The sequence below is a fragment of the Rhinoraja longicauda genome, chromosome 27, assembly GCF_053455715.1.
Source record: "Rhinoraja longicauda isolate Sanriku21f chromosome 27, sRhiLon1.1, whole genome shotgun sequence".
NCBI lineage: Eukaryota > Metazoa > Chordata > Chondrichthyes > Rajiformes > Arhynchobatidae > Rhinoraja > Rhinoraja longicauda.
Window position 1 is genome coordinate 5,519,559 of NC_135979.1, and position 72,089 is coordinate 5,591,647.

A 72,089-nucleotide genomic window follows, 5' to 3' on the forward strand; every position below is an offset into this window, starting at 1 on the left:
GCGTAAAGATGCCCATCGCGCCCCGTTGCAGAGGGTCTATCAAGGGCCGTTTCGGGTTTTACGTAAGGGAACGGCTACTTTCACCTTAGACATGGGCGGCAAGAGTGAACTCGTCTCGGTGTCCCGGCTTAAACCTGCCCATTTGGACCCGGATCAACCAGTCCTGGTCGGTCAAACCCCTAGAAGAGGCCGACCTCCGTTAGTTCCGCCCAGTCCACAAACCCCCATTCCGACAGTTCCTCCGGGACCCCCAGTTTCGGCAGTTCCCCTAGGACCCCCCGTTTCGGCAGTTCCTCCAGGACCCCCCGTTCCGGTAGTTCCTCCAGAACCTCCCGTTCCGGCTGTTCCACCAAGTCCGGAACCTCCGGCTCCTGTGGTTCAGGCTGTCCCTCTCCGTACTCGTTATGGTCGCGAAATCCGGCTCCCTGCTAGGTTCCGCACCTCGGGTTCTGGGGGGGGGTCATGTAGCGACCATAGAGAATGGTCCAGGTAGTCGAACCCTCGGATTGGCCAGCGAGGTCACGTGGGAACGCGACCATGGGGATTGGTCCAGGAAACGACATCGCTGATTGGCCAGCGATGTCAGGTGCGCGTTTGGCGCCCGTTTTAGCCAGTTCGGCGAAGTCTTCAAGGAAGACAGTAAGTTTATATTGGTTGTCCTGTAACTTGTTGTTTTGACTCTGTATTCGTGTATTGCGGCTGCAATAAACTTCGTCTACAACTAGCAAGTTTCGGACTCGCCATAATATCAATAAAAAGTTTATTGATTATTGCAAAACTAAAATACTGCAGATACTGAAAACATGAAATAAAAACTGTGAAATACTGGAAATGCTCAGCAGGTCAGGCAGCATCTGTGCAAAGTGAAATTGAGTTAATATTCTGGGTCGATTTACTTCCTAGCATCTTCTGTACTTGTTCATTAACAGGTCTGTTTTTTGTGTGTGTCGGTGTGAATTAACTGAGTTCTTCAGATTTTTGAAACTCTCTGCAAGGTTTTGTATGGAAAAAGAACAAAAAGCACACAGCAGGTCCGGCATCATCACTGAGAAAGAAACAGAGATAAGATCCACGTCACAACAGTTAACTATTTATTTCTCCAAACTTACCTTTTGTGTATTCTCTCTACCTATTTGGTGACCCTCGGACTAACCTTGATTGGACTCTGTTGGCTTTATCTAGCACTAAATGTTATTCCCTTATCACGTTTCAATTCACTGTAAATGGCTCGATTGTAATCATGTATTGTCTTTCTGCTGGCTGGATGGCACACAGCAGAAAAGTCTTTCACTGCACCTCGATACATGTGACAATAAACTAGACTAAACTGCCCTTATTTCAAGTTGGACAGAGTTATTTAGTGCTATTTTTGATTTGGCTTGAGATGTTGTTTTCACAAAGTCACGGTCAAAGTGAGGTGGTTTGTTCAGCCACATGACCATCTGCAGCTCGTGACTATTTCTTCCTATTTCTTCGTACTGTTGAATGTTTCGCAGATTTACAACATCATGCATCCATCACACCTCAGTATTTTCTCAGATACTTAATCCCATTATTTCAACATTCATCATATTTCTGTGGCTAATTATATAGACAATGTATGTCATCCTCTATTCTCATCATTGTTATGGTGCATTGCAAAATTCCCTTGTGTTGACTTACATTTTTACACAAATAACTTAACGCACCAACATAAATCCCAGCACCACCAACATGTCTCGTGTCTGTGCAAACATTTTGATTTTCATCAGGATTGCACCTGACAAATATGATTTTTATTCATAAACCTGCTAATTGAACTGTCTGAATTGATAGGTTATTGTGCTGATATTACAAATATGATATATTTTAGCTCAATAAGCTCAATTAACATAATTCTTCTTTGATATAACAACCTCAACACATTTCTTAATCCTTTCCTGAAGAAAATACAGTTAATTAGTTTACATTCATAACAGGGGTGGAATGAAAGGACGTTTCACACCACTATCATTGTATCCTGGAGTCAGAAGAGTTTTTTTCAGGATGGAAATGGCTCTTTGGCCCAACTTGTCCATACAGACTAAATTGTCCACCTGAACTAATCACATTTGCCCATGTATGTCCCTTGATCCATCTAAATCTTTCCCATCCATGTACCTGATTAAATGCTTTTTCAATGGTGTAATTGTACCTGCCTCTTCCACCTCCAGTAGTATCACTGACTATCCTGATTCAATCTATGGACACTAATTATGTTGGTCACTTTCTTACTGGTAAACTGTGCTGGCCCACCCTGACTTACTATCATATCTGATGCATAGTTATCTCAAGTCAATTATTTCACAAATTTGCAGCCTATGTTTGTTTCTGAATTCTCCACTAGGTCATTAAAAAAAATATTAATCGGCAATGATGAATAATATTCCCGGTTCATTTTTTGTAAGGCTTAACTTTTAAACAGTCGTTAAAAAATATTTTAACACTTTTCCCCCCGATTGCCCCAACACCCCTCTCTGTAAAAAAAAAAGTGACATGGTCCTGGAATTGTAGGTCTTCAACTATAGAGAGAGAATGTTAAGCTAGAGTGTTTCTCCTTCAAATGGAGAAGGAGAGAGGCTGATTCAATAGGACACCAACTGCTGGAGTAACTCAGCAGGTCAGGCAGCATCTCTGGAGAAGATTTCTCTGGAGAAGATTTCTACAGGCAAATTCAAATAGCATCCTTACTTATAAGGAACTTCTGCAGGCAGGTTAATAGAGGACAAAGATTTATGATAATTGGTTTAAAAAAATTCATGGAGGGAGATGATTGTTTTTTTTTAATGCAGAGAGTTGTTATGATCTCAAATCCTTTGTAATGCAGATTCATAAGTAGCTAATAAAAAATCAATAAGTCTGGGATGAAGAAAGGTTTGCCGAGCTACGGAGAAAGAGCAGAGGCTGGGATTAGTTGAAGAGTTCTTTAACGTTAGACAGATGGTATGCTATGGGTCTCATAAGCACAGCTCCAAATATCCCTCCCAGAATCAAAGCATAAATAAGTCAGGGGCTTAGAAAGTTGAGATTGTCATAATTATGGCCTGAAGGTTCAATTTAAAGTCACACTTTCTTCGAAGCACATTTACTCCAGAAAGTTTAATTTACTCTAGAGATAAAGCGCGGAAACAGGCCCTTCGGCCCACCAAGTCCGCATCGACCAGCACACTAACCTGTCCTGTACATACTAGGGACAGTTTATATTTATACCAAGCCAATTTACACAATTGACCTACAACACTGTACGTCTTTGGAGTGTGGGAGGAAACCAAAGATCTCGAAGAAAACCCACGCAGGTCACGGGGAGAACATACAAACTCCATACAGACTAGCACCCGAAGTCAGGATCGAGCCCAAGTCTCTGGCGCTGTAAGGCAGCAATTCTACCGCTATGTCACCGTGTCGCCTGGTAGAAAGACTATAAAGGGGCCAAATTCAGCACATGCACAAAGGGTTCAATAACATCTTTTCATCCTAAATTAGTGGGTGGTGAAAATGCTGTTGTCCCATTTCCTTCATTTCTACGCCCATTCGACCGACGTTGTGGCAGGTGAGAAGAATCCCCTCATTTCCCCCCTCGCCTCCTCTCCAACATTGCTAAGGAAATTAGGTGAGAAAACAGGGAATGATTTTATCATCAGGTTCACTTTTTCCTGGAAAGGATCACGCATTTATTATTAGATGTTAAAAAGAGTGTCAAACATCTCGAATGTGTGGCTTAGAGCGGTAGATGTTAAAACAACTCTAAATAGGCCAGATAATTTTGGAAGAATGTGACATTAACTGTAATGGAAGGAACCACGATGAGAAGAGATAACTGTGAGGAAGAGTGCACGGGGGCAAGGGAGCATTGGGGAAATATGCGATGAGTTTGGATGCATGGTTGGTAGTTTAGTGGCAATTTGGAGGATTGGTCGAATGCGAGGACAACTAAATACCTGGCACCTGGTTATGGGGTTTGTAAGTGAAAGGGGGAGGTCGGGGGGGAGGGGGGGAAGAAAAGGGGGGTGGAGCCAAATGATTTTAATTTCAAAAATACACTTTATTCATAATGTATATACAGTAAATACAATTCATACACATTTTTCTCTACAATCAAGGGTACCATCGATTCAATGTGTTCTCTTCTAATGCACCGACACCACTCATCTTGCCACACGGGCCGACCGGACGTTGGACTTTGAATAATGGCGCCAAAAATGGCAGCGCCCGCATGTGTAATATATGCAAAAAGAATTTCACCGTGCATTTGCATGTGTGACAAATAAAGCTCCATTGAGAGCACCTGGCAACCGATGACTTGGTTCATGCCTGGCATGGAGAGGAGGCGCCTCTACCACATTCCCAATTGCTGGTTCACTTTGGCTATTGCTCCAGCTAATTCTTGCCACATGCTCCAGTTTCTAAAAGCAGATTCCAAGCATCTTCAGGCAGTTGTAGCTGAAGCTGAAGGGAACAGTTTGGCCAGTTGGAAACCTCATTCTCGCTGCGATTGATTGTCATTATTGCTACAATGCAAGCTCCATCTGTAAATTCATAGACAACTTGGACTCCATGGCAATGGATTAAGTAAGGTCAGGCTCCCTTTTAACAAAGCTGACCTCTACTCTCCAGTTACAACCAGCAATATTCAGAGGCCTAAAACATGTCAGACAATTTCAAACAAGTTACATCAAAAGCTCCCTGCTGTTGCATGTTGCTGCACATGGTTTAGTTTAGTTTAGAGATGCAGTGTGGAAACAGGCCCTTCGGCCCACCGACCACGATCACCCATACACTCGTTCAATCCTAGAAACCTGTAAACCTTCTTTGGAATGTGGGAGGAAACTGGAGCACCTGGAGAAAACCCACGCAGTCACAGGGAGAACGTGCAAATTGCCTACAGATGGTGGAGGCGACATGAATGCAGGAAAACAAAATGCATAAACAACGTAAGAGGTTAATGTTTGATTAATACAATATTAATGGTGTTGTCAAAGCCAAGGCAACTTGCTGCTCTTTGAATGGTGCCAGGGGATCTTTTACAATCATTTGAAGAGACAGACGGGACTTGTTTATGAAAGGTGATATGTCTGGTGATGCAGCTTTTTGTTGGATTGGCAGCCTAGATTATGTGGCTCATTCTTGGAATGGTGCCCGCATGTAGAAATGTCTGGCTCAAAAGGCAAAGATTGCCACCACGGAGCCAAGTTGATATTTAGAAGGAGGACTGGCTACCAGAGAGAATTTGATAAATCTTATTATTGGGTAAACTCACTGAATGGACCCTTGATAACCTCGGTCAAAGGCGATAAAACCCCATCATTGAGGCAGCCAGCAGTGCTATGACAGCAGCCTCTTGGGGGACATGGAAGCATAAGGTGGTTAAATTATTGATTTATTCTCCATATGTCCGCAAAATTGATTCACTGATTCAGTCTGACTTCCACCACAGCAGCTGGGGAAATTAAATTCCATTTATTAGCTGAATCTGCAATAAATATCAAGGGCTGGCATGGCGGTAGAGTTGCTGCCTTACAGCGCCAGAGACCCGGGTTCGATCCTGACTACGGGTGCTGTCTGCACAGAGTTTGTACGTTCTCCCTGTGACCGTGTGGGTTTTCCGGTGCTCCGGTTTCCTCCCACACCCAAAAGACGTACCAGTTTGTAGGTTAATTGTAAATTGTTCCTAATTTGTAGGATTGTGCTGGAGGACGACGTGATCGCTGGTCGGCATGAACTCGGTGGGCCAAAGGGCCTATATCGTACTGTATGTCTAAAGGTAAAGGGTGACCATGACAATGAAACGATGGATTGTTGGTTCACTAATTTCCTTACTCACCTCATCTGACAGCCAAAGCTGTTGATTCCTCCCTGAACTGGCCAAACAAACCACTCATTTAGAAATAAAGAACTGAAGATGCTGGTTAATACACAAGAGGACCCACAGCGGGTCTGGCAGCAACTCTGGAGAACATGGAGAGGTGACGTTTCAGGTCGAGACGCTTCTTCAGACTGATTGTGGAAGTGGGAGGGGGAGAAGAAGACTGGAATTGGGGAGAAGCAGGACAAAGTATGGCATGTAATGGGTTGACACAGGCAAGGGAGATTTTTTGACAAGCAGATGGTTGGAACAAAGGCCAAAGAACTGGTCTGAAGAAGGGTCTCGACTCGAAACATCACTCATTCCTTCTCTCCAGAGATGCTGCCTGTCCCGTCGAGTTACTCCAGCTTTTTGTGTCGATCTTCGGTTTAAACCAACATCTGCAGTTCCTTCCTTCACAGCAGGTGTGAGACAGGTTTGAAGAATTATGGGTTGTGAGGCCAGGGGGAGGAAAGTGTGAGGGTGTTGAGGGGAGAAATAGGTGATAGTACTGGGAGGGACTATGGGGATCATAGTATCAGCACATTTTCTCAATCAATTAAGTTAGCTAAGTAGTTATAATTACTGTTAATTTTTTGATTTTGCTCTTTAAGCATATTTAATCATTTTTAAAGTATATTAATAGTGAATGACTTATAATAGTATTTGGATGTGGTTGAAATGTAATGATTGTTGGAAAAGCTTATGCAATTTAAGAGAGCCGGTCCATCTTACTTTTAAAATTTGTTCCTTGTGATCTGGATAATCCTTCAGAGCAGGGTTGAGGTGAGTGACAAATCACACACTGTACATTCAATCGTGGTTTGGCGGCATCCTTCACCTCTTCAGTTCAAGAAATCAATCCTAACCAAATTGAGAAGGAGAATGCTCGTATTCATCTTTTTAGGCTGCCCTTCGGGATGGAGGATGACTTACTTCCACTCTGGCTCTGCGGGCTCTAAGCTGGCTGATGAGGCCAACGTGGGAATTGCAGACGCATCCACTGCAGTCGCGGCTGACAGGTGGGTGGTTTGTCAGAGTGTCATTCTGAGGTTCCTGTCAGCCTGACTGTCTTTGAAGTAGAAGATCAAACTCCCTTTGGAGAGAACGTCCTGGCCTCTGCTGCTCTGCCATGGGTGACGTCAGCCAAGGGCACTGGGCTCTGCTGGTGTACGGTCATCTTAAGTTTCATCTCTAGATTCCTTCCAACTGTGCATATGGGCTGTGTGCAATGCTGTGGGTTTAATTGGAAAATGTTCTTGTTATGGGCATGACAGGTATGACAAGCTTACAACCCAGCAGTATGAGTATTGATTTCTCTAAATCCAAGTAACCCTTGCTTTCCCTCTCTCTCTTAGTCCTCCCCCCACCCTAGTTCTCCAACTAGGTTTGCATTCCCCCTGGTTAATTTTACTGTTTGTATGCCTCATTTTCATCTTCCCCTCAGCCAACAATGAACCATTGTATGTTTCCTTGAACATCGTCTGCTTTAATCTGTCCTTTTCACACCTTACATGGTATATGTACCCTTCCATCTCTCCAGTTTCCCTCTCCCCTGATTGTCAGTCTGAAGAAGGATCTCGACCCTAAACATCACCTACTCCTTCTCTTCAGAGATGCTGGCTGTCCGGCTGATTTACTCCAACATTTTGTGTCTACTTGAAGTTAACATTACTGTTTCCCATAGACTGCCTTCCACCCAGTGTTGTGGCAATTCATGGCTCATGAGTTCTCAAAGTCCTTAAATTCCAATCATATTCCTTTTCCTTGAATTTAAACAGTGACAGTCAGAGCACAGACTCTTGATTTCTCTCAATGATATTAAACAATCTGTCTTGTGTGCTTATGCTTCAAGCATCCGCTTTCTTTGAAGTTTCTCATTTTGTTCACTTGCCCATCACTTCAAAACCTTTTTCATTTGATCTTTCGGTTTGCATTTCATACTCCTTACCAAGTTCACCAGTGAAGCCACATTATATTGCTTCAGAGTTCTAGGCTTTGTGTGCATGACCAACACTTTTACTCTCCGATTATGGCTCATCTTTGGAGACATCTTAATGACATTTCTAAACTCATCCACCAAGCGTTATGTTTGATATAGGATTGCTGCCAGTTTGATTGCACCAAGCCTACTATGATTGGATTTGAATATGTAGTACATGTAAGGAATTTGCATTTAGATAGCCTCATTGGTGATTTCAGGACATCTTAAAACAGACAAAACCTGAAGAAATACTTCTAACGCACTTTTGAAATGCAGGAAACAGCAGCAAACCTGTGCACAGAAGCCACTACATGCAGCGTAGGCAAAGAGGGTAATTTTAACCTTCCTCGAAGCTAATAACATTCTGTGTGATCCGGCGTTTATATCTCACCTCATTGTGCAGTCCATTGAATTCAGTAGAGAGAATATTGTTACAGACGATAAAAATGGCTAATCCCTAGAGTCCGTGGTCTCTGACCATGCAGGTTAAGGTAAAATTGCCCCAGTCTTTCTGTTACGATTATTCCAGATTTATAACCTTAAAGTTAAGGAAACCTAACTGAGATTTAACCTAATAGTTAGAGGACTGAGAGTGTCTCCCAGTCAGCCCCGCCACACGCAACAGCTTATCAATATGGACCTGAAACTAGCAGTGTAGGAAGGAGCTGCAGATGCTGGTTTACACCGAAGATAGACACAAAATACTGGACAGCGGGACAGGCAGCGTCTCTGGAGAGAAGGAATGGGCGACGTTTCGGGTCAAGACCCTTCTTCAGACTCCAGCATTTTGTGTTTATTTGTAGACCTGAGACGAGTTACGAATTGGGTAAAATGCGGAAGGTCAGTGTTTAGCCCATCGTGAAACTCCATTTCCTCATGACCTTAAGTATTTACACAACTCATTTTACCAAAGTGGCTTTTCACAGTATAATTTCCATAAGAACTTAAAGATCAAAAATAATATTTTTAATAAACGCTTTGGTCACAGTAGAGAAAGGACACGAAGACAGGGTAAAGTCATATTCTCTACTGTCCCTTCAGATATATGACCAGGCACATAAGTTTGTCCAATTTGTTTCTTGAAAGCATAACTATTCCCTGCGACAAATGGAATGCCATAAATACGATACCTTGGGGATGGGAGCATGTTTGATCCCTACACCATCTCCCAGAACACGGGATTAATATATGCCCACCGTCATTAATAATTCATTGCCCTATTGTAGTTATTGCAAGGATATTTTCCCTTCTCCGGGGAGCAGTTTTGATATGGATGACAAAATCGGATCAAATATTTAAAATTGTGTCCGACCTTACGCAGGTGGGAGAAATGTCCGACCCGAAACGTTACCTACTCTAGAGATGCTGCCTGACCCGCTGAGTTACTCCAGCGTTTTGTGTCTATCTTGGGAGAAATTAAACTTTGTTTACTTCAAAAATGTGTCAACCCTTGGCATATGTTGAACTTTTGCCAGTAATTCAGAGCCAAAAATCTCTACTATTAGTTCAATTTCCCCAGAGCTCCAATAACTTCGCTGCCTTTCTCACTCTTCAGAAAGACGGTAAAGTATCTATCCATGTCCATGAAAGTCCTCCACTCTCCAAGAAGGCCTCATGAACCGATGGCTGCACCACTGAACCATTGAATTTATAGATAATTAAATTGAAAATAACATTTTTGGAATCTCATTTGTACAAAAAAGAGAATTCCCTCAAACAGGAGTGTGGTGTGGAGTATAGTCATATTATCCAGTGTTCTGCTCTGCCTCAGTAGTCCAATGGTTTTGTAAATGAGTACTTTGGCATGTCTATCTACAATGATTTCAGGTCTTACAATTCCATTAGCGTCCCTGATGAACTACCACTGCCAAATAAATTAAAACAGTTTAAATAAAAAGCAGATTCTTTTTCATAGGGGTATTATTGTCAAAACTCACTTTTAATAAAATCTGAACTGCCTGCGGAATTAAATCCATCAATTTTTTTCGCACAATTTGTGAAGAAGTTGATTAAATTGGTCTTCCAAGAGTTTGACCACTAGAGGGTGCTTCACCACATACTTACTCCAAAGAGGAATTCACAAATTCTAAGCAGTTGTGCAAAGTATACCAGGTATTTCACATGAACCTAATCTGTTGTACGGTTTCACACAGAATTATGGTAGACTTTGCAATCAAAGTGAGCAATTTGGGTGAACAGTCAATTCACAGGAACTTGTAACGAAGCTTTAAGCAGTTTCAGTGACACTACATTTGCTAACCCCCAAAGCAATTTGTAGTAAAACAGGAAGCCTAGCAAAATTGGTTTGTTTATTCCCAAAGTGTTATAAATTAAATGGTCCTTGCGACTGGAGTTGTATAGCAATTGTAAAATGCTTTTTGCTTAAAAGATTTAGTGCTGAGTCCAATTTCTGGTTGACAACTTTTTTTAAAAAATGGCTTCAGGAGAGATATCATTGATCAAATTTAATCCACTTTCCCAACTTGGCTTACTTGTAACACTCTAGAGTTCCTGAGCCAGGTGATTTGTGGGTTCAAGCACCATAGGGAATTGTGGCTGTGACCAGGGTGACCATGCCCTCACTGGTACTGATGGATTGCTGCACTGATGGGGGGGGGCACAGTCCTTTGGAGGTGAACCAAGGCCTTGACTCTCCTAAATAAACAGCATCGCAGCACAAACCATATGGGAAGTGTAGTAGTGAGATATTACCACCTTCCTGCCCAATATGTATTCCCTAATAAATGTTATTTTAAAAAGGTATATGAATTTATTATTTTCACATCATGATTATTGGGTGTAAATTGTACCACATTATGGCAATCAATATACCCCAAATACATTTCATTTGCTATAGAGAACTTTGGGATCCTAGGTGTAAAACATTATTTTTCTTTACACAGCAAGGCAAAATATTACTCTTGGAAGCAACTGCGTTTTGTCTTTTCTATTTATGATACTGACTAACAAGATTTGGAGGGTATCTTTGTCAGGAAAATGTGCTTGGAAATGAGATCAATGATTTCAACAGAAGTGATTTCTCACCCTGTTTCCGGTTATGCAGCTCGAATGATAATGTTCTCATTGTAATGCCATTCATATAACTGGGAGCCACAAAACCACTTTTGTTTCTGAAGTAAGCACTTGCTGAGATATCTCCATCAATCTTTGTTCATGGTTATTCTAAAACCCTCCCAGGATTTTAACTCCAATCAAACTGTTTCCACAAGACTGCAGACTGTAAAGATGAATAATGAGAAACCGAGGCCTTGCCCTCAGTGTGAGGAAACATCAGAATCTCTCTCAGTTGTCTGAGTGTTGCTTGTGGCCTGAACCAGACAGTGAAAGAAAACATTTCCAGCTGTTGTTTCGAGTTGTTTTTTTCTAGATGATGCCAGTGCAAAAGAGAATTGCCAAAGATACTGGATTAATATTAAATATTAAAACAATATTTCTGCATGTTAATTTGTATGAAAGGAAAGGTTCTTATTGTATTTTTCAGAGAAGGTCTGGTACATTAGGAATATAAAAAACAGAAGCAGTAGAAGGCCATTTGACTCCCTTCTGTGAGATCACGGCTAACCTTTTATCTTAGTCCGAAGATAGACACAAAATGCTGGAGTAACTCAGCGGGACAGGCAGCAGCTCTGGAGAGAAGGAATGGGTGACGTTTTGGGTCGAGACTCTTCTTCAAACTGAGAACCAGGAGAGGGGAGGCTGCCTGTCCCGCTGAGTTACTCCAGTAGTTTGTGTCTACCTTCGGTGTAAACCAGCATCTGTAGTTCCTTCCTACACATTAATTTAACCTTTAATGATCCATTTGGATAGACAGCAGTCAATGGCAGAATGGCAAGGTACTCTTGCACAAACACTACACCACACTTAGGATAGAAGGAATGGGTGACGTTTCGGGTGGAGATACTTCTTCAGACTGAGAGTCAGGGGAGAGGGGGACATAGAGATATAGAAGGGTAAGGTGTGAAAACACAGATCAAAGGGACAATGGTCTATCAACCTCTTGTCCTGAACATGCTCACTAATCGCACCTCCATAGACTACATGGCTGAAGAATTTTACAGACTCGCTACTCTCTGAAGGAAAATAATTCTTCTCCCCTCTGCCTCAAAACACCAAAGTGTTTAATTTGAGACGAGGACCCTGGTTCTAGACAGTCCAGTCGTGTAAAATATCAACTCTGCATCTATGCTGTCAACTTCCATAAGAATTTTGCATGTTTTAATGAGATCGCTTCTCCTTCTTCTAAATGCAGGAGAATACAGGCCCAGTCTGCTTAATCGATCTTGTGACTAATTAACCATCTCGGGAATCAATCTGGTGACCTATCGTTGTACCACTTTGTTGGAATATATCTTTGCTGCGGTACGGAGCATAGATCTGCACATAATATTCCAGATGCCATCCCACCAATTGGAACTAAATGTCTGTACTCTTGCACTCAAATCTTTTTTGCAATTAAGGGTGGCATGCAAGTGAAAATCAAAAAACAACTACAGGTAGACACAAAATGCTGGAGTAACTCAGCGGGTCAGGCAGCATCTCGGGAGAGAAGGAATGGGCGATGTATCGGATCGAGACCTTTCTTCAGACTTCAGTCGGGAGGATCGAGAACCTCTCGACTGAAGTCTGAAGAAGGGTCTCGATCCGATACATCGCCCATTCCTTCTCTCCCGAGATGCTGCCTGACCCGCTGAGTTACTCCAGCATTTTGTGTCTACCTTCGATTTAAACCAGCATCTGCAGTTCTTTCCTACACAAACAACTACAGATGCTGGAAATCTAAAATAAAAATGGAAAATGCTAGAAATACTGTGCAGGTTAGGCAGCATAAAGCGAAGAGAAACAGGTGCTACCTGACCTCCTGAATATTTTCAGCGTTTCTGTTTTATTTTGAAGGTCAATATGTCATTTTCTTTTCTAATTGCCTGTGGTGTCTGCATGTGAACTTTCGGTAATTTGTATACAAATAGACAAGATCATTCTGAACACTTAACCGTTTTTATTTTCTCACCACTGAAAAAGTACACAGCCTTTGTATTTTTTCCAACTCCCATTTCTCCACATTATATCCTACTTCCCATGTCCTTGCCCATTTATTCTGCCTCATTCAAAGCCGTTCTTCATCCTCTTGACAGCCCATTCTGCTAACTAACTTTGGGTCATCGCTAAACCTGGATATACTACACTTGATCACCCCATCCAGATCATTGAAATAGAACGTGGACAACAGGATCCTCAACCCAATCCCCATTGCACCGCAAAAAAAGAATCCAAGAGTAAATTAGCAGGTCAGGCAGCATCTCTGGAGAACATGGATAGGTGGCCTTTTTGGGTCAGGATCCTTCTTCAGACCTCCATCAGAACTGAGTCTGGTCCTGACCCAAAACATCGCTTATCCATGTTCTCGAGAGATGCTGCCTGACCCGCTGAATTCTCCAGCACTTTCTGTCTCTTTTTGTAAATCAGCAACTGCAGTTCCTTGTGTCCTAATTGGACTGCACTAGTTTCAGCTTCCTATCTAAAAATGTCCATTCACCATTCCTCAACCATGCCACTACATCGCACACCGTACTTCTAGCTTTGTTTAATAATCTCTTAAGTGGCACCTTAGAGGTTTTGCGAGAGGCTATTTTGTTCGTAACACGTCAAAAAATTCGAACAGATTTGTCAAACTTGATTTTCCTTTCAAAAATCCATGTCAACTCTGCCCAGTCATCATATTATTTTCTAAGTGCCCTACTAATGAATACATTCCAGTGACTTTTCTGACTCCTGATAGCAGGCAAATATTTTCTTTCTCCCTCCTTGCTTAAATGGTGAGACTACATTTTTCTCCATTCTGAACGATAGATTGGAGAATCTATGAAATGGTGGAAGATGACAACCAGTGAATCTACTGTCGCCATTGTCATCTTCCCGGAAACACGAGGATTCAGGTCATTCTGTCCTCGAGATTTTGTTGTCTTTCAGTCACATTAGTAATTTGAAGTTTTTGAGAAATTAATGTCAGATTGTTGAACCTATGTATTCTGGATCTGCAGTTTTCCAGCGAGCCCTCTGTGAATTTTTGTTTATTTGCTGCCATTTCCAAACCCCCTAATATAATTTCTCTTGTTTTAGTGCAAAGGGGGTCCTGTATTATCCTTAATTAATCTATTCCTTTTTACATAGCTGTAGAAGCTTGGAGAGAATGATTTTACATCTCTTTATATTCGACTCTTGTATTCTACTTCCCCTTTCCTAAATAATGCCTTGATTCTCTTTTGATGAATGATAATTTTTCCAATCCTCAGGCTTACCACTTTTCTTGGCAGCATCACAAGTTGTTTCTTTAATCAAATACCATTAATTTCTCTTGACAGCCATGGGCCAGCCCCTTCTTTGTTTCTCGGTGCTTTAAATGAGTATATATTACTTGTTAACTATGTCTTATAAATTTGCTATTTGTTTGTTTAATGTCATAAACTTTAATGTAACTTCACGACCCCTCCTTACCAATTCATATTGTGCGGTTTTATACAAAACACAAAGTGCTGGGGGAACTCAGTGGGTCGGGCAGCATCTGTGGAGGGAATGGACAGGCGACGTTTTGGGTCGGAACCCTTCTTCAGACTGATTGGAGTAGGGGAAAGAAAACTGAAAAGAGGTGGGAGCAGAACAAACCTGGAAAGTGATAGGTGGATATAGGTGAGGGGGATTTGATTGGCAGATGGGTGGAGTAGATAACAAAGGCTAAAGGTGAACAGGAGACAAAAAGTTTTAGTTTTAGGGATACAGCGCAGAAACAGGCCCTTTGGCCAACCCGAGCCCGCACCAACCAGTGATCCAGGCTCATTAACACTACCCTACACACACTCGGGACAATTTACATTTATACCAAGTCAATTAACCTATGGAGCATGTGATGAAACCAAAGATCTCAGAGTGATAGGTGATAGGTGATAGAAAAGACATACAAATTTTTTTTTTTACTTATCTACATCAGCCAATGACCTGGACAAGGCCCCTAAATAGTATGATGTACAGCAAACATATCCCCTCACAACTTTACAAATTGAACAATGGTAAATGTCCAGTAAGTGTAACTTACAATTCTTAGTCACAAGAATTCCAACACAAAAAACAAACGTGTGCACAGTTTAATGTGATCTACATTATTCTAACAAAGCAAATAAAAAAGCAAATGGCAAACATTTCATGATCAATATCTCCTTCTGTTATTAGCGTACCAATTAAAAAGGTGGAATATTAAAAATATTGCTACTCTACCACTTTGCTTTCAGCTAATTCCATGTAATTAGCTGTGCTCCAAGACAAATGTGCAGATCTCTGCAATTATATATTTTAATTGTATAATAGAATCCCAAAGTTAGTTATTTAGTATAACTGTAGCTCTAATTTTCAAAATCTTGAAACAGTCCATTTCTATATCATATGGTTTCAAATGCCTGTTCAATCTTTATCCAACAACTTGTTCCCTGTGACGTACTCATCAGAAATCTGTGTGAAACTGAGGGATCAAGCTGACCCTGACTTAGACTATATTGACCATTCTACAACTACACAAATCCACCTGCCTTGCTACCTTTCTCTCCATTCTCATACAGCTCGAAAATAATTGGCACAGTGGTAGAGAAATTTAAAAATGCCTTTCAATAATTAGCGCCAAGATTATATTTATACACCGATCAGCCAAAACACTATGACCACTGACAGGCGAAGTGAATAACATTGATTATCTTGTTACAATGGCACCTGTCAAGGGGTGGGATTTATTAGGCAGCAAGTGAACAAGTCAATTCTTGAAGTTGATGCGTTGGATGCAGGAGAAATGGGCAGGAGTAACGACCTGAGCGACTTTGACAAGGGCCAAATTGTTATGGCCAGACAACAGTGTAGGTTCACGAGATTGATCCCTGGGATGGCGGGACTGACATATGAGGAAAGTTTGAAAAGACTAGGCTTGTATTCACTGGAGTTTAGAAGGATGAGAGGGGATCTTATAGAAACATATAAAATTATAAAAGGACTGGACAACCTAGATGCAGGAAAAATGTTCCCAATGTTGGGTGAGTCCAGAACCAGGGGCCACAGTCTTAGAATAAAGGGGAGGCCATTTAAAACTGAGGTGAGAAAAAACTTTTTCACCCAGAGTGTTGTGAATTTGTGGGATTCTCTGCCACAGAGGACAGTGGAGGCCAATTCACTGGATGGATTTAAGAGAGAGTTAGATAGAGCTCTAGGGGCTAGTGGAATCAAGGGATATGGGGAGAAGGCAGGCACGGGGTATTGATTGGGGATGATCAGCCATGATCACAATGAATGGTGGTGCTGGCTCGAAGGGCCAAATGGCCTCCTCCTGCACCTATTTTCTATGTTTAAAAGGGTCAGAGCATCTCTGAAACGGCAAGGCTTGTGGGGTGCTCCCGGTCAGCGGTGGTGAATACCTACCGACAGTGGTCCGAGGAGGGACAAACCACAAACCGGAGACAGGGTGTTGGGCGCCCAAGGCTCATCGATGCGCGAAGGCAATGAAGACTATCCCGTCTGGTCCGAACCAACAGATGGTCTACTGTGGCACAAGTCACAGAAAATTTTAATGGTGGTCACGGGAAGAATGTGTCACAATACACAGTGCATCGCTCCCTGCTGCGTATGGGGCTGCACAAGGAGGACCAACAGCATATTAGGCAGGTGGTCATAATGTTTTGGCTCATCGGGTCATAATGTTTTAGCTGATCGGTGTAGATGAACAAGCAACTCTTTGAAACACTTGTTTCTGTTCTCTTACATTTAAATCAATGTCTCCTCAGACTCAGCATGGAATATTTTGGTGTAAACCTTCCCTAAGTAGATGGCAATTAGTCCATCTCCCTTACCCTCGATGAACATTATTTGAGACCAGTCTTTTTGACCCAATACTTCATCTATCCATATTCTCCAGAGATGTTGGACACATAAAGCTGGAGTAACTCAGCGGGCCAAACAGCATTTCTGGAGAAAAGGAATAGGTGACGTTTCGGGTCGAGGCCCTTCTTCCTTCGACCCAATATCGTGTTAAGTAAAAATATTCATTCCAAATTAAATCTACGGTTAGCTGTATATTAACTAAATTAGAATGTAGGTAATGAGATGCCATCCACCTTCCTAAACTACAGTGCGCCATAATTACAATGCATACCACTCTGTGAATTTTAATGATGTGTTTTGCAATTAAACAACAACTTGTGCAGTTATGCAGAAATTGGAGCATGGTATAACAGAACATTTGATTCAATCCAATCTTAGCACGCAGTGTTGCAGAAAAAAGCACATTTGTTGTTTAGTGACTCAAAAATAACACACCAACAAATTTTAAAAGTTGTCTCTGTTATTCTGGCAAAAGACAATTGGCAAACGTGCCTGTTGAGCAAAGAACTATCTTGGAATTCAAGGAATAATTTGAGAAGGAAGTGGTACAGGGTGTAAGTCAAGGAGCACTGGCCAAAGATATCTCCATATTTAAAACCCTGGAACGCAACTCCTGCATCTCATGTTTTGCCAGTCCCCTAAATGAAGTGAGAGCAGGTGATCAGGAAGCAACAAACAATTAAATCTGGCACGGTGGCGCAGCGGTAGAGCTACTGCCTTGCAGCGCCAGAGACCCGGGTTCGATCGAGACTACGGGAGCTGTCTGTGCGGAGTTTGTATGTTCTCCCGTGACCTGCGTGACTTTTCTCCGAGATCTTTGATTTCCTCCCACACTCCAAAGACGTACAGGTTTGTAGGTTGATTGGCTTGGTATAAATGTAAATTGTCCTTAGTGTGTGTAGGATAGTGTTCGTGTGTGGGAATCGTTGGTAGGCACAGATCCGGTGGGCCGAGGCCTGTCTCCATGCTGTAGCTCTAAATTAAACTGTTAATGAGGATCTGAGGAACAAGTTGGGAAGGCTGAAAGTTTTATTTTCTTGCTCTGCCTGTCACACACTGAAAATAAAATCCATTTACCTTTTGGATCGGCCAGTTCAGGCACATTTTGCAATAAATGATTTGGCACTTTGGCCACAATTGCATTCTTGCTGCAGTTGAAATTGCTATTAGGTTCAATTATGTCATTGGAGGCCAATTTGCACGAATAAAAATAGACCTTGCTGCCTTTTGGCTGCTGTCTCTCTCATCTGCTCAACAGAAAAAAAATTAATACCCTGATCCTTAGAGCAGCTAAGTTGCAACGGCTATATTAATTCTGTCGGAGCCGTTTGGACTTTCAATTCTTCATCCTGGGGTTGAAAAGGACTTGAACGTCAAACCTTCTGTTATTCTTTGACTCTACTGAATTAGTTTCTGCCCGATAGCGAGAACAAAATAGGATCTGAAATTCCCGTATAATATATATTTAACAGGTATCGTATTCCACCACTTTTGATTGTTCTCTGCTCCAACTTGTTAAAGTTAGCAGAGAAAAGAATACATAATGTGCAATTTAAAAAAATCCAAGTAAACTTTCCTCATTATGTGTTTTATTTAGAAATCTTTGCTCATGAAGGCAGGTGGTCTTAATAGGCATGTTATTTTCATGATCAGATATTTCAGTACATTTTCACAAAATTGTGCATTTGGAATCAAAAAATAGCAGCTTCATTAATCCAATTACTTGCAATTATGAGTGATCAATGAAATAATTCAAGGAACTGAAGCAATGAAATGCCCCGGTCACTTAAAGACTGATCCCATTCACAATTTTTATTCTTCATTACTTTCCCTGTGGTGTAGAAATGGACCCAAAAATCTGAATGTCTTAATCCTTTGAAGGGTTCAACTGGTTATATTTACTAACTCTGATTGGGGTACATTGGGACCCTCAACAAAGCCATGTAATAGCTATAGAAATTCTAAGTGAAATATTAAGCACATTCAGTTTGCCAATCAATACCTATATCTGATTTCAATCTCATACAGTTTCCCGATGGGCTTTAAGTTGCGCATTAATTATTCCCATCTGAGTATGAAATAGTCACGTGTTGAGCACTCCTCAATGTATTTTGTTACTTTGGCCTTGTTTATACATACTGTGGGTAAATTTTCCAACATATTGCTCCCGTTGATGCAAGAAGCATGTATGAACATTTGAAGAATTTTTCATATTACGGGTGACACGATGGCGCAGCGGTAGAGTTGCTGCCTTCCAGCGCCAGAGACCCGGGTTCGATTCGACCCGGTGCTCCTCTGTTCGGAGTTTGTACGTTTTCCCCGTGACCTGCGTGGGTTTTCTTCGAGATCTTCGGTTTCCTCCCACACTCTAAAGACGTACAGGTTTGTAGGTTAATTAGCTTGGTATTATTGTAAAGTGTTCCTAGTGTGTGAAGGATCGAGTTAGTGTGCGGGGATCGCTGGTCAAAGGGCCTGTGGGCCAAAGGGCCTGTTTCTGCGCTGTATCTCTAACTTAAACTAAACAAAAAAATTATAAATGATTGTTTGGAAAAGCTTGAGCAGTGCGCAACCAAATCTACCCACAATAGTTGGGAATCTTTGTTGAGATTAATTGTACCCCATCTTTGCAGTCCTGAGCTTCATAACTCTCTGGATGGATTACAGCATGAGACATTCTAGCTTTCAACAAAATGGTTTGGTTTGGTTCACAATGTTAAGGTCTCTAGCGAGCCACGTAGTGGTGATAATTCACAGCTAAAAATCTTACTCATATTGGCCAAAGTATTCCACAATAATTCACGCAATGATGAGCAGAAGTTGAAAAGGCCTCTGAATGACTCAGTATCCCGCAGGGCAGCCACCCTTACGTTTCGCATCTGAAACGGCGTGCCAAACATGCTCTTCCTTTACAATAGCCTGCACCACTGATGGCATGTCGGCAAAACTCGTGACGTGCATCTTCTTCTTCAGGTCAATCTCCATTTCCTCGCGAAACTGACGGAGCTGGGGGGGGGGATCAGAAGCAGAAAGTGGGAATTGACGAATCACCAGAATGTTCAAACGTATAATTTAACCGTGTAATTTTCAGTACCAAGAATATATATTTTCAATACTGTGAGAAACTAGGGACAGGTTCAAGATACTTGTTACACGCAATAAAACGGAAGGATAAGTATACAAGGAAAATTTAACGCAGAAGAACGGATAAAACAAAAACAAGATGAAATCGGTAGTTTTATCATTTCAGACACAAAAATTGCAGTCATAGAGCATGGAAATAAGTCCTTTGGTCCAACTTGACCATGCTAACCAAGATTCCCCAACTAACCTAGTCCCTTTTGCCCATGCTGCCTCATATCCCTCTAAACCTCTCCTATCCATGTACCTGTCCAAATGTCTTTCTACCCACCTCAACCACTTCCTCTGGCAGCTCGTTACATATGCCCACGACCCTCTGGGTGAAAAATTGCTCTTCGAGTCCCTTTTAAATCTTTCCCTCTCTCCTTAAACCTCTACCATCTTGTTCTTGATTCCCCCACCCTGGGAAAAAAAGACTGTACATTCACCCTATCTATTCCCCTCATAATTTATCATGAGACATGGATTACATCGTGAGATATTCTAGCTTTCAACAAAATGGGTTGGTTTGGTTTACAATGTTAAAAACATCTTCAGCGAGCTTTGCAATGGTGATATTTCACAGCTACAAATCAATTATAATTTATAAATGATCATTTAGTCACATAAATTATATCATTCACAACTCAACCCAAAATAATCATGGTAATAGACAATTTGATAACATTGGTAATTTTAGGAAGTAAAAGTTTATGGGGCACTAGACTAGACAATGGAGTATTCATATTGTCTTCCGTTGGCACATTTAGGTATCGGGGGTGAATCAACTACATTCCTATACTTCCATGTGGCCATCAAGGATTATTTTATTTTGGCACAAACCATTTCGAACAGAATTATAACAACAAACATCTGATGCAGATAAATGGCTCATAATGTTTTATTTTAAGGAACTTTACGAACCTCTTCTACATTTCTTTCTAGTTGCTCAGACTCAAATTGAACAGAGTTTGGCAGTAGTTGGTGATGGATTCTTGGCCTGTTCACAGCATTACAAGCATCATCGCCAAACCATAGTGCATGCATAATAACCTAATGAAACAAGAAAAAAGGTGTCAGTTATTGAGTACGAGCCCTGCTTCATTATTTGCCAATTTTATTAAAAGGTCAATTTAAAAGACCAATGCAGATAAATAACCCAAAGGGCAGCATTTTATGACTCCAACATCTAGTTTAGCGAGGTGTACCGAGGTACAGTGAAAAGCTTTTGTTGTGTGCTAACCTGTCAGCAAAAAGACAAAAAAAAGTAACAATCGAGCCATATATAGTGTGTAGATACATGATAAGGGAATAATGTTTAGTGCAAGGTGAAGCAAAGTCCGATCAAGGATAGTCTGAGGGTCATCAATGAGGTAACTAGTAGTTCAGCACCACTCTCTGGTTGTGGTAGGATGATCCAGTTTCCTGAAAACAACTGGGAAGAAATTGTCCCTTAATCTGGAGGTGTGCGTTTTCACACTTCTATACCTTTTGCCTGATGGGAGAGGAGAGGAGGGAGTGGCCAGGATGCAACTTGTCCTTGATAGAAGGGATGTTGGTTAGTGTGATGGTCTGGGCTGCACGATTCGCTGCAATTTCTTGCAGTCTTGGATGGAGCGGTTCCCAAACCAAGCTGTGATGTATCCTGATAAAATGCTTTCTCTGGTGCATCTGTTGAATTTGGTGAGAGTTGTAGGGGACATGTCAAACTTCCTACGCCTTCTAAGGAAGTAGAGGCATAGTCGTGCTTTATTGGTCATTGCTTCGATATGGGAGCAAGGAGAAGTTGTTGATAATATTGACTCCTTGGAATTTCTACTTCGGCACCGTCAATGCAAACTGGGGTAGGTGTCCTTCCTGAAGTCAATCACTATCTCATTTGTCTTGCTGACATTGAGAGAAAGGTTGTTGTCTCGACAAACCCCCCTTACCTGCGTCCACCTATTACTTGCCTGGCTTTATCCTGCCACTCCTCTCTTCCAGCTTTCTCCAACCCACCCACCTCCCCCTCCCTAAACAGCTCAATCGGTCTGATAAAGGGTCCTGACCTGAAACGTCACCTATCGATGTTCTCCAGAGATGCTACCTGATCTGCTGAGTTACCTCAACACTTTGTGTCTTTATGTTTTGACTAACAAAACCACATGCTCCGAAAATACTCATTTCAAAATCATATCCATTCAACAGGTTCACTATTCATGAAACCAAGAGCAATTCTTCCTTCTTCCATGAATGCATTACATCCTTCCAGCTGAATCTATCCAGATGGCCAGCATGAAATCAGGTAATTGCTCAGCAAAGGTGACTGTTGTATTTCTGCCATCCTTGTAAAAGTGCTAAACAATTACTCCCACATCCCTATTCTTTCCTCATCAACATGCAACATATTTTCTTGTCAGATATTTTCAATTCTCTTCCAAGAGTTCCTATTGATTTTGACTTTTCCACATCGTGCGTTCCAGGTCACCATGTCTCACTGCAATTAAAACATAAAATCCTCAACTTGCTTTGATTCTTTGATAAACTCGTTTTATTGGATCAAATGAATTAAGTAATTTTCTTTGGTGATAAAGAATCACTATCTGTATGCGACTTCAGTTTAAATAATTGTAGATTAAAATACCACCTCCACAATATCACCTCCACCTCCACTCCACAACCACCTTAATGTGCCACCTATCTTCACCTGGCATATAATTATTCAATATCAAACCTCCATCAGGAACTCGGTTGCTTTGGATCAGGCTCAACCTCAGCAATCTGATCAGGCCTTCCCCACCCGAGACTAATGATGGGACGGTAGTGCAGAAACAGCCCCTGAAACGCACCCAGTGGAGACTAACACTAAGCACATAGCCAACAAAGCTGTCAAAGCTCTGGGTGAATCTAATCATTAAAAGAATTCAAATATTAATTGAATTGAATTGAATAACTTTATTGGCCAAGTATGTACACATACAAGGAATGTGCCTTGGTGCTCCGCTCGCAAGTAACAACACGAACATACAGTAAACAGTTAAGAATAAAGCATAAAGCATTAAAACATTAAGAATAAAACATTATAGTTTAAAACTTACAATCATAACACATAAAACACATAAAATATTTTAAAAGCATTCAATGTGAGCATGGTAATTTGAACAAAAAACCCCACTATTCTCCTTTGCTTCCTGAACTGCAGGCCTAGCATTCCTCTGGAAGGCAACATAGTTGTGGATCCGAGGTCAGGTCAGACTGGCATGGGGTCCAACTGACAATGACTCAGAATGCCCCAGGCCTCTGGACTTCATGGGCGACCTGGTGACACATTCAGCCCCCGGATCCATCTGCAAGTTCCAGACTCGCAGCACACCGCAAAGATTCAACCTGCCCTTCCTGTCTCCCACCAATGTGTGATTCTCCCCACCAGGATTGCCGCCTTACTTTAAATTTAACTGCACCATCACACCCTTGTGATGGAGAGCAAAAGTACTCGTGGTCCATTGGCAGGCGGTGAAAGGCAGGCACACAATGAATGGTAAGAGACTAATGGTGGGTGGGTGATGAGAAAGGGTAAGACAAGCAGTGGGACCCAGACAGGCAGTGGACACTATGTTGTGCATGATAACGAGGAACCATAGGCCATGCAAGAGAGACGAAGGCTTACAGTGTTGGGCTCATTTTGTCTTTCTGTGGTAGGAGGGATCCAGGCAATCTTTTTCCTTTATAAGGTACTAGCAGGTGCTTAATTCCCAGCAACTCTACACTTCTCTGGAAGTGCAATGGTGCAGCAAGTAGAGCTCCTGCCTCACAGCTCCAACAAGTTGCATTCATTGCTGACCTTGAGTATTGTGCACGTGGAGTTGGCACATCTCTTCTCTGATCACAATGGTTTTCCCCTGGAGCCTCTGGTTTCACCTCACATCCCAAATACATGGGAATTGCTAAGTTAATTGCCCAGGCAAAAACTGTCCCTGGAGATACAAAAACAAAATGGGGAGAATTGATGGGAATGTGGGGAAATGGGGAAACATCTGTTGTAGGGGGATTGAGTAAGAATTGGGATTGCCCAATAACCAGGTGAAGACTTGATGGGCCAAAATGGTCACCTATGTGGTAAGAAAATATAATTCTTCAATGTTTTTGGTCAATTAAATGAACAGGTTGATGTTGAAGATTTCAGTGTGACATCCTTGGAGGTGAGACGGAATTTGTGCTAAACTAATTAACGTCTTATCTTTGGTCATTCACCATCCATTATATGATCCCATTACCTCATCACGTACCAGAGCAGTTGCTGTGATGATCCTTGAGCTACCTGAAGCTCCCACTACCATTTTCACACGTTTATCTTTGTCGAGTATAATTGTAGGAGACATAGCGGAGAACGGTCTTCTGCCTAATGGAAAGATATCAATACAGTTACATCAGTTGCTAATTAATTGCTAATTTATTCTACTCTCATTGCTTGGGGTTATAAATAATTACTGGATAAAATGGAGCAAAATTGCACTGCTAATTATTGTTTAGGGAATGCATCTCCATCAGTGTTATTTGTTGCCCTTTCATCTCCAGATGTTGGGCACCAAAATATTTTTTTACACACGCCGGAGATCATTCCAAGAGGAGAAAAAATATTTTGAAAATAGGAATTAATTCCGCAGAGGTGTGAATCAATGTCGCAGGTTAAGACCCTGCTTCAGGAGTGAGAAGAAACAGGAAATATTGCCGGTTTACTACTGTGTCTAGGGGTGAGGGAAGAATGGAGGCTGTAGTTTATCAGTGGACCCAGGTAGGGAGCGGACGATGGATGGGCAAAACCAGGTGTGGGGGGGGGGGGGGGGGGAGAATGGGACAACAGGTGATAATGGCCGACGCACCTGGTGAAACATTGTCCGTCTGTGCAAAAGTTTGGAGGTGGAAAGAAGAATCAGTGAAAATACTTTTATTTCTAAGACGCGGACATGTGGACAGGATGAACTCTGTAATTTTGCAAAAGTTATCCACGGTGCAAACGCTCCATGCGTTCGAGAACCTCAGATACTTGAATGTTCCCAAACAATGTGCTATTTCATTAACGAGAAGGAAATTAAATTCTATCACATCTGGATTTCATTACATAATCAGAATGAGGCACTGCAATTGGTTTAAAATGATCTCACAATGAAACTGGGTATTTATTTAGCCAAATAATCTCTTCTGTGGTTCCTCTCTTCAAAACGTACACACAGAGAGATACAGCACCGAGTCCACGTCAACCATCACCCATCCATTTTAATCCAATATTAATGCCTATTTTGATTCCCATCTACCCTTGTAGACCACACTCACATATTTGGGGGCAATTTAACCTATTAGCGTGCATGCATTTAGGATGGGGGAGGAAACCAGAGCACCTAGAGGAAACCCATGCAGTCACAGGGAGAATGTACAAACTCTACACAGACAGCATAGAGGTCAAGATTGAACCTGGGCTCTGACACTGAGAGACAGCACCTATATCAGCTGCACCACTGCCTGCCATTGTCAGACTCTACTTTCCTGCTTAACAACAGCATCACTACAGATACACACAAAAATCTGGAGTAACTCAGCGGGTCAGACAGCATCTCTGGAGAAAAGGCATAGGTGATGTTTCGGGTCGAGACCCATCTTCAGACTGAGAGTCAGGGGAAAGGGAAACGACTATATAGAGATATAGAACAAATGAATGAAAGATATGCAAAAATGCAACGATGATAAAGGAGACAGGCTATTATTAGCTGTGGGTTAGGTGAGAACGAGTTACAGACAATGAGACTCAACAAGACGATTTTGAAGCTAGTATAACGACTTGGGTGGGAGAGGGACGGAGAGAGAAGGGCGCAAGGGTTACTTGAAGTTAGAGAAATCAGCATCACTATAGTTAGTATTAGAAAATAACTGCAGATGCTGGTACAAATCGAAGGTATTTATTCACAAAATGCTGGAGTAACTCAGCAGGTCAGGCAGCATCTCGGGAGAGAAGGAATGGGTGATGTTTCGGGTCGAGACCCTTCTTCAGACTGACGTCTGAAGGTGGCCTGAAGTTAGGTGGCCAGAACTGCACTCAATATGAACAAGTGTGGTCTCACCAATGAACAGTTGCCACACTAAACCTCACCCATGCCTTGGACAGTTGTAACATAATATTTAAAAAGTGTAAAAAAAATCATTGTACCTGGTTGAACATAGTTTTGAGAACACGGTGGCAGACTGTTCTTCTCGTTATTATGTAAGGAGAAGTCTGCCATCTGGTTGTTGAATATTATCCCAGTCCTATTGGAGCGGACAAATGATCCAAAGCTGCAAGTGCAAAACCAGAATGAGAGGAATGCGGGCACTGAGAATGCTGACCGTAAATCTCACTCAGAGTGAGAGTCATAGAGCATAGAACTCGCTTTGTTCAAATCTCCTTGAAAAAATATCTGGAACAAAAACATTCAGCTCAGGCATGACCCAGTGTAAACAGCTTTCTCGATTTCCATACATGGGGTTTATGTAATTATAAAATAGTTAATAGCAATTGCTTAAAAATACAGAATAAATACAACAATCTTCCCATGGAATTAACATTAAAAGACATTTGAACAGGCACTTGGATAGGATAGGTTAAGAAGGATATGGCCCAAACGCAGGAAGGTGAGACTAGTGTAGATGGGGTGTGTTGGTCGGCATGGCCATGTTGGGTCGAAGGGCCTGCTCCACACTCTATGAATCGATGTGAACAATTGAGTAATCTCACGGTGTAAACTTCTCCTGCAGCCCCAGGCCTCTTAGATAGGGCCAAGCCAAGGCTTTGTTTGACATCATCCCATATGGGTTTGGTAGATGCATGATGTTGGCACTGGCAAAAGTTCTTATAGCTGTAACTCCTGTCTGGCATGTACAGGGGAACGGGCACCACACACCTCCAACAGAAATCCTGGGATCAGAGACGAGCGCCCAGAGTGATGGCTGGGGAAAGCCAGCAAAGAACAGAAGGATAACCTCGGGGCCATCTAGTACCCACATTGGATGGGATCTTTCATGTAACATCTTCACCATACAGGAAAGATAGTTAAACCACACCATTTGCAACTTCCAATTACAATCTCACAAACTGATACTAGTCATGCTTTCCTAGAGCTTCTCCACGTAACCATGTCATGCATAAGGATGTAATTTGACAAAGCTTGCAAAGCACACATAACTGGTGGCAAACATAGTTTGCAGTCAATTTTCAGGTTAGGTTTTACGATACAACAATAGGGCATGGTGGTGCAGCGGTAGAGTTGCTGCATTACAACTCTAGAGACCCGGGTTCGATCCCGACTGCGGGTGCTGTCTTTACGGAGTTTGTACGTTCTCCCCGTGATCTGTGTGGGTTTTCTCTGAGATCTTAGGCGTCCTCCCACACTCCAAAGACGTATAGAGGTTTGTAGGTTAATTGGCTTGCTACAAATGTAAAATGCATATGTGTGTGTAGGGTGTAGGAAGTGTAGATTTCCACAAATCGTTTAACTTCTATATAAGCGTTTTATTACAAATACAATGCAGAGAGCGAGTGAGAAAACCTCTGCATGGCACACATCACAGTTACAAAGTGAAACGAATTTAATCAGCAGCATGTTGTTGTTCGTCCTTCAGGTTCGAAGATGACCATGACTTCACTTTCAGTTGGAGGATTGGTGACTGTGGGTCCGGAAGTGACTGGTGAGGCCAATCCGGGCCTGGAAGGCACGCCCACACGTAGGACACAAGTGGATGGGTGCTGCAGTGGAAGTGGAGGTAGCCCGGGCCTTACGCGCGGTGCGTTTCCTCTGGGCCTCTGCAGTGCGTCTGTTCTCTGCTGCACGGGCTCCTGTGGTGAGCTTGCTACGCCAGGTTGGACGGTCCAGAGCAAGAGACTCCCAAGTGCTGAGGTTGATGTCCAAGTCTTTGAGGGACACTTTGAGGCAGTCCTTAAACCGTTTCTTCTGTCCTCCTACTGAGCGCTTGCCCTGACACAGCTCTCCATACAGAAGCTGTTTTGGCAGTCGACTCTTGGGCATTCTGACGACATGGCCTGCCCATCTGGCTTGGGCTTTCCGTAGGAGGGTGTGGACGCTGGGGATTCCAGCCCGTTCCAAGACCTCTGTGTCGGGAATTTTGTCCTGCCACCTGATGTGAAGGAGTCTACGTAGGCAGCTCAAGTGAAAGTGGTTGAGCAGCATAATACAGATAACACTACGAAACCCAGGCATGGACCATAGATCAGGTCAGCAATACGAATGCCAGGGATGGATCAATCAGCCTAGGGGATTGATCTACATAGGGTAGTGTTAATGTGCGTGGATCGATGGTCGGGATCGAACCGGGGTCTCCGGCGCTGCAAGCACTGTAAGGCAGCAACTCTACCGCTGCGCCACCGTGCCGTTTCTTAGATCTAGTCATATCTTCAACTATTCCAGTGCAGCTATAACACTATCCAATAAAAATGGACAATACTCACCGGCCGTTGATGGTGCTGGTAACGGACACTGCGCTACCATCTTTAGCTACCACTGAGAGATGAGATGTTCCACTCTGTCCAGGTAAAAAGCATCTCATCCCATATTCATCAATTCCTTCACCGGTGTGACTGTCGTTGATCCTTTCTCTAATTTCATTTGCTTTTGAGATCATCTCCATCACCTGTGTATTTTTTTTAAATGACAAGAATTTGTTAAAACATCGAGCAGTGTGGAGAAAAATGACAATAAATAGCACCTGCTCTTGGTAAAATTCACTGTAGGATTAATATCCTCACAAATTCAGGTGAGAACATGCCTCAGATTTCTAAAATGACCAATCAAAGTTTCCAAAGCACATTTTAAAAAATGAAGCGTTCCTTTCATTTCATGCTGGGCCATTGTTGGCCGGTGTGGGCGAGTTGGGCCGAAGGGCCCGTTTCCACACTGTATCACTCTATGACCTTTCCTATCCTATCCGTATACCACTATCCACACATTACTCACCCACTCACACACTACCCATTCATCAGGCACCTCCTGCCTGAGCTAATCTGGTCTTCATTATGCTATCGGAACAATTACCTTAGAACCTACAGTACCAGAGTGGAAGCAATTCCTGATCCAAATGTCTTTTAAATGTTGTACTGCACCTGCCTCAACCATTTCCTCCAGCAGCTTGTTCCGTTTAGTACTTCATACCCATTGAACCTAGAATTTGGCCATTAGCTTTAAATCAGATCAACTTTGTGAAGAGCCCCATATTACATTACTTGGTGGAACTTGCTGGCTACTCTATTGAAACAGGAACAACTAGCATGAATAAAACACCTTTCCCTCACTGATGATCAGGCAAAGTGGAGAAAGAGCATTCAGGATGATTCTAAGAATCTTAAGCCCATATAATGGTAGCACATAGAAGCCCAATATAGGAGATGGAAGGAGTACACATCCTCACACACGACCTACTCATCAGGCACCTTCTGCCTCATTACGCAGTCAGATCAATGACCTTAGAACCTACGGTACCAGAGTGGGAGCGATCCTACGATGATGAAGAAGGGGTACAATTGCCACGTCACATGTTTCTGCATGCAATTTCCATTGTAAAGACTGGCAATGGAATTTCTAAGTGACATTGTAAACAGCAAGTGCAAGCAGGTGAATTTTTCTTACCTTTCTATGGTCACTGGATGTTGGATATTCCAACTTGCTTCTTTCTGCAAATGCAAATTTGAAGGCTCCGATAATCCTATGGTACGTTAGGGCTCTCTGTTCTTGAGTGGATATGCTCTCTCTGGAAAAGTTATATCCTAAGAGCAGAAATACATCAGAGCCTCACTATGTAGTGGATGAGACCATGCAAACAAACTTCTCAGCGGATCTGTGTGTGGCACGGTGGCGCAGCGGTAGAGTTGCTGCCTTCTAGCGCTAGGGACCTGGATTAAATCCTGACTATGGGCGCTCGCTGCACAGAGTTTGTATGTTCTCTGTGACAGCGTGGGTTTTCTCTGGGTGCTTCGGTTTCCTCCCACATTCCAAAGACGTGCAGGCTTGTTGGTTAAATGTGTAGAAGGTCTGAAGAAGGGTCTTGACCCGAAGCGTCGCCTATCCCTTTTGTCCAGAGATGCTGACTGACTCACTGAGTTACTCCAACTTTTTCTATCTATCTTAGTTAGGTCTGTAGATGAACTGGCTTTTGTCGAGCCAATGTCCTCTAGTGTGGGGACAATTTGTAGAAGCCAATTAACCCACAAATCTGCACGTCTTTGGAATGTGAGAGGAAACCGGAGCACTTGGAGAAAACCCACGTGGTCACGGGAAGAACGTACAAACTCCGTACAGACACCACCCACGGTCGGGATCGAACCGGGGTCTCTGGCGCTGTAAGGCAGCAACTCTGAACTGCACTATCTTCTGACCCAGTCCAATCTTCTGATCAAACAAAAATAAAATAATCTGCTAGCTATGGGACCTTGTTATGTGCAAAATGATTGTCCCGTTTGTCTACTAACATTCATACAACTTGAAATCAATACAGGGGACTCCGTGAGACTTTAAGAGAAGTGCAGGGTAGAATGTAATGCAAGTATTCCTGCCTCTTCCACTTTTTGCTCTGAAAACAAAATCATTATTCAGTAACCATCCATTTGATGATCATGTTTTCAACTGAACCTTCATTTTAAACACAGAGTCATAGCTTTATCAAAGGCAAAGGGGATATGAACCAGATTTTTCATATCGTTAATGGTCCAACGTAATAGCTCCAATTCAAACAGAAACCACTATATCTGAATAAAGAAACACTCTGAAAATGCTGTTCCTGTTTTAATTTCCCTGCTAATTTGCTGCTTCAGTAAGTTTCTTCTGCCAACATTGCAAGATTTCTGTTATACGATTGTGATGTAATAGTTTCCAATTAATACAGTGAACAATTGGTCTTATCGGTGACGATGTGACACAAGACATTGATTCAAATTTCAACCAGAATTATTTTTGAGTCAATTCAAAACTCATGCATTCCACTAAAAGCTGCAGGGCCTACTTTAACTCCCAAGCCTCATTTAAATGCACTATTCTTTCTGGGTGTTAATTCAGTGCAAAGCAAAACACTTTCAGTCAACCAGAACTAGGCAATCCCACTGGGATTCTGTGTTCAGACGAAAGATATATGTTAAAAACAACTATGTCCTTCCCACCCTCTAAATGCTACAGGTATGATTGCCAACTTCCTCACTCCCAAATACGGGACAAGGGTGACGTCACCACCCTGCGCCCCAGGTGACTGCACCCAGCCAGCGGCCACGTGCTCCCGCTCCACCAATGGCGACCGCCATTGGTGGAGCGGGAGCACGTGGCCGCTGGCAGGGTGAGGTCACGTGGGGCGCGGGGCGGTGACGTCACCCTTTGTTCCTTATTTGGGAGTGAGGAAGTTGGCAACCATACTAATACGGGACAAGGGGGGTCCCGTACGGGACAAACTAATTTAGCCCAAAATACGGAATGTCCCGGCTAATACGGGACCGTTGCCAACCCTAGCTACAGGTTCAAACATGCCAGATGAGATAAGTGACCCAGGCTGATCCAGTAGAGAAGAGTACAGATCCTTCAGCCCAAATATCCATACCAAATATGATGCCAAGTTAAATTAATCTCATCTGCCTGCATGTGATTCATATCCCTACATTTCCTGCATATTCATATGCCCATCTAAAAGCTTCTTAAATGCCACTATACAGCATGGAAACTGACCCTTCGGCCCAACTTGCCCACACTGGCCAACATGTCCCAGCTACACTAATCCCACCTGCCTACGTCTGGCCCATATCCCTCCAAACCTGTCCTAACCATGTACCTGTCTAACTGTTTCTTAAACGTTGGGATAGTCCCTGCCTCAACTACCTCCTCTGGCAGCTTGTTCCATACACCCACCACCCTTTGGTGTGAAAAAGTTACCCCTTAGATTCCTATTAAATCTTCCCCTTCACCTTAAACCTATGTCCTCTGGTCCTCGAGTCCCCTACTCTGGGCAAGAGCCACTATCCTAAGCCTCCACCACAACTCCTTTAAATTTTGTCCCTCTCACCATAAAACTGTGCCCTCTAGTTTTTGACATTTCTAGGCCACTCGTAATTGTATACACTTCTATTCGATTCCCCCCTCAGCCTACAACGCTCCAGAGAAAACAATCCAAGTTTAAACCAATTTAAATTTAAATTGATGCCAGATTGTGTGTTATACAGTAGGGTTTGGGTAGAGGTGGGTTTTAGAGTTAATAATCGCCCCCTCAGTGACAACTCACAGATTCCTACACTTACAGGCCACAGTGCCTTGTGCTGCCAAAGATTTGACTGAATCTGATCACTTTGTCCAATTTCTCCGTTTGACCTTCAAAGATCTGCAAAATAGTCTGAAGAAGGGTCTCGACCTGAAAAGCCACCCATTCCTTCTCTCCAGTGATGCTGCCTGTCCCGCTGAGTTACTCCAGCTTTTTGCGTCTACCTACAAAATAACAGTCAGGAACCTGGAGGTGTACTGTTGACGGCTCGACTGTAATCATGTATAGTCTTTCCGCTGTCTGGATAGCACGAGGCAAAAAAGCTTTTCACTGTACCTCGCTCGGTACATGTGACAATATGCTAAACTAAAAACGAAAAACTAAAAGTTAAGCATTACCTTCAAGGATTTTCAGAATGAGTGCAAGGACTGGCCCACCCGATGGGGCACCAGGGACATACAAGGTGTAGTCACCCAAGGTCACATTTAATGCTGTCTCTTCTCTCGCCTTATACTGCATCAGGTCCCTTCGGGAAATCATACCACCTAGAGAGAAAGAGAGATGATTGGCATGACTGCCTGATCCATTGAGCAGTTGACAAAGATATTTCACTAAAATAGTTGCATTAAAATAATTGAACAACACCTAATTCAGAAAATGTCGACATCAGTAGTGCTGCCCCTGAGACGCAATGCAAAACATGCTCTTTCCAATAAGTTAAAAATATTTAATAGTGGGTTTTACAGAGAATATGGTGGTAGAACAAAGAAGATGGTGGTAGATTTCTGCAGGCGCAGCCAGGTCCCCCCGACACCGGTGAACATCCAGGGAATGGACATCGCGAGGGGGGATTCTTATAAGTACCTGGGTGTTTACCTCAATAATAAATTGAACTGGACCTAAAACACCGATGCACTATACAAAAAGGGCCAGAGCAGACTTTATCTGCTAAGGAGACTCAGGTCCTTTGGAGTGCAGGGGGCACTCCTAAGGACCTTCTACAACACGGTGGTTGCATCAGCCATTTCCTATGGAGTGGTCTGCTGCAGCAGCAGCATCTCAGCGGCGGAAGGGAAGAGACTCGACAAGCTGGTCAGGAAGGCCAGCTCTGTCCTGGGTTGCCCCCTCGACTCAGTGCAGGCAGTGGAAGAGAGGAGGATGATGGCAAAGTTAACATCGCTGCTGGACAACGACTCCCACCCCATGCAGGTCACTGTCACTGCACTAAGTAGCTCCTTCAGTGACAGACTCCTTCACCCCAAGTGCGTGAAGGAGAGATATAGGAGGTCCTTCCTTCCTGCTGCTGTGAGACTGCACAACCAGCACTGCTCCCAGCAGACGAGTCAACAGTAACAGCTAAGGAATACAATTTATCCTTGTCTTTACTTTTATTTATAATGAATGATCTCTTGCTGTCCACTTTGCTGCTGTGACACTGTAAATTTCCCCGGTGTGGGACGAATAAAGGAATATATTATTATTATATAACTATTATTATTATTAATAGGCCCAGCGGATGTGTGAACGGAAATAGCAGATTAACTACTTGCAGCTATTCTTTCAAAAAATGAGGCACAGTCTCTGATCTGTCCACCGTGTTGATATGATCTCTTGTGACCGACATCTTTCTGCTGCTCCCTTCTCTCCTGTGGAGTTGCAGCAAGTAGTGCTGCTACTTTGCAGACCTAATGACCCAGGTTGGATCGTCATCTTCGATGTTACCTGTGTGGAGTTTGCACGTTTTTTCCTTGTGCTCTGCTCACTCTTCCCAAAAGATGTGCTAATTGGAAGGTTAATTGGATTGCCAAGAAAAAAATACCCTTAGCATGATTGTTGGCAGGAGAGAATAGGTTACAGGGTAAAGAATGGGTAGGAAGGAACTGCAGATGCTGGTTTAAACCGAAGATAGACACAGAATGCTGAAGTAACTCAACGGGACAGGCAGCATCTCTGGAGAGAAGGAATGGGTGACGTTTCGGGTCGAGACCCTTAGTCGACCGAAGAAGAGTCTCGATCCGAAACGTCACCCATTCCTTCTCTCCAGAGATGCTGCCGGACCCGCTGAGTTACTCCAGTATTTTGTGTCTATCTGTCTACAGTGTAAAGAAGTTGGGGAATGGGATTGGTGAGGTTACTCAGAGAGCTAGCATAGACTCAATGGGCTGAAAGGTCTGCGTGTCCAATCGGAGTCCGTGGCTCTTGCTTCTCATTTTTGATAATTATTCTTCTATTCCCATTTATACCCGTTTAAGGCCCATTTTCATTTCGCTATTTGTCCCCTAACCTCTCCATGTTCCTTGCATAATTGCTGCGGTTTTAAATCAGTCTCACACTTTTGTTCTTTCCTCTTCTGTAGTCTTTGCACTTGTTTAACATCTGATGCATGCTCTAATGTTTTCCACTTCTGATGAAAGAGATGATCTGAGACATTAGCACTTTCCTCTTCTACAATCCCTGCCTATTACGAGGTGAATATATGAAACCAGCTGGAGTAATGCCGGAGTAACTCAGCGAGACGGGCAGCATCTCTGGAGAGGAGAGATGGGTGGCGATTCGGATCAAGAAGGGTTTCGGGTCGAGGAAGGGTCTGAAGGTGGGTCTTGACCCGAAACGTCACCCATTCCTTCTCTCCAGAGATGCTGCCTGTCTTGTTCAGTTACTCCAACATTTTGTGTCTATTTTCGGTGTAAACCAGCATCTGCAGTTCCTTCCTACACCTGTGAAACCAGCATGCAGTTTGAACCCCTGTCTGGGACTGTCAGAATTTTGTGAGTCACAATGGGATCGCTGTTCATTCTTTTAAACTTGAGTGAATTAAGGCCTCGCCCAGTCATTCTCTCCTCTTACAGCGAAACTCGCATCCCAGGAAACCATCTGGTGAAACTTCACTGCACTCCCTCTATGATAAGTATATCCTTTTATTGAGTAAGGAGGCAGAAGACGTATAAATCATTCCCAGGTCAGTATTACCAAGGCTCAATAGAAATGCAGTAACACATCTCTATTCAAATTTTCTTATAGTGGAGGACAACATACGTTAGCTTAGTTTAGAGATACAGCGCGCAAACAGGACGTTCGGTCCACCACGTTTGAGCCGACCAGTGACCCATGTACACAAAACCTGCACGTCTTTAGAATGTGGGAGGGAAACAGAGCACCCGGAGAAAACCCAAGCAGTCACAGAGTGAACGTACACATTCCGTACAGACGTCACCCGGAGTCAGGATTGAACCCGTGTCTCTGGTTCTGTAAGGCAGCAACTCTGCAACTCGATGCCTCCCCTAATTGTTTGCCACACCATCTTGCAGCATGGAGAGTGAAAGAATATATAAAGACCTGCATTTATTTAGTGCTTGTCATGGGCTCAGGGCTTCATAACAACCGTTACAACTTGTGAACTACATTTGGAGTGAAGTTACTGGAATTTAAATTTCAAAAGAAGTTATTCTCGGGAGAACACGGATAGGTGATGTTTTGGGTCGGGATACTTATTCTTAATAAGACTCAAATTCTTCAGTCTGAACGAAACAAAATACAATGGCACCAGAGATGCATAACTACACTGAAAAAGGAAAACATCAATCATTGATTAACTTTTAAATAATTAATGAGTCATTTACAAATAAATAATTATCTTTTTGAAGTAAATTCCCAGCAGGATAAGTTGTGCTCCTGAAGCAATCAAGGGACTTAAGGTAGTTTTAGATCAAAGGAAAAGACTAAGCAAAAGTGCCGAAACAAAAGTAATAATCATGTTTGGAAAATTTTCAGAAATCAGCAAAGGTGACTTACAGTTAAAGAGTTAGTTATTCAGCGGGACAGGCAGCATCTCTGGAGAGAAGGAATGGGTGACGTTTCGGGACGAGACCCTATCTGTTGTACATATGATGTTTTGGGTTGAGAACCTTCTTCAGACCCTCTGACTTCATCCTGCGATTTGTTCCCCCCCTCCCCCCACACCTTCTCCAAGAACAGATGATAGAAAAGTGAACTTGACTAAGTTCTACTTTTGATGTAGGGAAAAAAAACCTGCAGATGATGGTTTAAATCAAAGGTAGATACAAAATGCTGGAGTAACTCAGCGGGTCAGGCAGCATCTCGGGAAAGAAGGAATGGGTGACGTTTTGGGTCGAGACCCTTCTTCAGTCTGAAGAAGGGTCTCGACCTGAAACGTCACCCATTCCTTCTCTCCAGAGATGCTGCCTGACCGGCTGAGATACTCCAGCATTTTGTGTCTACCTTCTACTTTTGATGATTGTTTTCGGTTTATACAGTATTAATGTTACTACATATAATTTCTTGGAGGATTTTGCACAGAGCACCACGACTTACTAAGTAATAGATTCAGAAGGTATTCACTTCTACGTAATTAAAACTGAAACATAATTAAAACGTAAGGACTGGAGACAGATTGAAACTTTGAATTTGGTGGATTGGAGGTTTATTTTTAGATAGCGGGAGTACATACCTGACTGGCTTACAGATTGAACAATGTCCTCAGCAATTACTCCGTCGTAAAATGTGTCTGGCCCTTCATCTGCTATCATTTGCAGTGTATCCGCTAATTGTGGAAAATATATGAGGTCATTTTCATTCAAAATTCTGTTGCTGTTTTTCTTACAGAACACATCACTGCGAAAATAAAATATTTTTTATGATTACCATTTTACCCCTCATGGTTAGCAATAAGGCAAATTCATCAATTCCACACTCCCAGTGGATGAGCTGAGGAAGAATATTTCTCTCTCTACAGATGCTGCCTGACCCAACGAGCAGCTCCTGACCCACCTCCAGAGCATCTCTGGTTCCCATGGAAGGGTCTCGACCCGAAAAGTCACCCATTCCTTCTTTCCAGAGACACTGCCTGAGTTACTCCAGCACTTTGTGTCTATCTTCCCATATTTTTCCAGTGGAATTTTTTTTAGATTTAGAGATACAGCGCAGAAACAGGCCCTTCGGCCCACCGGGTCCATGCCGCCCAGCGATCCCCGCACACTAACACTATCCTACACCCAGTAGGGACAATTAAAAAAAATTTTTTTTACATTTGCCCAGCCAATTAACCTACAAACCTGTACATCTTTGGAGTGTGGGAAGAAACCGAAGATCTCGGAGAAAACCCACGCAGGTCACGGGGAGAACGTACAAACTCCGTACAGTACAGCACCCGTAGTCAGGATCGAACCTGAGTCTCCGGCGCTGCATTCGCTGTAAGGCAGCAACTCTACCGCTGCGCCACCGTGCATGAATGGATAGAGGAATGGGTAAACAAACCGCATCCTAAGTTTCATTTCAATGAGGCTCCATGCTGAGAGCATAGCATTGGTGAATACATCCATGTACGTTTTCAATTGAGTAGCCTTCATAAAAATCATTTTTGCATTGAAATTCGTCCTTGGTTGGAGGCACTGAACACATTGTTTTGACATCGACTTCCAACTGAGATGAATTTCTTAGCAATTTCACTTTAAAAGGTAAAGGCAAATAGGCAATTACACTAGCAAGATCTGCTCGTGTGATTTCTTTTTGTTTTCTAAAATATCAAATCTTAGAATGTGGAACAGTACAATGCAGGAACAGGCCCTTCGACCCACAATGTCTGCACTGAACATTATACCAAGTTAAACTAATCTCCGCCTGCATGTGATCCATATCCCCCCATTTCCCACATATCCATGTGCCTGTCCAAAAGCCTCTTCAATGCAGCTATTGTATCTGCCTCCACTGCCTGGCAGTGTTGTTTTCAAGCCACCCACCGCTCTATGTGTGTAAAGAAAATTGGCCGTAGAAACTAAATCACACAAAGAATTTAAACAAATTCTACCAATTTCCTGAAACAATATCCTGGTATTTACCATCAGTTATTCCTTCAGTCACGTGTACATGATCCCTGATAACATGGTCATAAGGTCATAAGGAATAGGATTAGAATTAGACCACTTGGCCCAGCAAGTCTATTCCGCCATTCAATCATGGCTGTTGTACAGTATCTCTCCCTCCTAACCCCATTCTCCTGCCTTCTCCCCATAACCTCTGAATAGTGAATAGTTGTCAGTGATAACAAAGGCTGCCGCTGATGAATTTCTATGGAACGGACGGCTAGCTATCAATACCGCCTAGTGAATGCAGCTCCTTTTGTAGAAAAATACATTAAACAAAGGCAAAAATATCTTGATGCATAATGTACTGCTGTACTGCATGAGTATAATATATTGTACGGGTCTGAAGAAAGGTTTCGACCCGAAACATCACCTGCTTCTTTTCTCCAGAGATGCTGCCTGACCTGCTGAGTTACTCCAATATTTTGTGTCTATCTTCGGTGTAAATCAGCATTTGCAGTTCCTTCCTACATATACCATTAACTGTATGAATGAATAGTTGACTGCCCCTGGCTTGCACAATACTTTGCTTTTATTTTCCTAATTGTGTCCGGTAGAAACTACATTATGAGACGATCCTTTGTGGTGGAAATAGTGCGCAAAATCTGGGCCAGATAGATTTGTAGTAATCAACTGAAAAGTTAAAAGCTGGTAATGTAGATTCAGTTGAATGGAGTTTGATATGAATCATGCAATAAGTATAATGGCTTCCCTTCCCCCACATCATACAAGCTCCAGAATCCAGCTAGCTATTTAGTTTAGTTTAGAGATACAGCGCGGAGACAGGCCCTTTTGGCCCACTAGGTCTGCTCCGACCAGCGATCCCCGCACACTAACACTATCCTATACCCACTAGCGACAATTTTTACATTTACCTATCCAATTAACCCACAATCCTGTACATCTTTGGAGTGTGGGAGGAAACCGAAGATCTCGGAGAAAGCCCACATAGGTCACGGGGAGAACGTACAAACTCCGTACAGACAGCACCCGTAGTCGGGATCGAACCTGGCTCTCCGGCGCTGTATTCGTTGCAAGGCAGTAACTCTACCGCTGCGCCACCGTGCCGCCCCTTTTCATGATCCCTAATCCATCCTACTACCCCTTGCTCAAATTGTGCAGTTATTGGTGTAGCTCTAACATCAGGACATACATGGGCAGCATCGTGGCACAGCGGTAGAACTGTTGCCTCACAGCGTGAGAGTCCAGGGTTCAATCCTGACCACGGATGTTTAGTTTAGTTTCGTTTAGAGATTCAGTGCGGAGACAGGGCCTTTGGCCCACCGAGTCCATGCTGACCAGCGATCCCCATACACTATCACTATCCTACGCACTAGGGACAATTTACAATTCTTACTGAAGCCAATAAACCTACAAACCTGCACGTCGTTGGAGTGTGGGAGGAAACCGGAGCACCCAGGGAAAACCCACGTGGTCACGGGGGAAAACATACAAACTCTATACCGACAGCACACCTAGTCAGGAGCGAATCTGGATCTCCGGCGCTGTATGGCAGCCACTCCACCACTGCCTGTTGTCTGTGTGGAGTTTGTACATTCTCCCTGTGACCACATGGGTTGTCTCCGGGTGCCCCGATTTCCTCCCACATCCCAAAGACATGCAGGTTTGTAGGTTAATTGGCTTCTGTAAATTGCCCCTAGTGTGTAGGACGCAAAAGTGGGATAACATAGAACTAGTGCACGAGTGATTGATGGTCAGGGTGGACTCAGTGGGCTGAAGGGCCTGTTTCCACACTGTAGCTCTCAACTAAAGTAAACTAAACATTAGACTACAATCTGGATTCTGTTCTGCATCAGCCATTAGATAACTGCAGTGAACTATTTGCAAACATATAGGAACTGGCTCTCACCACAGCGAAGAACTCTCTTCTATTTGCAGTTTGTTTCCTTCAAGTGCGACAGCCAGGCTCTTACCCACCGGAAAACCTTTCCTTGCCAATTCAATGGAAGGCTCAAACAATTGCTTCCATGGTAGCCAGCCGTGTCGTTGATGTGCAAGGGCGTATCCTCTGATTTCGCCTGGAACTCCTATCGACGGCCCTCCTGCAAATACATTGAAGAAATACCTAGGTTCAGGGTCAAAACTGCAGCATTCAAACATTACACACGAGAAAGGTCTGCGAGACAGACCCGACTAGCTATCTGGAGCAAGCATCGACCTATAAGTGAATAACTTGCCTCATCTTAGTAAATTGGAGGAACAGAACCTCGTCTTTCGCTTGACCAGCTTACAAGCCAACTGTATGATTAGTGATTTCTCTAACTTCAGGTAACCCTTGTGACCCCTCTCTCTCTGTCCCTCCCCAACCGTAGTCATCATACTAGTTTTACTGTCATCCTGTTGTGCTCCACTATCTGTATTGACTCGTTATCACCCATCCCACAGCCAACAATGGACCATTGTGGGCTCCACACTTCCTTGATTATTGTGGCTTTCTGTATACCTCCCATTAACTTGTCCTCAGCAGCATCTATATCTCTCGTTCACCTTTCCGCTGACTCTCCGTCTGAAGAGTGGCGCAGCGGTAGAGTTGCTGCCTTACAGCGAATGCAGCGCCGGAGACTCAGGTTCGATCCTGACTACGGGCGCCGTCTGTACGGAGTTTGTACGTTCTCCCCGTGAACTGCGTGGGTTTTCTCCGAGATCTTCGGTTTCCTCCCACACTCCAAAGACGTACAGGTATGTAGGTTAATTGGCTGGGCAAATGTAAAAAAAATTGTCCCTAGTGGGTGTAGGATAGTGTTAGTGTGCGGGGATCGCTGGGTGGTGCGGACCCGGTGGGCTGAAGGGCCTGTTTCTGCGCTGTATCTCTAAATCTAAATCTAAACATCTAAGAAGGGTCTCGACCTGAAACGTCACCTATTCCTTTTCTCCAGAGATGCTGCCTGACCCACTGAGTTACTCCAGCTTTCTACATCTAACTGGCCTCATCTTTCCAGTTGTCCTCTTCTGTAATTGGATTGGGATCAAAGCCATTCATGCCGTACCCACCAGGGAACATAGAAGAGTGCAGCGCGGTCCCACAATGTCTGTGCTGAACATACTGCCAAGATAAACTAATCTCGTTTGCCTACAGATGTTCCATATCCCTCCTAAACTCAATAACATGCTCGCTCCGTAGCCATTTATCTATGCATAAATGTCACTTTGAATCATGACCATTTGGTCACCATTGCATTTCGATTTCCGTTCATTTTCCGAAGAGCTGACTGAGGAATGAAAGGCTGTATGACTTTATTCCACAATTTCAAGATAGCTTCAAAAGGTTAAGAAGGGTTTCGACCTGAAACGTCACCCATTCATTCTCTCCAGAGATGCTGCCTGTCCTGCTGAGTTACTCCAGCATTTTGTGTCTACCTTCAAAAGGGTTTAGTTTAGTTTAGAGGTACAACGCGGTAACAGGCCCTTCGGCCCAACGAGTTCGCACCGGCCAGCGAGCCCCACACACTAACACTATCCTACACACACTAGGGACAATTTACAATTATACCAAGCCAATTAGCCTAGAACCCTGCATGTCTTTGGAGAGCATTTTGGAACCAAAGCTTAGAAAGTTAGAAAGTGTTACATAAAGAGATAAGATATTCTAAGGCCACAATAGTCAGAGCTCATGATGATGGATGATGGCCACTGAAGTAGTAAGTTACCATATTTCAAGTGTCACTTTAATATATTGAGAATTAATGAAGATGAAACATCCTTGCTTTCTATTTGAGAGAAGTGACACTCAGGCTGATTTTACATAGTTTGGTTTGTTTATTTATTTATTGTTTCCACGAACGTTTGGTACCTTGAGTCGCAGTCTGATGAATTCCACACTCTCCAATACACTAATCTTTGGAAGGTTAGACACCTACATGGGAGCTTTTTTTAACTCATTTACAGGATGTGTGTGTCTTTGCTAAGGCCATTGTTCATCCTTCATCATTGGTCAGGACATTCTGGTATGCCATCACCTGAAACTGCTGCATTCAGTACTGCGATGGCACTCCCACAGTGTAGTTTAGAGATATAGCACGGAAACAGGCCCTTCAGCCCACAGAGTCCGCGCCGGCCAGCGTTCCCTGCACATTAACACAAGCCCACACACACTAATGACAATTTACACTTATACCAAGTATACAATCCCAAGCCAATTAACCTGCAAACCTGCACGTCTTTGGAGCGTGGGAGGAAACCAAAGATCTCGGAGAAAACCCACGCGGTCACAGGGAGAACGCACAAACTCCGTACAGACAGCGCCCGTAGTCGGGATCGCACCCTGGTGTCTGGCACTGCGAGCGCTGTGATGCAGCGACTCTACCGCTGCACCACCGTGCCGTGCCGCCCGAGTGTAGCTTGGTGAGATTTCAGGGTTCCAGGATGTTTTGTTGTTGTTCAGCACCAATGAAAGAATGGCAGTTTATTTCCAAGTCTGGATAGTGTCCAACTGTGGAAGGATGTTATAGCTGGTATCCCCATGCCCTTGCAGCCCTCATCTACATGTTATCATGTATTGGTTAGCGCACAACAAAAGCTTTTCGCTGTACCTCGGTACACGTGACAATAAACTGAACTGAAACTCAACTGATCTTCTATTGTGGAGAAGTTATGAGTTTGGGCTACCATAATCAGTTTAAACATTTGTGTCATGCTCTCTCTTGGCCTTAATACTGAGCAATTTTGCCTTAATACGGGTGGCACGGTGGCGCAGCGGTAGAGTTGCTGCCTTATTGCGAATGCAGCGCCGGAGATCCGGGTTCAATCCTGACTACGGGTGCTGTCTGTACGGAGTTTGTACGTTCTCCCCGTGACCTGTGTGGGTTTTCTCCGAGATCTTCGGTTTCCTCCCACACTCCAAAGACGTGCCGGTTTGTAGGTTAATTGGCTTGGTGCATGTGTAAAATTGTCCCTGGTGTGTGTAGGATAGAGTTAATGTGCGGGGATCGCTGGTCGGCGCGGACCCGGAAGGGCCGAAGGGCCTGTTTCCACGCTGTATCTCTAAAACTAAAACTAAAAACAATTAGTTTGCGTCCACTTCCAGGTTCAATCTGTGCCTCATGGTCGGCATGGGCAAGATGAGGTGAAGAGCTGGTTTATGTGTTGTACAGCTATATATTGCTTTCAGACCCACTGAGTTCCTGCAGCAGTTTATTCAAGATTTCAGAATCTATAGTCCCTTGTGTCCCCAATAGTAAAGCAAAGGAGATAGAAGATTAGTGAAGATATCTTCCCTCATACTTTACAAAACATTGGAAGAGAAAGCCAACTCTTCATATTTTTAACAACATTACAATTGCTCATTTTGTAAATCACCAAAATAACGACAGTAGGCAGTCTCAGTTTTGAATCCTATGGTTACCTGTTTCCAGGCTGGTGAGAATTTCTTTCTCTGGAGCCACTTCTCTTGAATTAATAATTTCCACCGCACCTACAGAGAATATTAAATCAGCACAAGTTGAATTTGATCACTTGGGTGAGTTTTGTCATTTAAAAAATTATTTCTGTAGTATTTTCCCAATTACTCTCCTCTTCATTGGGCACCCTCCATAGTAGAGAGTGAGTGTGGTCACCATTTACAATGTTACTTTCAGCAATAAAATATCATTGATGGGCAGATCATGGAATATCCAGAATTAGACTGAATGTCCTTTGTCCCTGACTGTGCAGATTAATGTGCCCCTCTCCAGAATCTGATCTTCAAAATTAAGATGACTCAAATGGAGCCCTGCGGGACTCTGCCACATCAGAGTTGCCAGTCAGATGAGATGACCACGTAGCTATGTGTATCCCAACCTGCCACCCTGAACTATGTCAAACAAGAACCCAGGAATTGCTCATTCATTTCAACACCTTACACATGGTGGCGCTGCAGTAGAGTTGCAGCCTTACAGCGCCAGAGACCCAGGTTCGATCCCGACCATGGGTGCTGCCTGTTCGAAGTTTGTACGTTATCCCCGTGACTGCGTGGATTGTCTCTGAGATCTTCGGTTTCCTCCCACATTCCAAAGATGTACAGGTGTGTAGGTTAATTGGCTTTGTGTATGTGCATGTGTAAATTGTCCCTCGTGTGTGTAGGATAGTGTTACTGTGTGGGGAATGCTGGTCATTGCGGATTCGGTGGGCCAAAGAGCCTGTTTCCACACTGTATCTGTAAACTAAATGAAACTAAACTTTACACTATAATTTTTTGCACACTGTGTAATTGAACCTTATCAAAAAATCCACGAGCAGCCCATTTCAAAATGTTTGCTCTCGGCAAAGTTAAAATACTTTTTTGCCATCATTTACACTAAATTGTTCCACACGGAAGTTGCAACTCTCACTCACCACATCTGAATTATTATTTAGGTCTGTTTCAACTTTACTTCAAAAAAGGTCCTGACCTGACTTGCATAACCTCTGAGAAAATCTATCTGTTCATATTCCGATGGGTAGGATCTTGAACTTTTCATTCGTGGTGATTGTAATTACTCCCAGCCACCCGTTCAGCTCCCAATGTGGGTACCCACTGTGTAGGAAGGTACTGCAGATGGTAGTTTCACCGAAGATAGATGCAAAATGCTGGAGTAACTCAGCGGGACAGGCAGCATCTCTGGAGAAAAGGAATAGGTGACGTTTCGGGCAAGAATCCTTCTTCATACCCTTGGGATCTGACCCGAAACGTCACCTATTCCTTTTTGCCAGAGATGCTGCGTGACCCGCTGAGTTACTCCAGCATTTTGTGCCTATCGTCTGTGGATATCCACTGATCCTCTCCCCAACTCTCCCTGATCTTCTGCTCTTGCTCCCATCCTCCGGAAGTTCCTTTCTTTGCAATAATCAAAGCCCTGTGGTGGAAAGATCTTTGTATAAGATCTTTGTGGAAGGGCTTGGGCTTCCTGAATAATAAACTACGAATAACCAAGGGGCTTCACATAAAGCTAGCGTGTCCTCCAAAATGGAGCACGAATGAACACTGCCAGTTGAGGTCAATGTGTTTAATGGAGAGGAGACTTAATTGAATGTTCCCTACATCGTAACAGTGACGAGATTTCAAACAGAACTATGGGGAGCCCAGATAAAGACAAAGAGATCTTTGTCGCTTAGTAAAAGGAGTCAAAATCAAATTCAGGCAGCGGAGCTTTAAAGTAATCGGTGGAACGATCAGAGGGCAGATGACAAAAACATTTTCCAACGAGAGAGGTGTCGGTGTGTGGAAGTCACCACCTGAAAAAGTGGCAAACAGAAACCCCCATTATGTTGGAAATGCATTTGAAGAGCTGTGACCAGCAGGGCCAAGGGCTTAGTGCTGGAAGGCGGAATTTAAATGGGTCAGTTATGTTTTGACTAGCAAATCGGCCAAAAAGCCTCCTTACGTATCATAAACGTTCTGTGATTCTTAGTTTAGTTTAGTTTAGTTTACTGTCATGTGTCCAAATGTGTCCCATTGGGTTCCAATCAGCTACCAATCTGAGCTGGAGCTTTGGAAATGTGATAAGCTGGGACATAAATGCACTTTAATAAATTGGGCCAGATGAACTGTACAGTTCATTTCACATAAAATATTAGAGGCAAAAAACTGGTAGGTTTGAAAGAAAAGGAAAATAAGGATTAAAAGAGTTCAAAGTAAGGCCGTCGCACTGTTCACACTCCTCCATTTCCCCCCATTCCATTCCTGTTAAATATAATGAGTTCAGTTGAAAAGAGAGCATGGAAAGAGTATAATACAAGATCTCGCTGGGTGATGAGGAAGTGAACCTGTTGATGCACTGTAGACAGTGAGGATCAGGCCTCCTCCGATGCCCATACTGTGGGGATTCACCAGACCGATGCAGAGCAGCGCAGCGATGGCCACATCAACCACCGAGCCGTTCCTCTTCATGACGTCTCTGAAACCACACAGAAACGCAGAGCATTTGGCTCAACATTGCTTGTCTTTTTCAAAGAGCTATCCAATTAATCCCACTCCTCATATTTCTCTCCTCCTGCCATATAATTCTTTTCTTTCTGGACATGTGGGGCGGCACGGTGGCGCAGCAGTAGAGTTGCTGCCTTATAGCGCCAGAGACCCAGGTTTGATCCTGACTACGGCTGCTTGTCTGTACGGAGTTTGTACGTTCTCCCTGTGACTGCATAGGTTTTCTCCGGGTGCTCCGGTTTCCTCCCACACTCCAAAGACAAACAGGTTTGTAGTTTAATTGGCTTTGGTAAAGATTGTAAATTGTCCCTAGTGTGTGTAGGATAGAACTAGTGTGTGGGTGATCACTGGTCGGCATGGACTCAGTGGGCCGAAGGGCCTGTTTCCAAGCTATTCAATTTGGTTTTACAAAACTGGCAGATTTCAAAAGATACACATTTTTCTCACTCGTAAGAAAGAGACAGAGTGCTGAAGTGACTGCCTGAGTCAGGCAGCATCTCTGGAGAACATGGATTTTGAGATGGGATCCTTCTTCAGACTGATTGAAAGGGGAGCGGGAAAGAAAGCTGGAAGAGAGGAGGGGCAGGGGATGGGGCAAGGCCGGTAATTGTTGAACACAGGTGAGGTCGTTTTTTTTATCGGCAGATTGTTGGACAAAGGCCAAGAATGAAAAAAAAACTCTCACACTTAACGGTCACGGGCAGGGAACTTGGACAACAGCAGCCTTCATGTTGGAAGAGCAATTATTACACATTTCCCACTTGTCACCATTGTCCCAGGGAACCTTTACATGACTATTCTTGTTCCTATGGAAACCTAATTAAATTGTGCAAATCATAGTTCTAGCTAGTTATTTCAGCATTGGCAGTACATACACAGCTGCATTTTTATTGATGCAATAAAAATGGACCACCTCCCCTCCCCTAAATTAGGGATTATGTAAAGAATTAGGATTCCGTTATGTTGTAAATTTAACATTAGCATAAGACAACATCGGCTTGCTCATGGTCTTGTATATTGTAGATCAGATTTTAAGACCAGGGTTGTCTCCAACGTGAAATCTGGAGAGTCTTGCTCCAGGACACCTTGAGGGTAGGTAGCCCTGCTGATATGCCAGCAAGTACATTAACATTTGCATCAAGGTTACTAGTGCAAAATTAGTGGAGGAGTCTGAAAGTAAATTAAGTCAGTGGTGTTGTGGGTTACAGAATTAATATTGGAACAACAGGACTGCCAGAATTAGCAAAACGATGAACAATGCTGATGGGACAAATAATTTAAAGTGGTTCGAATGAGGAACTAGCTACCCGCTGTCTGAAGAAGGGTCTCGACCCGAAACGTCACCCATTCCATCTCTCCAGAGATGCTGCCTGACCCGCTGAGTTACTCCAGCTTTTAGTGACTAGCCACCAGATCTTGCTTGATGCAAATAACCGGACCTGGTTAAGCTGAGCTTTGACTGAAACATATTCCTTTTGGTCTTACAAAACTGGCAGATTTCAAAAGATACAAATTTTTCTCGCTCTTAAGAAAGGCACAAAGTGCTGGAGTAACTCAGTGGGTCAAGCAGCATCTCTGGACAACATGGATAGGTGAAGGTTCGAGTCCGGACCCTCCTCAGACTGATTGAAAGGGAAGTGGGAGAGAAAGCTGGAAGAAAGAAGGGGCAGGATAGAATATGGCTGGTAATAGAGAGAGCGCAGGCAAGGTCGCTTTTGATCGGCAAACTGTTGGACAAAGGCCAGGAATGAAAAAAAACCCATCTCGCTCTTAACTTGGTTCACGGGCAGGGAACTTGGACGAGAGCAGGAGAGAAACAGGATCCAAGGACATGCGGACATTTTTGGATCATATCGTATTCACATCTTTCTGACATGGAAGACCATTTGGCCCATTGAATCTACACAGACAAGATGTGATAATGCAAGGTGGGAAGAGGCTCATTTGGAGAAGGAACATCCCATCTACGACCAATGCAACACGAGTCCAGTGTGTGGCATTTTCAAGATGCATTGCAGCTACTTGCTAAATAATCTTCCACGGCACATCCAAACATGACACTTCTACCATCTGGAAGAACAACATGTGCTTGGGAACACCATCCAAACTTGCAAATACATCACTGGGTATTTGCCCAGTTGCTTTCCATTTTCAGTGCTCAAACACAACAGGGGTCACCCAACTAGAAGTTCGAGCCAGGTCTCTTAGGAGTGAAGGTCCTGCATGGACATTTTAAAACTTCTTTAAAAATATTTTAAAAACCTCTGGAGAAGACAACTTGAACTGACATTTACTCAGTGCGGTTGGTATTAAATCAGCTATAAATCCAAGAGTGAGTTCACAGACAGTAAAGATGCTAATTGGCCACGATGTGGTGTCCGTGTCAAGATGCAGCTCTGGATTAGTTATCGAGCATTAGGAAGCCGATGGGCCATGGATATGTCAACTTCGATCATTCAAACAGTGTTTATTAACCAGGACTTAAGTCATTCACATGTCATGATTATTCTGCTGAAATTAAAGACAACTTAAGCACACCCACATTTAACACTTTGCAAGATGGCGGTGGGTATATGGATGGTGCCGAATGGAATAAGCTGCCAGAGGAGCCAGTTGAGGCAGGTACTATAACACCGATAAGAAAACACTTGGACAGGTACAGGGATAGGAAAGGTTTAGGGATATGGACCAAATGAGACTAGCATAGATGGGGAATCTTGGTTAGCAGGGGCGTGTTGGGCCAAAGGGCCTTTTTTTTTAGTTGTATGACTCTGATTATGACTATGTGTAACTGAACTAAATCAAGGGCACACACAAGAGATTACCATGGCAGACCTCGGAGTGTGGCATGATTAGCAACCAAGGATTTCAGCACATTATAGATACATTTCCGATGTTCCAATAAAATAACATAGTGGCTTACCTGCCAATTTGAGAGCAAGGGGCTGCATCTGAGGCGATAGCAGTGTTCTTATGGATTTCACAGGCACTACATCGCCAGGCCTGATGCACAATTGCTCCAACACTAATAATAACAATGGTAATCAGGAACCAAGTGATGTAGACGATCTTCTTTCTGGAAGAAGAACTCAGGTATCATGGGTTAGCCTTCAATAAATTCAAATAATATTCAAACCAAGGTGTTGTGATGGTGACAGGTGGGTAATAAGATACTTTGTCAAATGTTTTTATGTTTGTGCTTGTAGCCTAAACAAAGTCCTTCTAAATTTCAGGAGGGGGGATGCTCCAAGGGAAATTAATAACTGGAATAAAGGGCAGAGAAGAATACAATTTGAGTATTATTGTTTAAAGACACAAAATGTTGGAGTACCTCAGCGGGACAGGTGGCATCTCTGGTGAGAAGGAATGGGTGACGTTTCAGGTCGAGACCCTTCTTCACACCCGAGTATTATTGTTTTATTGATTAAATTAGTGCAAAGAGAAATGCCAAATGAACATTCTGAATGTTTCAGCATCCAAGGCTTTTAAATTAAAGAACAGGAAATATTTGATGATAATCACTGTTTTAGCTGGTTTACCAAAGAGAGCACTGTGTTGCATGGAGTAGCTCAGGGGGTCAGGCGGCATCTCTAGAGAACATGGATAAGCCTGGATAGAGTGAATGTGGCAAGGATGTTTCCACTAGTGGGGCAGTCTAGGACCAGAGACCGTAGCCTCAGAATAAAAGGACATACCTTCAGAAAAGACAAAATGGAGAGGGTACAGAGGAGATTTACTAGAATGTTGCCTGGGTTTCAGCACTTAAGCTACAGAGAGAGGTTGAACAGGTTGGGTCTTTATTCTTTGGAGCGTAGAAGGTTGAGGGGGGACTTGATAGAGGTTTTAAAAATTTTAAGAGGGACGGACAGAGTTGACGTGGGTAGGCTTTTCCCTTTGAGAGTGGGGAAGATTCCAACAAGGGGACATAACTTCAGAATTAAGGGACAAAAGTTTAGGGGTAACATGAGGGGTAACTTCTTTACTCAGAGGGTGGTGGCTGTGTGGAATGAGCTTCCGGTGGAAGTGGTGGAGACAGGCTCGATTTTATTATTTAAGAGTAAATTGGATAGGTATATGGATGGGAGGGGATTCGAGGGTTATGGTCTGAGAGCGGGTAGATGAGACTAGGTCAGAGAGAGTGGTCGGCGTGGACTGGTAGGGCCGAACGGGCCTGTTTCCGTGCTGTAATTGTTATATGGTTATATGGTAAAGGAGATGAGAAGGAATTTCTTCAGTCACGGGGTGGTGAATCTGTGGAATTCATTGCCACAGACGGCTGTGGAGGCCAAGTCAACGGATCTCAGGCGGAGATTGACAGATTCTTGATTTGTACGGGTGTCAAGGGTTATGGGGCGAAGGCAGGAGAATGGGGTTGAGAGGGAGAGGTCAATCAGCCATGATTGAATGGCGGAGTAGACTTGATGGACTCAATGGCTTTATTCTGCTCCTTGAACTTATGAACTAAGTCGGGACTCTTCTTCATACTGAATTTGTTACAGTGGGCACCCACCTAAGCAAAGAGATCAGCAATGCCTACTTGTGCAATCATGACAGACATCGTAATCTTGGTACATCGGCAGACATGAAAACAAAGCCGTGCAATTTTACCGGCTGCGCTGATCGGTCTTTGATTGCTATTGAGAACCAGGTTGTGGTGCATGAAGTGTCAACAGTGTTGGCTGGCAACAATGCGCATGATGTAAAAATCACCTCACTTGACTTCTCTTACTGTGCCTCTGTTTCCAAGTAAACCGCGTGGATCCCTGTCTAAGCTTTTCCTGCCTTTGTACTCTGCGTCTTCATTGAAATTCTGCAAGAGCCTCTCGCACTTTACATTTGAGGCTCTCTTGTCAATCTCTAGTGTAGGAAAATAACTGCAGATGCTGGTACAAATCGAAGGTATTTATTCACAAAATGCTGGAGTAACTCAGCGGGTCAGGCAGCATCTCAGGAGAGAAGGAATGGGTGACGTTTCGGGTCGAGACCCATTCCTTCTCTCCTGAGATGCTGCCTGACCCGCTGAGTTACTCCAGCATTTTGTAAATCTCTAAAGCTTCTCGTTATCTTCGACCACCCCTCACCACTTTAACAGACTTTGCTGCCTTTCTGAAGTCCCAGAATTAACAGTTTAAGATCACTTTAAGACCCTTGGCACGGATACAAGGTGTCCCCATCAGATCATCTACAGAGGTATTAAATGGTGCAGCCCAGAAAATGCTAAATTGCACATCACCTGTGCAAAGTTCGCAGATGTCCGTCGGGGAATGTTGCCGACCGCAGGAGTACGTGCTGAGGGTCGCACTGAAGCTCAGTGCAGCCAACGCCAAGGCTCTGTGGGGGAGGACCACAGTTTAGGGTCCTTTCGCTGCTGGACATGGGGGGGGCAGGGTGTGGTGGAGAGAGACGCCCCTCCACATAAGGGAAGGGATTCCACGCCAGTGGGTCATATGAGGGGCAAGGGTGGGGGGTAATTTTATGTAATTGGTGTATTGAATGTATTGAATACATTCAATTGTATTGAATGCATGTATAGCCTCCGAGAATGTCGGGTGGAATTTTGTAAAGAACATGTTTTGCATATATTTATTACTTTATTTCTCGGATATTTTGAATTTAAAAAAAAAAAGTTAGCTGATTTCAGCCAGAGGCTGATACTGACTCGACCTTGGGAGGGTAAGACTCACGCAGGGCTTCTGTTCCTGATTGCCACCGAGTGAATGAGAAGCACACGTGCCTTCCACGGTTGAATAATCTTCTCACAAGCCAGTATTCAGACTCGCATGTGGACTGCTGCTTATGCAACGTGCCAGAGCTGTTTAGCAGTGGGTAAAGCTATTTCTAAATTAAGCCAATAGGTAGTGAAGGGGAGAGGAGGGAAAGAAAATGATGGACAAGTGAGCTACAGGGAGAGGCTGGTCAGGTTGGGACTTTATTCGTTGGAGCATCGGAGACTGAAGGGGTGATCTTATCCAGGTGTTTAGAATCACGAGGGTCATAGATAGGGTAAGTGCACACAGTCTTTAACAAGGACGAGATGGCATAGGTTTAAGGTGAGAGGGAAAGATATAATAGTAACCGGAGTGAAAACGTTTTCCACACAGAGGGTGGTGGGTACATGGAATGAGCTGCCAGAGGAAGTGGTCGAGGCAGATACAGTAACACCAGGTAAGAGACAAGTTGTAAAGATGCACACGTAGGAAAAGTTTAGAGAGATATGGATCAAATGGGAACAAGCTTAGATGAGCATCTTGGCTGGCATGGGCAAATTGGGCCGAAGGGCCTGTTACATACTGGATGACTCTATCTCTGTGTGTGCAGCCGAAGCTAGTGTCTGCACTGATTGGAGAATCTGTTGCTCCAAACTGAGATGCAAACTCTTCAATATCAGACCCCAGCCTGCAGCTGTGGAGGCATGACATTGTTTCATCATCTATCACAGATTGGATAAAAAAAAGTTGTTTATTTTCAACCATGTCTTGCACCTCAATGTAATACTGACAAGGGGCTCTGAGGACTTTCAAGGAGTGCCCTGTACTCACTGAGTCTATCATTTTCATCTTTCTGCTTCACTTAAAAAAAAATAACGGGCCGGTTACTTAAAAACCCAATGTAGAGGCTAGTCAGCGAATAGGTAGGCTCCTAGTAACTCTGTAGATTACCGGAAATATGTTCTGATCTCTATGACACACATTCCAGTTGAGAAGTTGTGCTTTGTATATTGCCAACTATAGCGAGACCTTCTGACCCCTTGTTCAATGAACAACATCCTTCGCATTCACAACACTGCCCCGGGGGTCATCTGATCTGATGCTTCTCACAATCTTCCCTTGCCTTTTGTTCCTGATGAGCCATACCATTCCTAATCTTCAACTCCCAACCCATGGGGTAAGTGAATGGCTCTTTGGAGCTGTGTATCATGCTCTGGGACAAATTTAGGACAATTATAAAAAGCACTTGCACTTGTAAATCACCATCATTTATCACGGAAATTCTGCTAACGACAAACGCCTCGGTGTAAAAGAATATTTTACCCAATCTTTCTCCTCCACGCCCTGCAAACACACACTGTCATTTAGGCTTCCCACTAGTTCTTGCCCTCATGGCAATTTTCAACACTTTAGGGTGTAATTTACCTGAAGAGAAGAATAGTTCTCAATCCAGTTCTGGTCAGCATCCATTATTATTAACAATTTAATAACAACTCAAACAAAAACATTCACGTAAATAAAAAAGCAAACTGATATCACACCGAAGGCTAGAATATTTCAGAGCCACTTCTGAGCCCCGCTATTTCAAATCATCGGAGATGGGGAGTTAATGTGTGTTTAGACTCCCTGGTGAAGAACTATCGCTTACAAGAAGCTCAACATCCACCAGCATCTTTAGCGCAGCCAAAGAGAATCGCGGAATATAGGAGTAACTCAGTGGGACAGGCAGCATCTCCGGAGAGAAGGAATGGGTGACGTTTCGACTGTGTGAACATCACCCATTCCTTCTCCCCAGAGATACTGCCTGCCCCGCTGAGTTACTCCAGCATTTTGTGTCTATCTTCGGTGTAAACCAGCATCTGCAGTTCCTTCCCACACAGAATCACAGAATGGACTGGTGTAGCTCAGAATGCAATTCAGCCCAATGTGACTGTGCTCCTTCTTTAAAAGGATTATCCAGGTTATCCCATTTCAAAATAGCCCTGTATTTGTTTTTAACCCTTTTTTTTCACAGATCAATCCCACCCCCATTTTGAAAGCTGTTATTGTATCTGCTCCCTCTGTCCAATCAGAGAGTGTACCCAGATCATAACAAGAGGAGAAAAGATTTTACCTGTTTCCGAAGCACCCGGAGTCGAACGTAGCAGGGTTGTCAGCGCCATCCGGTTTAATTCTCGGTTGCAGTGGGATTGTGTTCGAACAATTCTCATTAAGTGCTCCGATTTCAGATGGATTCTCATCGACCATGTTTGCGGTGGCTCAGTAAGTCCTGTGCAGCAGAGATTTTCTCTGACCAGGGCCTTCAGTTCACATGAACTGTTACTGCTCCTTTCTCTCAATTGACAACAATCGTTTGCAATTCTTCCCTCAAATCACCATGGCAATGGCTCTGCAACAGTTGCTTTTAAAATGAAAGTTGATTTTCCAGTGGGATTGAAATGGAGAGATTTCTGGTCCTGATATTGATGTCAACAGCTTACCGTACTGCAACATTGGCTATGATTGGATTAACGTTTATCCAATAAAAAGCAAGATTGTGAACACTGTGGAAAATAATGGTGGGGGAGGGCAAGTCGTAATGCCTTGGAATCATAATCATGCTTCTGAATATGCAGAGGGATTGTGGCTAGGTGACCTAGGCAGTCATAACATTCTGTCAGAGCACAGCTTAGACAAAATGAAAATGAACTGCAAATGCAGGGAAGCCGCACAAGAACCAGAAAATGGTGAAAACACACATCAGTCCCATCAGCAACTGTGACAAGATTTTTTTTTTAAAAGGTTGACGTGTTGAATGTAGGTTAGACGGCAAACATGCCTTTTCTTTCCTCGTCTGCTGGCTAGCCTGCACTGTATCACAACAGTAGCTGTATTTCAAAAACTGTACTTCATTGCAGTAAAGTGCTTTGTCATAGTCATGCAGCGTGGAAGCTGTCCCTTTCGGCCCAACTTGCCCACACCGACCGACCGACATGCCCCATCTACACTAGTCCCACCTGCCTGCATTTGGTCCATATCCCTCTAAACCTGTCCTATCCATGTACCCATGTAAATGTTTCTTAACATCATTCTTTGCGACATCATGAAACTAAGTGAGGCACCATGTTCTTACTACCCATTAATTACATCACTTTCCATAAGTATGTTAATAAAGTGCTCCTCAAATTAGCTGCAGTACTTTATACATTGTTACTTTTCAGCATTCAATTTTCAATTGTAAAGATCATTATCCCAACAATCTTCTCTCATGATTTCAATGTAAAGCTTTCCATAAATGAATGGAAGTTATTCAAATATTTGCTTCAGGACTCGTCGAGTAACTGAATGTAAAACAAAGACAAAACAATTCACCCTTCATGGATGATACCTTTCAGCCAAGGAAGTTTGTAATTTGAAGAGCAGTTTCCAGTTTAGTTTAAAGATTCAGCCCACATGGTGTCCACGCCGACCATCGGTCACCCTTTCATACTACTGTAGTTCTTTTCATCCCATTTATAACTTTGTTTCAATGTCAGAAACTGTTGGTGACATTATGAACTTTTAAATCTGTTGCTCTTGTTTTAGCAATCAGAGCAATTCCACACAGTGGACTTGTAATGTTGCTCGTGCATGGCAAGTAGACTAAATGTCCCCTCATCCCTAGGATTTGTCTTTTTTGTTTCCATTTAAATAGCACATTCAGTGACCAGAAGGAATGCAAGCTCTAACAGATAGAGCAGATATATTCCCTGTTTGACTCAAACGCTGGATTCTAAATTAACCTATAGTGACACAGGATTAGTTCACAGCTGGCCTTGTAGGCTTAAGATGCACAGAAGGATATGCTAAAATGACTCAACACTCCCTGGAGTTGCACTTCCCAAATAAATTGGGATTTATCAATGGTTGAAACAAATGTGATTGAGCCCAAAATATTAAAATGGGAAAGCTAGCTGGAAACATATTTGTGGATAAACACGGAGTCATTGATTGATGCAGTGTGGAAACAAGCCCCTCAACCCATCGAGTCTTGCTGCTCATCAACTGCCCATTCACACCAGTCCTACGATAGTCCCCTGTTTATTCTCCCCATACTCTTATCAACTAACCCTCTGATTCTACCACTCACATGCACAGAGGAACAATTTACAGTGGCTGATTAACTTGTTAACCCGCAAGAAGGAAACTGGAAGGTAGACACAAAATGCTGGAGTAATGCAGCGGGTCAGGCAGCATCTCAAGAGAGAAGGAATGGGCGACGTTTTGGGTCGAGACCCTTCTTCAGTCAGAAGAAGGGTCTCGACCCGAAACGTCATCCATTCCTTCTCTCTTGAGATGATATGATATATGATATATATATACAGCCGGAAACAGGCCCTTTCGGCCCACCAAGTCCGTGCCGCCCAACGATCCCCGTACATTAACACTATCCTACACCCATTAGGGACAATTTTTTACATTTACCCAGCCAATTAACCTACAAACCTGTACGTCTTTGGAGTGTGGGAGGAAACCGAAGATCTCGGAGAAAACCCACGCAGGTCACGGGGAGAACATACAAACTCCTTACAGTGCAGCACCCTTAGTCAGGATCGAACCTGAGTCTCCGGCGCTGCATTCGCTGTAAAGCAACAACTCTACCGCCTGACCCGCTGAGTTGCTCCAGCATTTTGTGTCTACTTTCGATTTAAACCAGCATCTGCAGTTTTTTCCCCTAGGAAACTGGGGGAAATCCATGTAGTCACAGGGAGAGCCAGCAAACTCCACACAGTCAGGACCCAAGCTCAGGATTGAACCTGGGTCTCTGGCACTTTAATGCTCCTGCACTAACTCTGTGTCACTGCATCTCCCTGAAGAATGAGACTGGCACAGGATTCAGTTGTATGAAATAATCAGCTTTAAAACAGAACTGCAGATGAACATTTCATGAGGTCTGTTTATCATAATTAAATTCTGATTATTCTACTTTGCCTTCCTGCCAATTTCTGATCCACAATGTCTTTTATTTTTCTGTCAGTGTTGTAATTCTTTGGTAATAACCTTAAATGTCTGTGACGGGCTTGCTGTGTAAAACGTAGACAAATGAATGGCCAGAACTCGCTTTGTGTTTCAAATCCATGGCATCGTGAGACCATTAGAGAGGTGGTTTCATGAGACTCGCTGAAGGTACAGAGCCAAGGTGACTGAGAATTAGAACTGTGTGGAATCTTCCCTTGAGTACCTAGTCAGGTAACTATAACCAATCAAGCAAATCTCAAGGTAGACACAAATCCTTTCCTACAAGCAAATCTCAAGGACGAGTCGCACCCTGGCCACTCCCTCTTCCCCACTCTCCCATCAGGCAAAACGTATAGAAGTGTGAAAACGCACACCTCCAGATTCAGGGACAGTTTCTTCCCAACTGTTATCAGGCAACTGAATCATCCCACCACAACCAGAGAGCAGTGCTGAACTACTATCTACCTCTTTGGTGACCCTCGGACTATCCTTGACCGGACTTTGCTGGCTTTACCCTGCACTAAAAGTTATTTCCTTATCATGTATCTGTAAATGGCACGATTGAAATCATGTATTGTCTTTCTGCTGACATGGATAGCACGCAACAAAAGCTTCTCACTGTATCTTGGTACACATGACGATAAACTAAACTGAAACTGAACTGAAATCTCTGGTGCATCGAATGCTTACTTTGTTGTCTAAGCTGTATGACCTTGTGACAGAACCTTAATTGTGTTGCCATGCTAACAAACCACAATTGTTAATGTCTCGATATTTTGTAACTTTACGATTCTTGGCGTGAACTCAGCTATTGCCTTGGAGGAAGCATCAGGGACAGTTGAATCAAATAGTTCATTGTCAAAGGCTCAATAGCAGCATCTCACTGTGAGGCTGCATCAAATACCCCCTTCCCTGCAACGTCCACAACTGGAATTGAATGTAAGAGGCAACTCAATGAAGCTTACAGAAGAGTGAAAGGCCTGGATCGAGCCGACGTGGGGATGATGCTTCCACTAGTGGGAGAGTCTAGGACCAGAGGTCATAGTCTCAGAAATAAAGGATATTCCTTTGGGAAGGAGATGAGGAGGAATTTCTTTAGTCAGAGGGTGGTGAATCTGTGGAATTGATTGCCACAGAAGCCTGGTATTTATTCACAAACTACTGGAGTAACTCAGCAGGTCAGGCAGCATCTCAGGAGAGAAGGAATGGGCGACGTTTCGGGTCGAGACCCTTCTTCGTCTCGACCCGAAACGTCGCCCATTCCTTCTCTCCTGAGATGCTGCCTGACCTGCTGCGTTACTCCAGCAGTTTGTGAATAAATACCTTCGATTTGTACCAGCATCTGCAGTTATTTTCTTACGCCACAGAAGCCTGTGGAGGCCGTCAGTGGATATTTTTAAGGCAGAGATAGATAGGTTCTGGATTGTAAGGGCATCAGCGGTTATGGGGGAAAGGCAGAAGAATAGAGTTGGAAGGGAAAGTTAGATCGGCCATGATTGAATGGCGGAGAAGACTTGATGGGCCACTGGCCTAATTCTGCTCCTCTCACTTATGAACTTATGAACAACTTAAGTGCAGTAAACTCTTGCCTATTCTTTGGAGAAATGGTCATTAAGCAGTCTTTTGCCTATTTATTAATACATAATTAATAAGAAGGAAAACACCTAATCTATAAGGAAAACACATACTTCAGCATCAATAGTTTATATGCTTTTTGTAATGTCTGTGCGCTCTCTTGAGTTGCTGCTGACCAAAGCAAATGACAAAAAATGGAACATTGATTATGAAATGTAGAAACAAGGAACAGCAGATGCCGGTTTATGCCAAAGATAGTGACTTAGTGCTGGAGTAACACAGCGGGTCAGGCAGCATCTCTGGAGAAAAAGGATGGGTGACGTTTTGGGTCGAGATCCTACTTCAGACCTCTTCAGGACTTTGTGCCCTGACCCGAAACATCAGCCATCCTTTTTCGCCAGAGATGCTGCCTGACCCGCTGAGTTACTCCAGCACTTTGCATCTCTCATTGATTATGAAAGACAGTCAACCTCCAACAAGAGTATCTTGTTCAACCATGCATCAAAAGAAGGCAGCGGAGGCCAATTCACTGGATGTTTTCAAGGGAGAGTTAGATTTAGCTCTTGAGGCAAAAGGAATCAAGGGATATGGAAAAAAAGCAGGAACGGGGTACTGATTTTAGATGATCAGCCATGATCATATTGAATGGTGGTGCTGGCTCGATGGGCCGAATGGCCTCCTGCACCTATATTTCTATATTTCTTTGCTTCTAAATCAGACCACGTGGTACTCTCACTTCTTGTCAAAGGTACTTGAACACTCATTTATATTGCATTCTCAATGCAAGATATAGCAGTTACATGCCACTTTTCCAATTAGGTACAGCGAGATTGTACTACTAATTACAGCAGAGATGCTGCTGTCTAATCAAACTGTAAACAAAATTTGTGTAGGAAGGAACAGCAGATGCTGGTTTAAGATTAACACAAAATGCTGGAGTAATTCAGCGGGACAGGCAGCATCTAGGGAGCGAAGGAATGGGTGACGTTTCTGGTCGAGACCCTTCTTCAGGCTCAAGTCAGGGTAGAGGGAGATACATCGATAAGGAAGTGTAAGGTGTGAAAACCAGACAGGGGATGTAGATCAAGGAAAAAGGAAAATATATCATTGTTAGCTGGGAGAAGGTCACAGAGGGGGAGCAGCGAGAGAGGATGTTGCAGAACTCTCATCGGAGAGAGGAGGAGAACCTCTTCAAAGTAGGCATATCTTGAGGAGATTTCGCAGTGGAGCAGCCAACATGTGTAGGAAGGTACTGCAGATACTGGTTTATACCGAAAGATAGACTTGTTTACACAAAATGCTGGAGTTACTCAGCAAGTCAGGCAGCATCTCTGGAGAGAAGGAATGAGTGACATTTCGGGTCGAGACCCTTCTTCGGACTGAGTTGTGATCATACCGAAAGCCTTCAATCTTCCAATGATTGCACAGGGAATCCAAACCATTTCATAGACAATTTATTGGTGTTGAGTTTCTGGTGCATACTATCCAAGAGTATAACCAACCAAAAATAAATGAAATCAAAACAAAAACTGCAGGAAATACTCAATGGGTTAGGCAGCATGTGTGGTGAAAGAAAAAAGGATACCGTTGGCCATTTATCGGAATTGGTAAACAATAAAGTAATCGGTTTTAATCAAATACAGAGGGGCAGGAAAGGGGTGGGAAAGTGTAATAAGAGAAATTTAAAGGAGAGCTGAGGGGGAAGTTGTTCCATGCAGAGGCTGGTGGTTATGTGGAACAAGCTGCCAGGGCTGGTTGTGGAGGCAGATACCATTACAATGTTTAAAAGTCATTTTGACAACTTCTTTGATACAAAAGTTCAGACACGGGCTTATGCAGGTAAATGGGATTGGTGTAGATAGGTATTGTGGCCAGAATGGGGAAGCTGGGGCAAGAGGCCTTTATCTGCGCTGGAGAATTCTGTTACGTTTGTTACGAGTCTCCCTGATAATTAGCCTTTGACCTTTGACTTATAGGAGAAACCTTTAGAATGTGTGAATATGCTCGATTTGTGCAAGACACGATGATTACCTGTCGGTTTCTCAAAAGGGTAAGTACAGAGCTCCCGACAAGTGACAGCCACTCATTTTGCTCTCAAAATTTCAGCATTTTGATGTGTGACATTTAGAAAAATAAACAGGCTCCACATGTTTGAACGGGCTCACAATCTGCTGTCATTTTAGCTGATGATAAATCTCAAGGCTTACATTTTCCTGCTGCTGACAGCCCTGAAGTCCTCGTGTATGCACGAGGAATGTAAAGAGGACAGACTACCAAGGGAAGCAAGGATTGTTTCACAACATTCACATCCACCTGGGTGGCCTTGCACAACTTGACACAGGTGAAGTAGAGCAAAGAACTTGAGTGTGAAGAAAGGTCCTGACCCGAAATGTCATCTAATCATTTCCATCCACAGACGCTGCCTGACCCAATGAGATCCTCCAGCACTTTGTTTGCTGCTCAAGATTCCAGCATCTGCAGTTTCTTGTGTCTCGAAAATTGAAGTATTACGATTCGAAGCCTTTGCCACTTTCAGCCTTTATCAGCACCTACGGCTTAGTTTAGTTTGGTTTAGAGATACAGCGCGGAAACAGGCCTTTCGTCCCACCGTATCCACACCGACCAGCGATCCCCGCACACTTACACTATCCTATACACACTAGGGACAATTTACATTTATACCAAGCCTATTAATCCACAAACCTGTACATCTTTGGAGTGTAGGAGGAAACCGAAGATCTCGGAGAAAGCCCATGCAGGTCACGGGGAGATTGTACAAACTCTGGACAGACAGCGCCCGCAGTCAGGATTGAACCAGGGTCTCTGGTGCTGTAAGGCAATAGCTCTACCGCTACGCCCATGCTGCCCTAGAGCTCTCTGAAATCCTGAGGCACGGCTCTTCCCAAACCAAGCTCTCATCCTTCTAAATTCCAGTGTATACAAGCCTAGTCGCTCCAGTCTTTCAACATATGACAGTCCCGCCATTCCGGGAATTAACCTAGTAAACCTACGCTGCACGCCCTCAATAGCAAGAATATCCTTCCTCAAATTTGGAGACACCAAGCATCTTGAAGCTCGCAACCATTTCCACATCCGCACCATTGATGCTAAGTGGGGTCTGTCTTCCACCATGAAGTCAATAACCAGCTGCTTCATCCTGTTGACATTGAGGGAGAGGATGATGCCCTGACTCCATGCCACTAAGATCTCTACCAGCACTCCATCTTATCATTGTTCGTGATTTGGCCCACCACAGTGGTGTCGTCTGCAAACTTGTCGATGGAATTAGAACTAAATTTGAACGTACAATTGTGGGTGTACAGGGAGTGTAGTAGGGGACTGAGAATGCATGTTATTGTGAGGAGGTGTTCTCTCATAAAATAGGTGTGTGGCTTCAATCTCCCAACCTACCTCATTGCGGCCCTTGCACTTTTTAAATATATGAGCAAAGTCTCTGTACCTGTAATGCTATAATACTGTAGTCTGCACACTCTGTGTGGACCTTGCATAGAGGCTCGATTGTGCTTATATATAGGATGATTTCAATGGACAGTACGCACACAAAGGTTTTCACAGTATCTCAGTACACGTGATATAACACCAATACATCACTCCATGGTGGTTCAATTCCAGACAGTTGTCAGTAAATCATTTGAATGCGGAAGGAAACGAGAGGACAGAGTATCCCAAGTGTGTCAGATCATAGAATATAGTGAATGTGGGGAAATCGATATCTAGAAACAGACAGGAACCAATATTCGTTCTGCAGAGACAGACTCAAAAGGCTGGAGTAACTCAACGGGTCAGGCAGCATCTCTGGAGAAAAGGAATAGGTGACTTTTTGGGTCGAGACCCTTCTTCAGACTGAGAGTCGGGAGAATGGGAACAAGAGATATAGACAGTGATATAGAACAAATTAATGAATGAATGAAAGACACACAAAATAGTAACATTGATCAAGCAAATGGTCCATTGTTATCTGTGGGCTGGGTGCTAACGAGTTATACAGACAATCCAGACCCAGCTTCAGGTTAAAAGAGGCAGTGCTGATGGGCACGTGATTATCCCAGCTTCATGAGGATGCTTTATCACTAAATGGTGACATTTGAGAAATGAGTGACATTTGAGAAATGATCACACAATGAGATATAAGATGTAATAAAATACCAAGGAGAGGTCCAGAGTATTACTTTAAATGAAATTGTGAAGGTAGAACAAAAGGACTCTGGCTGACAGCAAAAGATCAAGGAATGATTCTTCACTGAATGGTTGATTAATTGTTGGGAAAGTTTCGGAAGTGAAGTGTTGGCAAAGATTAGCTGCAAGGTGGAATTTTGCAATCATTCCAGATGGATGTCAATTAGGATGCGATGAACACACATCAAAAGAACCCTTCAATGCAGAGAGTGGTCTTTACATGGATACAGCAAAGTAGAAGCACTTTGTGTACAACAGGTTAGTGCAGGTGATTATCTGGCACACAAGCCTCTGCACGTTCATTTTCATCTCATTCCTCTCTGTAGATTTCTGCTCTTTTGTTCTCCCTCACGTATTTACCTGCCTGTGCACATCTGTGCTATTCATCCCTGCTCCTGTCGGAGAACGATACGATACGATAGAACTTTATTATATTCCAGGAGGGAAATTGATCTGCCAACAGTGATAAAAGCACAAGATTCATGAAACATGAAACTAAAGTGACGAGTGGAAGGGATTGGGGAGGGGGTGAGCTGGAAGGGATTGGGGAGGGGGTGTCATGGAGGGGGTGAGCTGTCGTGTCCAAGATGCTCCACAGTTTGAGGAGCATCCTCCCCTCCAAGACCACCTCCCATGAATCCAACTCCGCCCCCAGGACGGAGCCGGCGTTCCTGATGAGTTTGTTAATCATGTTGGTGTCCGCGGCCTTCGCCCTGCTGCCCCAGCGCAAGGCAGCAACGAAGATGGCACCGGCCACCACCGATTGGTAGAACATCTGCAGCATCTCACTGCAGATGTTGAAGGAGTGGAGCCTTCTCTAAAGGTACAGCCAGCTCTGTCCCTTCTTGTACACATTCTCACGAAGTCGATGTACAGAAACGCTCTCCCTTCAAAATGCCTTTCAGATCTCCACAGCCCAGGCACTTCCCTTTGCAAGATCATCCTCACGTTTCCGACAGTACGCTGCTAGAATCATCTTAGCCATTCATTAATAGGCATTACCATAACAACCACATGCTCCCGTGTCAGGAAACCTGCTGACTCCATCAGCTTGGTTATTAACTAGCTTAAAGCAGGATGCATGATGCAGCTGTTGGTGATTTAATGTAACTGCTCTACTAACAACGTACGTACTCCAAAGACGTACAGGAATGTAGGTTAATTGGCTGGGTAAATGTAAAAAAAAAATTGTCCCTAGTGGATGTAGGATAGTGTTAATGTACGGGGATCACTGGGCGGCACGGACTTGGAGGGCCGAAAAGGCCTGTTTCCGGCTGTATGTATATGATATGATGATATGATAACAACCTGTACCATGAGGGATACTGCACAAACATTACCACCACAACAACGCCTTCTTCCAATGCAGCAGCTTTAATGGAGCTAAGCATCCCAAGGTACTTTACAGGGGGATCATTAAACCAAACCACACGAGGAAATGTAAGTCAAAAAAATGTTGGCCTAATAGGTGGGTTTCAAGCAGCAAATTAAATGAGCTAAATAGCAACGCATGTTCCAGAGCAGAATCCAATACCTGAGAGTTTTGGCAGCTGACGACTTCAGCGTTGTAGTTGAAATCACAGGGCTTTAAGAGACCGGAAATGAGGGAGGGGAAAGGTCTGGCAGAGTTGAAGGGCTGGATTTGGGGATGATTGCAGAAATATGGAGAAACTAATGGGGGAATTAAAACTAAGTACGGTTAATATTCTTGGGCTGCCAGTTGGATTGTGACCTTCAAACCCCCTCATTTCAACCGGTTTACATCTACGACCGACTCTCTGCCCATCACACTCCACACTCCAATTGATAGATCATGATTTTTGTCGAAGCAAAGATCTGCAAATGCTGGTTTAGTGCCAAAAATAGACACAAAGTGCTGGAGTAACTCAATGGGTCAGGCAGCATCTGTGGAGAAAAAGGAGAGGTGACATTTTGGGTCGGGGCCCTTATTCAGACTTATTCAGGCTGAAGAAGGATTCCGACCCAAAACGTCACCTGTCCTTTTACCCCACGGATGCTGCATGACCCGCTGAGTTACTCCAGCACTTTGTGTCTATCACGATTTTTGTCCCTCCCCTTCGCAATCTGGAGCTCCTATCTTCCATACCTTGCCCCAAGGCACTCACTCCTACATCTCAACTGTGACCCCTGGTCCATGAGCCCTGGCATACTTGAGTTCATCACTAAAGGGCAGAGCTGCTGCCTTACAGCGCCAGAGCTCGGGTTCGATCCTGACTATGGATGCTGTCTGTATGGAGTTTGTAAGTTCTCCCCGTGACCAAGTGGGTTTCCTCTGGGTGCCCCGGTTTCCTCACACACTATAAAGAAGACGTACGGGTCTGTAGGTTAATTGGCTTTGGTAAATTATATTTTGTCCCTAGTGTGTAGGATAAGGCCAGTGTACGGGGTAATTGCTAGTCGGCGCGGGCTCGGCGGGCCGAAGAACCTGTTTCTGCACTGCATCTCTAAAGTCTAAAGGTCTAAAGTTAAATGTAACCAAAGAGAAGGTCCATTGTAAGGCCACTTCTAAGCCTCTGTGACCGTAAGCAGAGTACCTTATTGTTGCTGGGAGATCCATCACAGGGAAAACAAAATACCCATGCGTGAACAAGACATGGGGGGAGAGTGAGAGCGTGGCTTTGAAACAAAGGGTCGGCCATGTTCAAATCGAATGGTAGAGTCGGCTTGGATGTCCTACCCCTTTCTTGTTTTTCTATGTTTCTGTGAAATACACAACAATTTATAGGCATTTGATAAAGTACCACCTAGTTGAATATTTTTAAAATAAAATGGAAGTGCTGAAGGATTAGAGGGCGGTGGCAGAATGGATACAAATGACCTGATAGACAAAGGCAGAGGGTTGTTTATCAAACTGGATGGCACATGAAATTAGCCCTGCTGTGCATTTTTAAAATTAATAACCTGGAAATAAGTGGAAGTGATGAAACGCCAGCATTAACATGAACCCATCCTGAAAATGTAATGAAATGTGAGAAGGGCGGCAGACATCTTTGCGAGAGACAGACAAAGGAATTAACATTTCATAAGTTCATAAGTGAAAGACTGGAGCGACTATGCTTGTATACACTGGAATTTAGAAGGATGAGAGGAGATCTTATCGAAACGTATAAGATTATTAGGGGTTGGACACGTTAGATGCAGAAAACATGTTCCCAATGTTGGGGGAGTCCAGAACAAGGGACCACAGTTTAAGAATAAGGGGTAGGCCATTTAGAACTGAGATGAGGAAAAACTTTTTCAGTCAGAGAGTTGTGAATCTGTGGAATTCTCTGCCTCAGAAGGCAGTGGAGGCCAATTCTCTGAATGCATTCAAGAGCGAGCTAGATAGAGCTCTTAAGGATAGCGGAGTCAGGGGGTATGGGGAGAAGGCAGGAACGGGGTACTGATTGAGAATGATCAGCCATGATCACATTGAATGGCGGTGCTGGCTCGAAGGGCCGAATGGCCTCCTCCTGCACCTATTGTCTATTGTCTATAGGAGTAGAATTAGGCCATTCAGCCCATCAAGCCGGCTCCGCCATTTAACCATGGCCGATCAATCTCCCTCCTCCTAACCCCATTCTCCTGCCTTCTCCCCATAATCCCTGACATCCGTACTAATCAAGAATCTATATATCTCTGCCTTAAAAATATCCATTGACTTGGCCTCCACAGTCTTCTGTGGCAATGAATTCCACAGATTCACAAACTCTCTGACTAAGTAAATTCCTCCTCATCTCCTTCCTACAGGAACGTCCTTTAATTCTGAGGCTATGGCCTCTGGTCTTAGACTCTTCCACTAGTGGAAACATCCTCTCCACATCCACTCTATCCAGGCCTTTCACTATTCGATAAGTTTCCCCCCTCATCCTTCTTAAACTCCAGCGAGTACAGGCCCAACGTTTTTTAATTTGGAAAGTGCAGCGTGCAGCACTTTGGAAGAAGATCACACGTTTCCAAATTCTGCTGCATGAGGATGGAGAAAGAGATTCCAGGAAATGCTCAAAGCTTCCCAGAAGAAACGTAATGTGCCAAATGGGTTGTGGGAGCCTCTGGCACGTGACCATGCAGATCTGAGCAGCAACATTCACAGTAGCAAACAGAACCTCAGCCAGGCCTCGGGATCACCACAGGAACCTGCATAAGCACCAGATTTAGTTTAGCCTGATGAGTGGTTGAACAGACTTGGATTGTTCTCTCTGGAACACCGCAGTTTGCAGTGGGACCTAATATTTGGGCGCAGCGGTAGAGTTGCTGCCTTACAGCGAATGCAGCGCCGGAGACCCGGGTTCGATCCCGACTATGGGTGCTGACTGTACGGAGTTCGTACGTTCTCCCCGTGACCCGCGTGGGTTTTCTCCGAGATCTTCGGTTTCCTCCCACACTCCAAAGACGTACAGGTATGTAGGTTAATTGGCTTGGTAAGTGTTAAAAAAAATTGTCCCTCGTGGGTATAGGATAGTGTTAAAGTGTGGGGAACGCTGGTCGGCACGGACCCGGTGGGCTGAAAGGGCCTGTTTCCACGCTGAATCTCGAAACTAAACTAAACTAAAGTAAAGAAGTATACAAAATTATCAGAGGCATAGCTCGGGTAGACAGTCAGAATCTTTTTACCCAGAATGCAAAAAGTAAAGATTGGAGAGCGTAGCTTTAAGATGAGAGGGGTGAAGTTTAAAGATGTGCGGGACAACGTCTTAACACAGAGAGTGGTGGGTGCCTGGAACACGCTGCCGGGGCTATGGTGGGGGTAGATACGATAGTGGGGGTAGATACAATAGTGTGTTTGGACAGGCGTATGGAAATGCAGGGGACAGAGAAATATGGATTATGTGAAGGCACCTAAGAGTTGGTCTTAACATCATGTTGGGCACAAACATTGTGGGCCGAAGTTCCTGTACTGTATGGTTCTATATTCTATGTTCTAAATATGAAATAAAGCTCCCGTTTGAATAAATGTTTTTAGATTTAAATTCAAACTCTTAACTAGGGAAGATAAAATAGAACCTGGTAAAAGAGATTCTTTGGTATTAAATATCTTCTCTTTACATTTTCTTAATCTCAATTTCCAACAGCACCCGCACAAACTGTCTGATGCTAAAAAATGCCAATAATATTATTCCACAGCATTTGGCTGGCTCCATTTTAAATACTTGTCTATATTTGTGTTTCAACTTGTCATAGATTCTACTTTCACCATTGTTTCTAGATGAGTCATTCCAAGAATTAATAGCTGTGCACAAATACAATTTTTAGCCTTTCTCTATGATCTATTGACAATTATTTTTAATGTGACTGCTCCATTTGTTGGCTCATTATTCAGCCAGAACCCATAGGAAATTTGGGGACTTTCTCTTTAAATTCCCTCCCTCTTCCTACAGAAATCTCATTGTCCGTTTTAGACAAGATTTTTTAATATCTTTTCTAATATCTAACAGAATTATTCACTGCAACTCAACTCGGCACACGTGATAACAATAAACCAACTCCAACACTAATACCAATCTTCTCATTTAGCTCAGGATTCATTTATATTTGACTAGACCAAGTGGACCCGCTGGGCCCAAACCTCTCCTGCATTGGAGCAGCACCCTCTCCTCCCCCCTCCCCATTTCCCCCCCTCTCCTCCCTCCCCCCTCCCCTCCCCTCCCCCTTCCACCCACCCTTCACCCCCCGTCCCCTACCCTCCCCCTTCCCTCCCCTCCCCCTCCCCCCCACTCCATTCCCTTCAACCCCCCTTATCCTCCATCCTTCCCCCCTCCCTCCCTCCCCTTCTCCCTCCACCCCCTCCCTCCCTAGGAGATAGATTTAAACTTTAAAATGTGAATAACTTTAAAAATATAACACCGATTTCAATGAAACTTCTTCCATTAGCACCAAAGTGACGACGGTGAGTAAGGTGGGCCTAAAATTGTCGCGCTATCATGTAACGTTTTGGCAGTATAACAGGTATAATAACAGGTATAACAGAGCTTTATTTGTCGTTCGGTACCGAAGTACCGAACGAAACTACATAGCAGTCATAGAAAAAAAAAAAAAGAACACAAGACACATGACCCCAACACAAACGTCCATCACAGTGACTCCAAACACCCCCTCACTGTGATGGAGGCAACAAAACTTCCACTCTCTTCCCCACGCCCACGGACAGGCAGCTCGTCCCCGAACGACCCGCACAGTCCCCGCACCGGGCGCTGAAACGTCTCGCGGCCGAACCGGGCGATGAAAGGCCCGAGACCAAGCCTTGCGCAGCTAAGTCCCGTGGTCGAGCCGCGCCGGGCGATGTCAAATCCGCAGCCGAGCCGCACCAGCGATGAAAAGCCCCGCAGCCGAGCTGCACCGGGCGATGTTAAGCCCCGCGGCCGAGCTGCACCGGGCACTGTTAAGCCCCGCAGCCGAGCTGCACCGGGCACTGTTAAGTCCAGCGGCCAAGCCGCACCGGGATGTAAAGTCCAGTGGCCAAGCCGCACCGGGTGATGTAAAGTCCAGCGGCCGAGCCGCAGCGGGCGATGTTAGGCCCCGCAGCCGAGCCGCACCCCGCGCCGTGAGGAAGAGAAAAGTTTCCCCCACACCCACCCACCCACACCACCACCCCCTCCCACACATACACAACCAAAAAAATATATATAAAAACCATCCCAACACGGACACACAACAAAAAAAGGGAAAAAAAAGACGGACAGACTGCTAGTCAGCCGCTGCCGTTACGCCGCCACGTTCAGGAACAAACAAACAAACAAACAAACGAGAGTTTTAGTATGTTGATAACATCGCTGAGACATCATGGGAGGTTTATGGAAAGATAAAAAATGAAAAATCTTTTCCCTGCTTGTTTCTTTTCTTTGCTCTCTCAAGAACAGATCAAGCTTCTACCGATGATTCCACTTTTATATCGATGTGATCCAGTTGGAATATGTAACTTTTTTCTTGGGACAAGCCCTAAGTCAGGCACTGGTTCACATTGTAGAACTATGCATCCGCTGCTCCAGATGTCAACTTATTTACATCGGCGAAACCAAACGCAGGTTCGGCGATCGCTTCGCTCAACACCTGCACTCGCTCCGCGTTAACCAACTTGATCTCCCGGTGGCTGAGCACTTCAACTCCCCCTCCCATTCCCAGTCTGACCTTTCTGTCATGGGCCTCCTCCAGTGCCATAGTGAGGCCCACCGCAAATTGAAGGAACAGCACCTCATATTTCGCCTGGGCAGCTTGCAGCCCAGCGGTATGAACATTGACTTCTCCAACTTTAGATAGTTCCTCTGTCCCTCTCTTCCCCTCCCCCTTCCCAGATCTCCCTCTATCTTCCTGTCTCCACCTATATCCTTCCTTTGTCCCGCCCCCCTGACATCAGTCTGAAGAAGGGTCTCGACCCGAGACGTCGCCCATTCCTTCTCTCCTGAGATGCTGCCTGACCTGCTGTGTTACTCCAGCATTTTGTGAATAAATACCTTCGATTTATACCAGCATCTGCAGTTATTTTCTTATACTATTGTAGAACTATGGGGTGAATTGGTGTAAAACGTCTACCAAAAGGCTAGCAATTCTTCACACACCTACCCTTGTAACTGTGCATAAACCTGAGAATCACACATTATGATCGCATAAGTCCCAGACTCTCATGGTTTGTCACATCCTGTCACTACTATCAGGATCACTGAGCTGCAGATCTGGAAGGTGCAAGGAATCCAGCAAGTTTATTTCAAGAGGGTTTGTATACAAAAATAGAGATGTAATGTCGAGGCTCTATGAAGCGCTGGTAAGGCCGCGTTTGGAATATTGTGAGCAATTTGGGGCACCATATCTGAGGACAGATGTGCTGGCTCTGGAAATCCCATGATGAGCGTTTGTCAGCACTGGGCCTGTACTCGCTGGAGTTTAGAATGAGGGGGAACTTATTGAAACATACAGATAGTGAAAGGCTTGGATAGAGTGGAAGTGGAGAGGATGTTTCAACTATGGGGAGAGTCTAGGACTAGAGGTCATAGCCTCAGAATTCAAGGACGTTCTTTTAGGAAGGAGATGAGGAGAAATTTCTTTAGTCAGAGGATGGTGAATCTGTGGAATTCTTTGCTACAGAAGGCTGTCGAGACCAAGTCAGTGGATATTTTTAAGGTGGAGATAGATTAATTTTTGATTAGTACAGGTTATGGGGAGAAGGCAGAAGAATGGGGTTAGGAGGGAGAGATAGATCAGCCATGATTGATTGGCGGAGTAGTCTTGAAGGCCAAATGGCCTAATTCTACTCCTATCACCCGAGTTGAAACCACCTTTAACATCACCGGCACAGCCCTATCCTGGATCAAATCATACCTCTCCGACAGGCACCAGTTCATCTCCATTAATAACTGCAAATCCCCCACCGCTCCCCTCCCCCAAGGTGTCCCCCAAGGTTCAGTTCTCGGCCCCCTCCTCTTCATCCTCTACCTGTTCCCCCTTGGTCAATTAATCCGCCGTCATGGTCTCAAGTTCCACTGCTTCGCCGATGATATCCAGCTCCTCGTCTCCACCAAGTCAATCTCCACCACCACACACTCTACCCTGACAAACTGCATCACTGAAATAAAATCTTGGCTTCAATTCAATTTCCTCGAACTCAACTGCAACAAATCTGAAATCATCATCATTGGACCAAAAACGCTCACCAAATCCATCCACAACTTCACCCTCAATATTGATGGTTTCCCAGTATCCATCTCCCCTCACATCCGGAATCTTGGAATCATCTTTGATCAAACCCTCTCCTACGACAAACACATCAAACACATCACCAAGACAGCCTCTTCCACCTCAAAAACATCGCCCGTCTCCGTCCATCCCTCTCCTCCACAGCTGCAGAAACCCTCATCCACGCCTTCATCACCTCCCGTCTGGACTACTGCAACAGCCTCCTCTATGGTTCACCCTCAAAAATCATCAATAAACTCCAATACATCCAGAACTCCGCTGCCCGTCTACTCACCCACTCCCCGATCCGTGACCATATCACCCCCATCCTTTACAAGCTCCACTGGCTCCCCATCCCCCAGAGAATCCAGTACAAAATCCTCCTCATGACCTACAAAGCCCTCCATAACCTGGCCCCATCCTACCTGACTGACCTCCTCCACAGACACACTCCCACCTGCACCCTCCGCTCTGCTGCTGCTAACCTCCTGTCCCCTCCCCATCCGGACCAAACTCAGATCCTGGGGGGACAGGGCTTTCTCCATCGCTGCTCCCACACTCTGGAACTCACTACCCCAAACCGTCAGAGACTCCTCCTCACTCACCACATTCAAAACATCACTGAAGTCTCACCTGTTCAGCACTGCCTTCAACCACTGACCGTCACCTCACCTTCTGTCTCCTTTTTCTGTTCGTTTACTTATTTATCTATTTCTTTTCTTTTCTATGTTTTAGTAAACCCTGTAAAGCGTCTTTGAGTGTTTAGAAAAGCGCTATATAAATGTAATGCATTATTATTATTATTATTATTATTATTATTATTATTATTATTATTATTATTATTATTATTATTATTATTATTATTATTATTATTATTATTATTATTATTATTATTATTATTATTATTATTATTATTATTACTTATGACCTTATGACCTAAGTGGAGAGAAAAGGAACACAGAGTGCTGGAGTCACTCAGCAGGTCAGACAACATCTCTGGAGACCACGGATAGGTGACGTTTCGGGTCAAGGCCCTTCTTCCGTTTCCCACCAC

At 43.8% G+C, this 72,089-nt stretch overlaps 1 protein-coding gene across 2 annotated transcripts; it reads right to left on the reverse strand.

The window, feature by feature from the left end:
* Positions 1–14,939: 14,939 nt before the first annotated feature.
* On the reverse strand, positions 14,940–54,102 carry LOC144606659 (glutathione hydrolase 1 proenzyme-like). Of its 2 annotated transcripts, none has more exons than XM_078422955.1 (13): positions 53,736–54,102; positions 48,838–48,990; positions 45,755–45,885; positions 43,377–43,445; positions 39,885–40,077; positions 36,604–36,767; positions 32,534–32,680; positions 29,534–29,670; positions 28,360–28,541; positions 26,068–26,192; positions 24,143–24,267; positions 20,814–20,942; positions 14,940–19,775 (listed from the first exon to the last, which is right to left on the reverse strand). In XM_078422955.1, exons 1-13 carry the CDS (start codon positions 53,867–53,869, stop codon positions 19,611–19,613), a joined length of 1,854 nt encoding a protein of 617 aa, XP_078279081.1. In that variant the 5' UTR covers positions 53,870–54,102; the 3' UTR covers positions 14,940–19,610. The 2 variants fall into 2 exon arrangements, with proteins under 2 accessions (XP_078279081.1, XP_078279082.1); XM_078422956.1 differs by having other exon boundaries at positions 14,941–19,775; positions 24,155–24,267.
* Between the last annotated feature and the right edge of the window lie 17,987 nt (positions 54,103–72,089).

Coding starts and splice junctions, on each gene's coding strand:
- LOC144606659 (XM_078422955.1), bottom strand. CDS start 53,869: ATGGTCGATGAGAATCCATCTGAAATCGGAGCACTTAATGAGAATTGT. Junction 20,943..24,142: donor CTGCTCTGGTACGTGATGAG/GTAATGGGATCA, acceptor TTGTTTCATTAG/GTTATTATGCATGCACTATG. Junction 19,776..20,813: donor TAGAAAGAAATGTAGAAGAG/GTTCGTAAAGTT, acceptor CCCCCCCCCCAG/CTCCGTCAGTTTCGCGAGGA.